We start from the raw sequence: 72,089 nt of genomic DNA, 5'->3' as shown, positions 1-72,089 counted from the left end.
CTTACAAGTTTAGAAGTGCATAGAGGAATGTATGGCATCGTGCAGCCCAACATAACAGAACAGTCGAAGTCCAGAATTCAAAAAATAAAAACAGTAGAAGTCGCTTAGACGTTAGTTGATGATGACAAATTTTTTTCTGAACTCTACTTCAGAATGCTTTTTCTTTCTGAATGGCATGTGCAATTTCTGCAAGGGAAGATCCTTGGTTAATATCTGAAACTTGGTTAATCTACTAGATAAAACTTGGTTCTATCTGAAACAAAGAAACTATACACTAGATAAAATGGTTAGTATCTGAAGGGTTAAGCTTATTTTTGGTTAATCTACTGCTTCAAGTTTGCTTCATCAAATGATGCCTTTTTTGGCCATTTTAATATTTATTGAAATGGTTAGTATCTGGTACTTTAATCTTCCACAGTTCACCAAGAATCACTAGGAGTACTGTGCTGCTGTATTATGCCTATAAAAACACTTGTTTGGTCAATTAAACAGGGCATTGAAAATTGACAGGGCATTTTTGTTTTCTGTTGAACCTAAGCAATTTCATACGCTTGACAAAGTTGATGCTTTGTTCTTTTGCTCTGCTCTGCTCTTGCTCTGCATGTGCTTCTCAGTTTGCTAGCTATATCTCTAGGTTCTTGATTGGCTTCACTAGTTGATTGGTTGTTTGCATTGTTTGTTTGTGCTACTTTCCCCCGAGCACCCATGATCTATAGTTCTTGTTACAGACAGAGAGTTGGTCCACTAGTTATGTAGTTTTTAGGAAAATGCTAGTAACTTGTGCTTTCATATCCTAGTTATGTAGTTTTTAGGCAAATGCTAGTAACTTGTGCTTTCATATCCCTGTATTGGTTCAGTAGGTGTTTCCTTTATTTTGTCAGTGTTAGATCATCTAACTGAATTTGTGTGTACAAGCCCTGCAGTGCAGATGTATTTTAGTGTAAGCTCAGCAATTTTCAGTGTAGCCCTGATGCTTCTTATATGTAATTACAGTATAAAACTTCCCCTAATAACAGTGTAAATTTTCCCATAATTTTTGTTACACTGAAAATAAGGCAATTAACTAGCTACTTACTTTTTTTGCCCATTGGCATTTGACTTTGTATGGAACTTGAAGCTGTATACCAACTTATCAGATTTATTGTGCTTCTTTGCCACATTTACAGCTACCATGTTGTTTTGATACAGAAACAGTTTGGTAGCTGTCCGTGAACAATGTGGTCGCTGGTACAGTTACCAGGTCTTTTTTTTAATTGAACCAAACTGGTACAGTTACCAGGTCAGATGATGCTTAGACTAGGAAGATTGCTGCTAGATGTTAATTTGCTGGTACTAGCTACAATTTGGCACTGAAAAGCAAAAGCAAAAGCCCTTGAGTTTGCTGATATATATTTTTCCATGTTGTGATGGAGGCATTTTTTGCCTTGTCCACCCGAGAGGCCCTTGAGTTTGCTGGAATGTCGATTAACTTCCGTTCCGGCAAATTCGGGTACTCCATATGTCCTATTTTCAGCAAAGGTCATGCTGAAATTTTCCGTGAATTTTAGCATGACTTTGCTAAAAATAGGACATATGGGGTACTTGTGACTAATGCATGGGCCGGGGTATCTTAGTAGTTAATTAAGTAGGATCAAGTGCCCCTTTATTCTAGCTGCATTAAACCATAGGCATGCCTCGGTGTCGAAAAACCCTCAATGATAAAAGCTTAGATTTTAGGATGCCTCGGTGTCGACAAACCCTAAATGATGAGACCATGATCTTGTTCGTTGACAATAACCAACTTTTTGACCAAACTTTGTTTCTATTTAGAGAGAAACATGGCCCAGAACGATGAGGCCGGGGGTTCGGGCGGCAAGGCATTCTGGGAGCTGTCCCGAGAGATGGAGGAACAACCTCACTTGTATGAGGACGCCGCCTTCCCCACCGATCCTGAGACCACTGATGGTACCGCCGAGGATGACCCCACTGATGCCACCACTGATGGTGCCGCCGAGGATGCCACCACTGATGATGGCGGCGCACGCACAGATGGCAGCCAACAGAAGAGGCAACGGAAGGACCGGCGCCCGACCGTGCTCCGCACCCTCAAGGAGGAAGTTACTGAAGTGGACTCCGACGGGAATCCAACGGCGCCCGAACGAATAGTCAAGGGGTACTCGCTTCAGCTCGGATGCATTCTCCGGAGCACCGTCTCGATCAACACCGAGAACCTGAGGCATCCTGACCGAGGGAATTTGCGCAACCTCCTCTTCACGAAGCTGCACGAACGATACAAGTTCCCCGCTGCTTTTGAAAACACAAGCCTCAAAGGGAATAAAGTGAACAATGCTGCCCTCACGAAGATGAGCAAGGCCCTGTCTACTTGGAAAAGCAATGTGAAGAGAATGATCGAGAAAGGTGAGAGTTATGAGAAGATCAAGGAGAAAAATCCTTCGATCACCGAAGATGACTACAACGACTTCAAGATCAATTGCTCGAGCACCGCAAACTCCCAATCAAGTCAGTGGGGGAAAGAAATGCGGGAGCTGAACTTAGGGGAACACAAACTCGGTCCCGGCGGTTACAGAGTGGCGGAGCCTATATGGGACAAGGAGGACGCGGAGCGTGCCGAGCAAGGCCTACCGCCCCGCTTCGAGAAATACAGCGGTAACAAGCAGACTAGGAACTATGTCAGGGCCCGGTACAAGGAGGACCCGATAACAAAGGAGCTTACCACGGATCCGAAGACCAGGGCGCTTGAGCTTGTTCTGGTAAGGAATACACCCCCGCGTAATTAGCTCCATATGGTTGCATTCTAATTAATGAAGCCAAATTTCTAAATGGTTCACATTCCTTCCGCAGGCGACTGAAAGCAGTAGCGCGGGGTCGACTGCGAGCAACCCTTGGGACACCACTCTAAATAGGGCGTTGAATGTAATGAAGAACAAGGATAAACTCAGTAAGCCGACGTCAGTTGGTCGTGTGGCCGGCAAAGGCTTGTCCACAAAATGGGGGTCATACTATACCGCTGGTGTGCGGAAGGAGAAAAAGACCAGCTCGGAAAGCCAGGCGCGCGAGGTTCAAGAACTCAAGGCACAGGTGGCACGGATTCCGGAGATTGTCCAAGAGCAAGTGGAACAACGACTCGGAGCAACGATCACCGCCATTGTGCCTACCTTGATCCAGGGGTTGAGTGCGTGGATCACGGGCGGCCAACAGGGGCCGCCCCCGATTCCTAGCTTCACGGCCAGCAACTCGCAGAATGCGATGGCGGGGCCATTGGTGTCTCCGGTGGAGGCGGCATTGGTGTCTCCGACGCCGGCACGGGAGCTTAATGCACCCGGGTGTACGCCGGCCGGCACCTCTGCAGCAAGCGGCCCCTCCGTCAACTGCACGCCCGCCATTGGCGGTGCCTCGACATTAGCCGAGCTCGACGCCATCATCACGGTAACTAATTAAGCCTCTCTCGGCCGAGGACTTCATCTCCTTGCCTTTGACTGGGCATCCCTGACGCCCTACATGTTTTCGCAGGGCGCCGCCGACGTTCCGTGCACTCTCCTGCACTTCGTGAACAACGAGTTGGTCGATGTCGCCAAGGGAAAAATCGTTCAACCGGGCAACCCCTTGTTCCACGGTACCCAGATGCCACCCAACTTGTTTAGGGTTCAACTGGTTCGGGTGCTGCCAGGCTGCAACGAGTTGTTACCTCCGATTCGACCCGTCGGGGCCGACGATGATGATGTGATGACCCTCAGCGCCTGCCTGAGCTGGCCCCTGCTTTGGCCGAAGAGCCAGATTCGTTTGGGAGCGGGGGACACCACCCCAAAGACAACACCGCCAGTCGTGCCGGTGCCAAGTCGGCCCCATGGCAAGACCGCCGCAACGGTGCCAGACATCCCTATGCCATTGGATCCAAACATGCATATGGCACAGGATCAGAACGACTACGACGACGATACATTTGGCGACGTCGATCAGTACTTTGCCGAACATGGGTACGATGGCGACTTCATGGGGGATCCTTCTCAAGAACCCAACCCAACAAAAGACGTGCTCGATCTAGCTGGTACCGCGGAGAAGCCAAGTTGCAACAGGCGTCGTCTGCCGTTCAGCTCTCAGGAGACGCCTCCAGCTGCCGACTCCACCGAGCCTCAGATAGGCGAGGTGCAAAATATTATCAGCCCAAATACACTCAAGAAGGCGGTCTGTGAGCAGAACTCGGTCCCATTACAGGAGAAGAAGAAGGCACGCAAAAGAAAGACTAACAAGGGTGCGAGCCAGCCGGCACCGAGTACGATCCGTGCTCAGGACGGGCCACCTTCACCTGAGGATATATCGAGGAGGGTGCATGTGGCGGGTAGGGTGATGCTACCGACAAATATGCTCAATGCTGCAACCGGTGCTATGCGGAGTCTGCATGACAGTGTTCTTTCTTTGGAGAAGCGGCGTCTCAGAGAGAAGGATGTGGCATACCCGGTTTTCGCGGCCAAGGTGCCAGAGGGCAAGGGCTTTGTGGATAACTCCATCGGGGGTACGATCATCCTGCGGTTTGATGACATCCACGCTATGTTGAACCTTCATCCGCTGCACTACACCTTTGTTCGGCTATTTTTGCTGAGTATGGAGATTCGGATCATTCGCGACAAGACCCCGGACATCGTGATAGTCGACCCCTTCTACATGCGTGCCAAGATCTTGGGCAGCGCTGGGGACCGGCAAGTCACGAGTTCTTACCTCGAAGGCGTCATTCTGGCAAACCAAGATAAGGATAACTTCCTCGTGCCTTACTTTCCCAAGTAAGTCCTCCCCTCAACCGCCCCGTAACATATGAATTCTTAGATTTCGATCGTTTTTCTTTTAACATTCCGTGTTTTCTGCAGTGACACACATTGCACGCTCATCTTCCTAAGCCCCAAATATTCCATGGCCACGTATTTCGACCCGGACCGTTAGTCGAATGTAGACTACACAAATGTCAAGAAGTTTCTTGATGATGTTCTCCCCGGCTACGTCAAATCTGGAGGCACCTTCACCAGGCCTATTCGTAAGTACGGCAAGCACGTGTTCTCCCACAATACGACGTTCTGCTGCGTCAAGCAGCTGCCTGGCGGTCAGAAGGGTGCCTACTACGCCATCCATCACATGCGGGCGATCGTACGGGACCATCATCAACTTCTGCTACCGAGTAGACTCAAAGATTGGGCCGCGAGCGTGTCGGCAATCCAGGACGCGGACATCAGACAAGAATTCTTTCGCATCCAGTCGGAGTTTGCGGAAATCATCCATCAAGATGTCCTTCGTACCTCAGGGCAGTTCTACCTCAGAAATCAACCGTCCAACAGTGACATCGACACAATGCTACAAATGCAGGCTGACAACGCCCGTTCTTTCATGACTCCCACGATAGACGGCGGCTTCATCCACGCTTCGGTCCCTTGAGTCGAGTCGAAAGCAGTGATGCTGTGTCTAGTTCTGAAACATCGATTGGCTCATGTTGTAATTAAACTTTAATGAACTTGTAGTATGTCTCTTTGGTTTCGAGAGTCGTTCAACTTAGATGTAATCGATGCTATTAATGTCTTGCTTTTCTCTTCCGATCGTTCTGTTGCATACTTATATATTGCTTATGTATTGTCTGTGAATTGGTACTAACGTTTCGTTTGGCTAGTGCATAGCGATGCCGACGTATGTCGTGTACAAGGGTAAGGTTCCCGGAGTCTACGGCGACTGGGAGGAGTGTCGGAGACAGGTTCACCGATTCAGCGGTAACAGTTACAAAGGGTACACCACTAGGGCCGAGGCCAAATCTAGATACGCCCGCTATCTAGCGGGAGAGGGGAGGGAGCGTTGGAGGAACCGGATGAAGACGAGTTTCATCGTGATGATGCTCATCGTGATGACCGCAACTCTCTTTTATGTGATGGTAGTTTAGATGATCGATATCGACTTGTAATGTGAAGACAAACTCGCTACTCGCGGTCTCGAGACTTGTAATATAATGTTCTATCTTTGTTCGATCTTTTCAATTCGGAGACTAATATGATGAATTGTATTCGGAGACTAATATGATGAATTGTATTCAAAGACTAATCTTCTATTGTATTCGATGAATCTGTTGTTGATGTGTGCTGTCTATATTTTGTCAAATTATACATTTTGTAACCTGTGCAAAAAACAGAAAATAAAAAAAATAAAAAAAACCTAATATTCATACTAATGGCGCATCACATGACAGTGCGCCATTAGTATGACAAAGCATACTAATGGCGCATCACTGAAGAGTGCGCCATTAGTATGCCGAGGTTACTAATGGCGCATCTTGCTGCCGTCCGCCATTAGTATGCCAGAGCACCTGGGTATACATGGCCCCTGGGAGGCATACTAATGGCGCACTTCTGTATACACTAATGGCGCATCAGTGGTGCGCCATTAGTATATCAGATACTAATGGCGCACCAGGGGGTGCGCCATTAGTAAAATATACTAATGGCGTGGTACTAATGGCGCACCGCTAATGCGCCATTAATGGCCAAATTAGGTGCGCCATTAGTAGGCCTTTTCCTAGTAGTGACACAAGGGGGTGAGACACAAACTATGGACTTGGCAACATTGGCGGCCTCCTGCGAGGAGGACCGCCAGGCCTAATGTGTACCTTAGCTTGGAACTGCCGGGGTGGGGGGAACCGCCGGACAGTTCGGGAATTACCGGCGTTGTGCCAGTCACATAACCCCAGCCTGGTTTTCCTTTGTGAAACTAGGCAAACGGAGAAGAAAATGGAGAAACTAAGATGGAGATTGGGCCTAAAAGGCTTTGAAGGGGTGGGAAGTGATGGGAGAAGTGGGGGTCTAGCTCTCTACTGGCATGAAAACCTTCATGTAGAGATCTTAGGCAAGAGCAACAGATACATTGATGTGTGTATTAGAGAACAACATAATGACCCGCCTTGGCGTGCTACCTTTGTGTACGGGGAACCAAGGGTCAAGAACCGTCACCTAATGTGGACTCAACTAGCTACTCTTAAGGCTAGCTCTTCATTGCCATGGATGGTCATTGGAGATTTTAATGAGGCTTTATGGAAGTATGAACACTGTTCGATGAGGGATAGGCCGGAGTCGCAAATGGCAGCTTTTCGGGATGCTCTGGCAGTGTGCGAGCTGCGGGATATCGGTTTCACAGGCTTTCCATACACCTTTGATAACCATCAACAGGGGTACCAAAACGTCCGTGTTAGGCTTGATCGGGCTTGTGCAGATGATGAATGGATGGCGAGGTTTCTGAATGCAGAGCTAGAACACCTTACATCGTCAAGATCGGACCACTGTCCACTACTGCTACGGTTGCAACAGCCAGACCCACGGCCTAGAAGTTGAGCTAGAAGGTATGAGATAATGTGGGAAAGGGAAGCGGCTTTACCAGAGATCATCAGTAACTCATGGGAGAAGGTAAAAGCAGAGGGTGATTTGGGAGTGGTGGCAAAGTCGCTCGGGCAGGTGATTACTGATTTGCATAAGTAGAGTAAACAAAAGTTTGGCCACGTCCGGCATGAATTAGAGAAATTGAGAGAAGAACTTGAGGAACTAAATCGTATGGATGCGGATAGGGCAACGATCAAACAGAAGATGGAAAGGATGGACGAGCTGCTATACCGTGAAGAAATGATGTGGCTTCAAAGATCTCGAGTTGATTGGCTCCGAGAGGGAGATAGGAATAGGAGGTACTTTCAGAGAAGGGCTGTTTGGCGTGCAAGAAAGAATCTCATAAGAAAACTTAAGAGAGAGGATGGGGTATGGTGCTCAACGCCTACTGACATGGAGCGTATGGCTTCGTCCTACTTTCAGGAGATTTATACCAAGGATCCGACCTTGGTACCGGGTCCAATCCTGGACCTTTTAATAGGTTGAGTCATTGATGCAATGAATGAGATGCTGACTATGGAATTCTCAGAGAAGGAAGTTGGAGATTCTTTGTTTCAGATCGGCCCTTTAAAAGCACCAGGGCCAGATGGTCTTCCGGCACGGTTTTATCAAAGGAATTGGGCGACTGTCAAGAGTGAAATAGTTGCGGCAGTGCAAATTTTCTTTAGAGATGGAGTGATGCCGAACAGAGTAAATGAAACAAGTATAGTATTAATTCCAAAGAAAAGTGAACATGAAAGTCTGAAGGATTTCAGGCCTATTTCACTCTGCAATGTGATTTACAAAATAGTGTCAAAGTGCATGGTGAACAGATTGAGGACTATACTTGATGAAATAATTTCTGAGAGTCAAAGCGCCTTCGTGCCCAGGCGTTTGATCTCAGACAATGCAATCGTGGCTTTTGAAGTGCTGCACTATATCCAGCAAGAGCGTAACCCGGAGGTGACAAATTGTGCTTATAAATTAGATCTTTCAAAGGCCTATGACCGGGTAGATTGGAACTTTTTGGAGAATGCTATGAGGAAGATTGGCTTCTCAGAGAAGTGGATTCAGTGGGTAATGCAATGTGTGACTACGGTTCGCTTCAGAGTCAACTTCAATGGAAAGTTGCTGGACCAATTTGAACCATCTCGAGGATTACGGCAAGGTGATCCCTTGTCATCGTTTTTGTTTCTGTTTGTTGCTGACTCGTTATCGAGCTTGATACATGATGCAGTCATGACCAAAGGGTTAAGGCCGATGGTCATCTGTCACACAGCACCTTCGATCTCACACCTACTCTTCGCAGACGACACACTCTTATTTTTTCAGGCATCAGAGGAGCAGGCGGTGATTGTAAAGAACATTTTGGACATATATACTGCAGGAACAGGACAGTTGATCAACCCATCGAAATGCAGTATGATGTTTGCGGATGTGTGTCTAGAGAGCACTAGGAGTAGCATCAAAACTTTCCTAGGAGTGCTGAGTGAACACTTTGAGGATCGTTATTTGGGCCTGCCGGTCCCTGAAGGCAGAATGAATAGAGGAAAATTCCAATCTCTTCAGGCTACTTTGAGCAGGAGATTTTTTGATTTTGGGGAGAAACAGGCGTCAAGTGGGGCAAAGGAGACATTGATTAAGTCAATTGTGCAGGCGATCCCGACATATATGATGAGTGTTTTCAGACTACCGGCATCAACTTGTGATGAGCTGTCTCAGATGATACGGAGCTACTGGTGGGGCTCGGAGAAAGGGAAATGGAGGACACACTTGTTGGAAATATGCCCTAGAGGCAATAATAAAAGTGTTATTATTATATTTCTTTGTTCATGATAATAGTCTTTTATTCATGCTATAACTGTATTATCCGGAAATCGTAATACACGTGTGAATACATAGACCACAATATGTCCCTAGTGAGCATCTAGTTGACTAGCTCGTTGTGATCAACAGATAGTCATGGTTTCCTGGCTATGGACATTGGATGTCGTTGATATCGGGATCACATCATTAGGAGAATGATGTGATGGACAAGACCCAATCCTAAGCCTAGCACAAAGATCGTGTAGTTCGTATGCTAAAGCTTTTCTAATGTCAAGTATCTTTTCCTTAGACCATGAGATTGTGCAACTCCCGGATACCGTAGGAATGCTTTGGGTGTACCAAACGTCACAACGTAACTGGGTGGCTATAAAGGTGCATTACAGGTATCTCCGAAAGTGTCTGTTGGGTTGGCACGAATCGAGACTGGGATTTGTCACTCCGTGTAAACGGAGAGGTATCTCTGGGCCCACTCGGTAGGACATCATCATAATGTGCACAATGTGACCAAGGGGTTGATCACGGGATGATGTGTTACGGAACGAGTAAAGAGACTTGCCGGTAACGAGATTGAACAAGCTATCGGTATACCGACGATCGAATCTCGGGCAAGTACAATACCGTTGGACAAAGGGAATTGTATACGGGATCGATTGAGTCCTTGACATCGTGGTTCATCCGATGAGATCATCGTGGAACATGTGGGAGCCATCATGGGTATCTAGATCCCGCTGTTGGTTATTGACCAGAGAACGTCTCGGTCATGTCTACATGTCTCCCGAACCCGTAGGGTCTACACACTTAAGGTTCGATGACGCTAGGGTTATAAAGGAAGTTTGTATGCGAATGTTGTTCGGAGTCCCGGATGAGATCCCGGACGTCACGAGGAGTTCCGAAATGGTCCGGAGGTAAAGATTTATATATGGGAAGTCCTGTTTTGGTCACCGGAAAAGTTTCGGGTTTTATCGGTAACGTACCGAGACCACCGGGAGGGTCCCGGGGGTCCACCAAGTGGGGCCACCGGCCCCGGAGGCTTGCATGGGCCTAGAGTGGAAAGGGACCAGCCCCAGAGTGGGCTGGTGCGCCTCCCACCCTTGCCCAAGGCGCAGCTAGGAGGGGAGAGGGGAAACCCTAGGCGCAGATGGGCCTATAGGCCCACCCTAGGGCGCGCCCCCTCTCTCCCCCTCTTGGCCGCCCCCTCCAAGTCCCATCTAGGGCTGGCCGCCGCCCCCTAGGGGTGGAAACCCTAAAGGGGGCGCAGCCCCCTTCCCCCCTATATATACTTGAGGTTTTGGGGCTGCCAAGACATGAGTTTTCTCCCTCTTGGCGCAGCCCTACCTCTCGTACTCCTCCTCTTCCGTGGTGCTTGGCGAAGCCCTGCTGGACTACCACGCTCCTCCACCACCACCACGCCATTGTGCTGCTGCTGGATGGAGTCTTCCTCAACCTCTCCCTCTCTCCTTGCTGGATCAAGGCATGGGAGACGTCACCGGGCTGTACGTGTGTTGAACGCGGAGGTGCCGTCCGTTCGGCACTAGGATCTCCGGTGATTTGGATCACGACGAGTACGACTCCTTCAACCCCGTTCTCTTGAACGCCTCCGCTTAGCGATCTACAAGGGTATGTAGATGCACTCTCCTTCCCCTCGTTGCTGGTTTCTCCATAGATAGATCTTGGTGACACGTAGGAAAATTTTGAATTTCTGCTACGTTCCCCAACAACACTGGATTGCATGGGAGAAATTACTACGCCCAAAGAATCAAGGTGGCCTAGGTTTCCGTGATATGAGGCTCTTTAACCAAGCTTTGTTAGCTCGCCAAGCATGGCGATTACTTGATAGACCTGAGAGTCTATGTGCGAGGCTACTTAAGGCAAGATACTATAGATATGGCAATTTGATTAACACAGTTTTCACAGGCAATGCGTCTCCTGTGTGGAGAGGAATAGAGTATGGACTAGAACTGCTGAAGAAGGGCATTATATGGAGAATTGGCAATGGCCAAACAGTCAGAGTCTGGAGGGATCCTTGGATAAAACCGCGTGGGGGCTCTTGCAAATTACTTGGAGAGCGAGGAACCTACAGGTACAGCCGAGTGGCTGATTTCATATTACCAGACTGTTCGTGGAATGAAGAACGGCTGAACCAGTACATGATAAGAGCAGATGTATAGGAGATTGTGAAGATCAGGGTATCCCGCAGAGCGGAGGAGGATTTTCTTGCTTGGAACATGGAGAAAGATGGGAGGTTTACAGTCAGGAGTGCCTACCACCTCGCGGTCACCGAGGTCATTCAGAACCAGGGTGGGATCTCGGCGAGTACAAGACCAGATGGGGACCAGCTTGTTTGGAAAATGTTCTGGAAAATTCAAGTTCCACAAAAAGTGAAGATATGTGCGTGGAAACTGCTAAAGAAAGGGTTACCTACACGCCAGGTGATGAAATCTAAACATATGGAGGTGGCGGATGTGTGTCCGAGATGTAGCCGGGTGACGGAGGACAGTTTTCATGCTGTCGTGGCGTGCCCCACCTCTAGTGCTGTATGGGATGCTATGGCGGAAGTATGGAAGATACCAGCGAAGGAGACAATTTTGAACACCGGTGATGAGTGGCTATTTGATCTGTTAGTAACGCTAACTGATGAGGATCCACTACTAGGGAAAAGGCTAGCAGCAGCGCGGGTTTTAGGTGTATCAGTAGCGCGGGGAGGGGCGCTACTAATAAGGCGCTACAGCTAACACATAGCAGTAGCGTGTGGTCACCGGCGCTACTGCTACACAAGTGTAGCAGCAGCGCGGTTATTGGAAGCTCGCTACTGCTGGTAGCTCTAGCGCGCTTTGCAACAACGCGCTACTGCTATCACGGCGCTGCTGCTAACTTTTATACACTCGCTACTGCTAATTTAACAGGTTTTTTGTTTTTTTAGGCATATTTGTTTTGTATTTGAACATGCTTTATAGAAGAATCTTTAGCACATAGAAATGTCATCATGATACACATACAAATGCCTGCGAGACCACAAATGTAATCATAGCATATACATACAAATAGTGTCATCATAATCATCATCCAACACAAAGTGGTCTCTCGTCATCATCTCGAAAATAGCGATACAAGTCCTCGATTACTTGCAAATACATCATCATCCATCTAAACAATGGTATATGCGAGAAGAGCTATCACTTTGAGTACATGAGTTCGTATCCCTCTCTCGCATTAGCGTGAACCTAAACTAACTACTGCCTGTCGCTCGGAAACCGGAAACCGGTAACACCTGGGCCTGACATCCGGCCACTCATCGTATATATACTCCTGGCATAGCACTTCTTCGCCATCGATGATCTATGCACCTGCATCGTCACATGAGTCGATGATATGCAACATATATAGTTGAGCAACAGAAAGAGACAGACTTGACAAAAATAGAAACAACATATCATAAGCATAAATAACAAAGTTCATCGTACCCAAAATGCCCTAACTAGAGTGATCTTCGCTAGTCGAGGAAGAGGACGGTTTAATTACATCACAAATAAAGTTTCACTGCGCATAACTCAAAGTTTTGTCATACAGAAAGTATGGACTAAACAGACACATTGTCATATATCGACAATCACTCCAACATGCCGTGCCATCCATCGAGGTCAGGGAGATAGTCCCCGAGCTTAGTGAAAGGCTTCATGTTGAGACGCTGAGAGGCTACCCATGTTCGGACGTCTTCCCGCGACATTTGTCCTTCTTCGTAGAACATCCCTGTTTTTCCGACGACCTCCTTCATGATGATTTGGGCAAGTTCACGCTGGATGTGATAGAACTCAGCTCGAAGTCGATGATCCTCGATATCTCCTACGTCCTTTGCCCATTGCAGAATATGGGCATCGCCAGATCTAGGTGACATGCGAAGGTTCTGGTGATCCCGTCTATACTCCAGCATGTGGTGTAGGACACAGAATCCATCATTAAGAGAATCGCTCGGTTGCTGAATGTAGCAGAAGTCGGTCTTATGGGCGAAGGCAACCCTGCCGCCCCTTCTCTTCTTGTCCCTGACCTCTCCACCCCTTGCTTGGTAGTAAAACATAGCACTGTCGAGAACATCCTTGATGTGGGTGTAATCCTTTTTGTGAATGTTCTTCGATGAGTCCAAGTAAAGAGCGTGGGAGAATTGGGGGTATAGGTGATGAGGACGGCGCGCCCGCCGCTGCGCAAAATAAGTACACCTCAAATTACTTAGCCTCCACCGTGCAAATGAATGATTGAAATCAAAGAAAGGATAGCAGCGCGGATGACTTACACGGGATGATAAGGCACGAGAATCGCCCCCTTGTCCCTATTGGCGAGCATGAAATTGACGATGTATTCACTCGCGTATACACGGTGCTCTGCGCAGACTCCCAAGAAGCCCCCGTGCATGTAGTACGGGTCAGCGACACAGATATGAGATATCTGCTCAACCCCGATGATGTAGTTCATGTGCAAGGCATAAAGGCGGACAAATGTAAAATCCAGCTTCTTCACGTGAAACATGTCGAATATGTAATCGAATCAGAGGAAGAACTTATCAGCGGGGAAGCTGTCGACGTACGACCTTTGCCGCGGAATGTTAACCACGTAGAGTGGGTATCCTGGATCTGTCGAGGCGATGAGGCCTTTCTCTACCCGCAGCACATCGTCATGAAGTCTCCTTAGATCACCGAATCTGTCCTGTAGCACTGTTGCAGGTAGGATTGGTTGACCGGGGATATGCCATTTATCCGCATTGGGGATATCTATACGGTCTTGAAGTCGAGGCTGCTGAGGCGGCTGGATCATAGAATCAGCTTTTTTGCCTTTCCTCGCTCTCTTCCTAGACTTCTTTACTACCGGAAGGTCGTCCATAATACGTTGAGACGGCAATTCAGGCACCGACTCATGACGCTCAAACCCTGAGGAGGCGCCAGTATAGACATACTGTTCAGTGCCACCGTCGTCCTCATCCTCATCCATGGCGATGTCATCAGCAACTAATGGAGCCTCCTCCTTACCCCGTCCCCTATCACCCAACCCGACACCCGACGCTAATTGGGTAGGTGGGGTGTTGATGTTCATACCTTGCTGAGGCTGCGTGCTCGTGGGTGTGCTCCCGACCGCCTCCAGACGAAGCAGACTCTTTGGCCACAACAGGACCCACCCATTGCAACAATCACCAAGCCGCCGCGGTGTCTCCTCGTCATCCACCAGTAGTGTTGGAGGAGGAAAATTCTTGTGGCCCGGTTCGACACTGGCCACGGAAACCTTGAAGACGTTCGGGGGGATCGGCCGGCTATGGAACAATGGTTCCTTCGGCTTCATTATCGTCACCTTCCCCACGTCCACCTTCTGGTCGTCGATGGTGTACAATATGGTGCATGGGGTTTCGTCGGCCTGCAAAGAAAAGTCTGCGACGTGAGACATCCGAAAGGCAACGAAAACGGGAGATTATACATTTATATTGAAGGGGGCCGGTGTGACAGATACTGTGAGGGCGTCGAGCTCAGCCAAAGACGAAGCACCGTCGAGCACATCCGGTGCGGGAGCCGGTGCGGGAGCAGGTGCTCCCAAGAAGTCAGCAAGGGGAAGTCCTCTGCATTTTTTTCTGGATTTTGCCTTGTCCAAGTGATAACACCCGTCACCAAGGAAGTAGACAAATCTGCAACCACCTGTTTTGCGGCAGCTACCGTTGTTGCGACTGTCTGAGATGATTTCTTCTCAACCGCAATCTCAACCTTCTTGTCGATGTTTTCTTCAGTTAACCTCCGTCTTTCCTTTCTCTCCTCCGTGGTCTCACGGTAGTACTTCTTCCACGTGGCGCCGTCTCCGACACCGTGCATGCGTCCATACGATGGTCGAGTATCCACCGGTTGTTGTTTCAATATGTTCAACGCCCGGTTGAATGGAGTGTCCCACTTGGGCCTCGCCAATGCCTCAGACAGCGAGTCGCTTTCGGCCGCAATCCGGTGCTGCTCTCTCTGCAAAAGGCACAAGGATCGTTTACAAATATGACTAATGTGTGCAGTCGAATTGATCAGAAACTAAAATTATCACCAGTCTCATGAACTCCGTAATGACCGGTGTTGTCTCGTAAACCTTCTTCACTGGGTCCCAACGGTGTCGGGCCCTCAGGACGTCACACTCCTGCGGGACGGTGAAATCCGCCAAGGGGTCTGGGATGCCCAGACTCGCGGCTTCCACATCCTCCTTGGCCCATTTGGACCTCTTTCCGCCGTAACCACGGCTTCCGAGGTGGTGGCTCCCAATGTTCCTCTCTTGAAGCCCCTTCATGTACTTAGACTTGTTTTTGGCAGCTTTGGCCTCGCAAGCCTCCTTGAATATTTGAAACTGGTCTTCCGTGATTGTCGGATTATCCTTTACAATCTCGGAGTAGGGTTCCTTCTTGTCGATGATCCTTGCTTTCACTCGAGTTTTCCAGGCGGCCAACGCGTCGCTAAACTTGGTCATGGCGTGTTTGTTTATCTTCTTCATTGTCGGGTCCTCGTCTGGATCTTCATAATCCTTCTCATTCCGGCCCGGGAACAAGAATATCTGGTGAAACTTCTTTAGGAGGGAGCTCCTCATATTTTCTATCTTCTGTAGTTTCTCATCATTGACGGTGGCGGTTGTCCGTACGATGTAGCCTATTTGATTGTCGCAACACGAGCGAGCTTCCTCGGGCGCCTTTGGCTCAAAAATGCCATCGTCCACCTCCGTGACCACCAGCCTAGTAGGTATGAGTTTGTTAGGAAGTCGTTGCCTCTTTGCTTTCGGTTCTACACCGGCTCCGCTCCCCGAGGCAGCACCGGTCTCAGTCTCAGCGCCGGTCCCGATGCCGGTCTGAGTCTCAGCGCCGGTCTCAGTCTCAGCACAGGTCTGCGTGTCGGTCTCAGTCCCCGATGCCACCGGTGGGCCCAGCAACAACATCGATTGATCGTCGGTAAGGCTAAAAAATTCGTCTGCCGCCCGGTAGGCGTCGACGCAATCACCAGAACCCTGTCCTTCATCGTTGCTAGCCATGTTTCCTATGATTAAATCTAGTCAATTAATTCTAGACCTAATAAAATGAATAATGACATAAAAAGGCCTATTGTTTTGCAGGAATGTTGACTCCTTCCTGGTGCGGCAAATCCCGGGCACTCGATATGTCCTAATTTGTAGCACAAGTCATGCCGAAATTCACGGAAAATTTCGGCATGACCATTGCTAAAAAGTGGACAAATCAAGAACCTGAAATTTGCTGGAACAGAAATGAATCAACATTCCGGCAAAACATAGGCCACTCAGCATCATTCACTGGAAACAACAAAGCCACTTGGGCACAATCGAACCACTTCAATGAAAAGATATAACATGATCACTTCAATGAAAAGATATAATCAACAATAAAAGTCAAGGTAGGGATCATCTTTAAAATAAAATTTGCCTAAATTCTTTTCCTTCACTAAACACTTCTCTGCCTAGGACAAAACCCAAATTATGTTGATCTAGCTATTTCTCTCTCTCACACAAACACACATTATTATCTCTAACCCTTCTCTGCCTAGGACATAACCCAACTAAATTGCAAAGGAACTCCATTTCTCTAACCCTTCTGACCTAATGCTCTAAAATAACATTTTCCTCTAACCTATCCAACCTACTTAACCTAGCTTGTTAATCCAACGAACCTAATTAACCTACCTATTTAACCTAGTTAGTTAATCTAGTTTACCTACATAATTAACCTAATTAAACTAGTTAACGCAGCTAGTTCTCTGTCAAAGCCCTAAATAAATTTTTGCACTAATTAACCTAGATAATTAACCTAATTAAACTAGTTAACCTGACTAGTTCTCTGTCAAAGCCCTAACTAATTTTTGCACTAACCTAGATAATTAACCTAATTAAACTAGTTAACCTAACTACTTCTCTGTCAAAGCCCTAACTAAATTTTTGCCCTAACCTAGATAGTTAAGCTAATTAAACTAGCTAACCTATGCATGAGAGAGAGAGGAGGGGTGGGGGCTTACAGAGGATAGCTCCGGTGGTGGCGAGGGAGGCAGTGATGGCGAGGGAGGCAGGGGCGTCTGCGGTGACGGCGAGGGAGGTAGTTGTGGCGAGGGAGGATCCGGTGGCGTCGACGGCGGCTCCGGTGGCGTTGATGAGGCCGCGCGGCTCCGTGGCGTTGGGGGCGGCTCCGGTGGCGTCGACGGCGCCACGGCTCTGGTGGCGTCGACGTCGGCAGGAGACGGTGGCGAAGTGGGGCGACGGTGAATCGGGGAGACGGCGGCGGGGTGGGTCGAGGGATTTGGGGGAGAAGTGGTGGCCGGGGGGAAACGGTTTTTTGGTTAAGTCAAATTTAGCGGTAGCGCGTTTCGCAAAACGCGCTATAGCTAAGATAGCTACAATGGTCTTTACAAAACGCCCTGCTGTTATAACTATGTAAATTTCTTCCACTTTTTATTTTCTTTTCTGTTTTTATAGCGGGGTCTAGGACACGCGCTGCAGCTATGTTAGCTATAGCGCCTCTTACAAACACACGCTACTGCTATGCCTTCCTCCGTTTTTTCGCTTTTTCAATTATTATGCTTTATATTTTATTTTTTCCTTTCTCCTTTTTCTATTTATTTTATTTTCATTTACTTTTCTATTTGTTTTTCATCTTATTTTATTTCCATTAGTAGTAGCGCTCTTCGTAGGAAACGCGCTACTACTTATACCCTAGCGGTAGCGCGCTTCTTCCAAGCCCGCTACTGCTATGCGTATCCTATCATTCTACCAACGGGAATATTAATAGTAGCGCTTTTGTCACTACACGCGCTGCTGCTAAGGTTCTATCTGCAGCACGGTTTTTCCTCAATCGCTACTGCTATCTAGCACTAGCGCTCTTTTTTGACCCGCGCTGTTGCTAAATTTCTGTGTATAGGCTTTTCCCTAGTAGTGATCGGGCAAAAGTTCTGATGATAATATGGAGGAACTGGCAGGTGCGTAATGATGCCATGCATGATAAAACTGTGCCTCCGGTCGAGGTCACTAGGGGGTTCTTGCAAAGCTACATGATCTCACTAGATCAGATAAAATATGAAAAAGGCTATGATATGCTGAAGGGAAAAAGAGACATGAAACCAGTGGGAGAGAGAGTTCAGCCACAGGAAGAAAAGAGGACTCAGGAGCCTGCGCCATGGCCACCACCTCCGGAGGGATGGATTGCTCTGTTGCTAGACGGCTCTTTTGATGCGGAATCACACACGGCGGGAGCGGCTATGGTGGCGAGGAACAGCAGAGGATAACACATTCTGTCGGCGTGCTGGTTTATACCACACTGCTCGAGCGCCTTCGAAGCAGAGTGTGTGGCCGTCCGGGAAGGTGTCACTACAGCAATCCAGCACTCAACATTGCCTCTGGTTATTCAGACAGACTGTGCTGCTTTGGTTAAGTGCCTGGAGTGTCCGGGGGCTGATAGATCGATAGTAGGTCATCTTGCAAATGAGACTAAAGAGTTGATGAGAGAAAGGGAGCTTGTGTGTCGGCACATCGGGCGTCTGCAGAATAGGACTGCAGACCGCCTTGCTAATTTGTCAAGAGTGGAGCACCGCACCAAATTGTGGTTGCAGGGGCCTCCTGATGCTCTTACGGGTTATCTAGCAGGCGATTGTACAACTATTCCTTAATTAATAAAGCTCTCTTTCCCGCCGCAAAAAAAATAACTTGAAGGGGATTGTTTTTTACCAAAAGAAAGGCCGCCCTCTCTGATCTTATATAAAGAAACCATGGTCTTCTTTTTGCAGACTAACATACCAATTGATGCACTTTAAGGGGATATGCTAGAGATGCTTTAACAATGCTAATTAAGATGTCTTTCTACCTCCTAACTGCTACTGAACAAGTAATAAGTTGCTCCATGTAGCTACAACACTCTTTTGTTAGCAGGCTACAGTACTCTTGCGAACTCTATTTTTTAATTACTTCCAGCTAGCCATGTCTGCACTTAGTATTGGATATGTTGTGAGTTAACTTTTTTGAGGGATATGTTGTGAGTTAACTTTTTTGACGGATATCTGGTGAGTTATTTAGGGCATGCACAACGATGTACACTCAGCTGTCTATAAGGGGTCACAGCTAGGATTTTAGATGACGGGGGGGGGGGGGGGGGGGGGGGGGGAGAGAAGTTGTGAAGAGAGAAAGAGCCCGTCGGTAGAATTAACTACGATCTGCAGCGCTTGAAGATCGCATGGTACAGACAGCCTTTCTAGCGTTGTATGGAGTGCGTCTGTAAAAAAGGCAACTGCCCCCTTTGTTGAGAGTAGGAGCGGTGGGGTCGGCCAGAGGTGGATGGGATTTAACTTCGTAGCTAATTTTTTTGCGGGTGAACTTTGTAGCTAATTAAAATATTTACTAATTTCAGGGTGTTTATAGACAGTAAGAGAAAACGGTCTATTGTATGAGGTGTTTTTTTTTGCGGGGTTGTATGAGGTGTTTTTACTGCTGTCTACAGGTGACGTGGACGATCGTTACAGACAACAGGCGTCTAAGCTGATGTACATGCCCTCAGTAGTAGAACAATCAGTTCTTGAGATTATCAACTGCTATGTACCTTCAGAGCTGTAACTGTTGGGAGTAACTATCTATGCCATTGTTTTGCTTGTGAGTTTGAACGTACATTTGCCACTATAAAAAATCATGCACTGGAATGACGTTGATCTCCCCAGACATAACACATGCCACCAAACTGTGTGTGACAGGTAAACCTTCCACCACAAACGAAATGGAGAAGAGCGCGAGGTCCGGCCGGTCCAGCCACCTAGCTTATGTCTCCATCGTCGATGCATTCATGCATACATCGATCCTTTAAAGGCCGGCTAACTGGGATGAGGATTTGTGGCACCGAGGTGCTCCACCCACTGATATCCATGCCTTTCGTTACTCTAGCCAGATCAAAACATTTAATGCTAGAATCATTTAACAACTCAGAGATGCGTTAGGGATACATCAGTTCAATACGAGTCCGGTGGGTCTGTCTTTAAGTGCAGTTAATGGATGTGGGGTACTGGAACCCAAAGCCTGCTGTGAAGAGTGGAAGTTTTTTGTGAGAACTGGGTTTTACCTGATTATAAATTCATTTCATTAAGTGAAACATAACAGCAACGTGTTTTGTAATTTTTAGAATTATATATCAGTCACTGACTTTTAGAGAATTAGTTTTTATTTTGATTACATAGCAATTTAGTCAGTGACTTGCGGAATTTTCAGAAGATAAATAATGATACAAGCAAGAACAGCCAAGTCCGTGCTGGCAAGACAAGTTCATTGCCTAATTCTGATTAGCTGAAAACAACTGCCTGAATCTTGATGCACTGATTTACCATCATCACATACATTTGAGATAGCATGGTTCGTCAGCAAATACATTCCAAGACGATAGATCCATCAGCAAATTTACAACATTGACAGTGATAATACTCGGTAACATTGTTCTATGATGCAACAAAAAATAATTATAATTACAAATCCATCAACAGACACATTAATCAGGCAATAATATTTACTCGAAAAAAACACTGTGAATTTTACTGATAAAAATGCACTGGTTAATCATCAAAAATTAAAATTAGGCTAGGATAGTTCAATCCAAATTCTGAGGGGCAGTTCCATCCAAATTCTGAAGGTGAAAGCTGAAAATCACAGTCATGGGAAACCTACTAATTTCCCAGATTTGAACACCACAAATCTGTTCTCACATAAAAATCCCAGGAAACTTTTGAGAGCGAAAAAACGAGCAAAGAAAGCAACTTGAGAAAAACTCTTCGGAACAATATGACTCGTACAGAAAGTTACAGGAATCATGGAGAGATAAATCGATGAAATAAACTTCTCAGAGAGAAAAAAATGAGGAATGGAAATAACTTGGAGAATATCTCACCGAAACAACCTATAATCTCATACAAAAAAATACCAGGGAACCTCTAGAGAAAAATCGAGGAAAGAAACTTCTGAGAGAGAATATGCGAGGAAAGAAAATGATTGGAGAAGAGCTCGACGGATCGGTCCTTGCCTGGCCGCTGGCCTTCATCTCCGAAGTCATTGCCCGGGCTTCATGTGCAGTGACAGTTCGTCGGCGTCGTGCTTCGTCCAGAGCACCGGCGACGCGTGGGTTGATGGATAGTGAAGGGGCACCACGGTGCGGGCCGGAGCCCAGCGGTAGCTCGTTGGGGAAGAGGTGGGCGACAGAATAGGAGAGGTGGTGATGCAGATTTGAATGCAGCTCGCGAAGGGGACGAGGGAGAAGAATGAAGAAGAAAGAGTATCGCTGGAAGGGGAGAGAAATATCCAGCTCGTCGGTGACATCTGGGAGGAGAAGAGAAGTGGGGAACGAGATGAAGATGAGGAAGAGGAACAGTGAGCAGGAAGGAGTAAATACCATCCACCACCGTTGCGTTCAATGCGTGTCGGTGGGAGCCGCATGGAACAACATCAGTTCTTACAGGTGGGACCAGCACGTACGGAATAGCATGCATGTACGGGTTGTTAATCGAACTACTACATGAGCGATGAGTCAATTACACCGGTGGTGAAGTTCAAAAAAAAAAATTACACCGGTGGTGCTTGAACTTGGCGTAAACGATCACTTTGATGCTAAAAGTTGTGGCATACATTAAACTGGTGCAATAACTTGGTTCGGTTGTGCAAATACGGTCCTAATCGCATACGGATAGGAAATCAACATTGATTTGGCGTGCCAGCGTGGCATGGGGCCTGCTGTCAATGATTTTTTTTTGAGCATTAGTACAGACACAAGCGCTCATATACACGCGCATATACTCACCCCTATGAACGCACACACGCACACCCTACCCCTATGAGCACCTCCGAAAGACTGAGCCGGCATGTCATCTTGAGATTTACGAAGTCACCACTGGCGCCTCGTCGTCGACGGAAACGTCTCCTCCCATTGAATGCGCATCGCTGGAAATCCTGAAATATATCCAGGAATAATGCGAGCACCAGGATTTGGACCCTGGTGGGTTCGGGATACCACTGTCCACCTAACCATCTTAAGCACAGGTTGATTCGCTGTTGTCAACGACTTGAAGCGTGTGGCCTGTCTTTTTGGCAACAAAACCCCCTCAAAAATATTTATTTCTCACAAAAAAGACAATGTTCACGTGGTAGATGTTTTTTTTCCTTTTTGCTGTATGACAAGTAGGTGCTGACGTGAAAACTAAAAGAAAAAAGCTTAGGCCTCTACATTCGAACACGCCAACTACTGCTAGGACGCACACCCTCACAGCCACGGCAACATCTGCTCCCGGATGTTCAACAAGTACAACAGTCGTTAATGTAGTATATAAGGGTATTTGGAAAAAGAAAAGTAGTATAAAGATGATGCATGTGGGGTTTAAATTGGCTGCAGATGTACTCTCGAAAAAAAATGGCTTCAGATAGTGCGGCTCATTTTACATGCGCCAGTTCTTTTTGAAATAATTATAAAACGTAAGTAATAAAAATAAATTTCAAAACAATTATGTGTGATAAATATTATACACACAAACGATGATTAGTACGTAAAAGTTTTTAAACAGACATGCATTATGTAAATTGTTTAGTAAATGCGGGCACTTAAAATGTTTAATGAATATAGAAAAGTATAAGGTTGCGGCTATATTTAAATTGTTCAAACTGATGAATATAAACATTTACTAAATATTTATGAATATTCACTTTTGACTTATATTCAAAACAATTATCTAATTTAAATATTAGCACGACTGAATATTCATATTAACATTTTAAATCTTGAACTACCTATTTTTTAATTATACAAAAATCGAATTATACAAGTATGCGTATGATTATTTAAATGTTTGTAGAATTAAAATAAAATTTTGAATTGTAATGCTAAAAATATCTGTATTTCTTATTATACAAATATCTTTATAATTTCACAAATATTATTTTACATATATATATATGTATATATTTAATTTTTAAAATTATATGTGAACAGATTAGAAAAGTAATTTATTTTGTTTGTATGTATAATAATATTTATACTTCACGAAAACTGAAACATTATTCTTATTAATGAGATTAGAATTTATCATACCTACAAATATCTAAATAAAACAAACAGGAGCAAATGGGCCGCAATGACGGCAGTCCATTGCAGCCTCACAAGCGCCTCTATTTGACTACATTAACCTAACTATCCATGTTGAAGTGTTTCTGGAAAAAAAAACTATCCATGTGAAGTTGTTAATAGGTGAATGGTATAGTGGCCAGGACAAACTGTGACCTAACCAAGGGTCACGCGCTCGAGACGCCAAGCCTCCTTTTTTCTTGTTATAATTTTAGTATGCACACACGAGACCCACTGGCAATAGAGTCGTAAAAAAATTGAAATGCCACCTTTCCAACGTCAATAAGGCATTTTTATGAGAAAAAAAAACTCAAGGGGTTTAACAAAAAAAAAACTGGCCACACTCCCTCTCTTTGCCATCCTGACGGTGGGACCATGCCATGTTGGCGCGTTAGTCAGTGGCTCGGGCGTACACAACCGAGATTTGCACTGTATTTGCACGACGGAGCTAAGTTATTACACCAATTCGATGTATACCGCAAGTTTTAGCATCAAAGTGTCCGTTCACGCCAAGTTCAAACACCACCGGTGTAATTGACTCTTGAGCGATACAAAGCTAAATACAGCGCATTAAACACCATCGTCCCGAATCTATATGAACAGCAACGGTACTGACGTGGGTGGGTGGAGCACCTAGGTGCTCCTCTGTAATTTCCGGCTAACTGCTACTATCACTATGTAGCACTACGATGCTTGCTTTCGTACGTGGCCATGGCCCCATGCATGCCACTCCGTTCGGGTGCAAGAATTGATGCCATCCTCTAGAAGCAAAGTAAAAGTGTGAAACGATCGGCGAACGGCGTCACAGGACGATATGCACATGCATTTGCATTTGCAATAGCACAGAAGTTGGGCTGGGCACTGCCAAAGATCGATGGTACGTCTATATATACGTGTCGAGCTCTCCTTTGCCCACGCCTACGTCTCGCCAGCCGTTCATCACTTCACTTGATGTACTACTTGCTTATATAGCCGGCCCGTGCCTCGCTGCCTTGACCCGTGACCGTGAGAGATAGCTAGCTAGCTCCATCAGGAAAGCACCGCCCGCGCGAGGAGAGGAAGAGGAAGAGCGACAAGCATCAATGGCTGGTGGCGATCAGCCTGCGCTGAGGCAGGTGCTCATGGTGGCCAAGGCCTGCTTCATCTTCGGCTTGTTGGCGGCCGTGATCGGGCTCGTTGCCGCCACCAGCAACCCGGGAGACTTCCAGTTCCACGCCCAGGTAACTCCACAACTCCGGTATCCATCTCCCTTCGCTGGCACCTACTATCGGTATCGTACGTACTCCTAATTTGCTGGATGGTTACCCATGCATGCAGTCGCAGATCGGGCACGCGGCCGCGGCCACGGAGGCGGAGGCGCTACGCCTGCGCACGAAGGCGCTCACCCTGGTGCTCCTCAGAGTGGCTCAGGCGATGACCGCCGCGGCGGCTGTCGTGGCCCTGGCGGGGGGCTCCCTCACATTTCTGGGCCGTTGCATCGTCGCCAGCGGGCTCATCGTCGCCGCCACCAATACCTACCTTCTCTGCAGAGTCGTCTACATGCTGGCAGTCGTCGCCGGCGGGCCAAGCGCCGGCGGGCAGGTCCTCGACGTCTGGACCCATATCTCCATCGCCGCCTCCTTCTTCTCCTTCTTCTGCGCCAGCCTCACTGCCATCCTCTGCGCCTAACCTCGCCGGTCGTCACCTTTAGCGTAAATAAGCTAAGATAAGCTAGGAGCCACCTCTGGCCTAGCTTAAGTTTGCCAGCTCGCAGCATCTATCTTGTTCATGGCTCGCAGCATCTGGCCTACTTGCCTAGTGATTATAATTGGCATAATTACTAGTACTTCCCCGCAAAAAAAATAAAAAAAATTACTAGTACTAGTATTATTAGTGTGATGATTGTGATGGGCTTGATTATCGAAACGCGCGTGTGTCTGTGATGTGTTCTGTCTGAAGACTGGAATGTGTGTTGCACATTTCATTGTGTGTTCTTATCTCTTTTCTTAACGGGCTAGTTCCCCAACTTCTCTCATCAGTTTCATGTGGACTGTATCAGTAGTACTGCATGCGGCGGTTTAGTACTGTTTTTTTTTTTGCCTGGGATTATAGGAATGACAACTTCACTATGCATCTCCTCTCAACGATCCAGTAGTATTTAAACTCAAAAAAATCAAGTAATGATCCAAACTCCAAACACAAGAGATCAATCGTACGCATGTGTGGAATTAAATGTTGGAAATGCATGCATCGATCATGAGTAGTATTATCTGCTTAATAAAGTTTCAACCGCAAAGGTTTATTCCGCTTGTACTGCGAAAATGGTAGTGATCGGCTGGTGAAGGTGAGCAAGACCCATTCTCAAAATAATAATAACATAAGAAAAAGAAAAACGAAAGGTGAGCAAGACACATATATCCTGTAGTAGTACTCCATCCGTTTTCTAAATATAAGTCTTTTTAAAGATTTCAATAAGAATTATATGTACCGTCGATCTTTGGCGGTGCCCAACTTCTCTGCAATTGCAATTGCATGTGCATATCCTCCGTGACAGTGAACACGGAGATGCGTGGGGCTATGAGCTAGTGCCATGTGCTGATGTGAAGGAACATGAATTACTCGAGAGAGGCACACATGCATCATATACAATTCCTAAAGAGAAGAATATGTAATTGGCCTTGTAAAATCTTAGTTGTAAAAGAGATACTGTAGATGGCATGTTGCACACAGCCATAATTGGAAGGTGCGATGCGTGACGCCGTTCGCCGAGCATTCCAGAGTTCCAGATGATGGCATCAATTCTTGCACCCGAACGGAGTGGCATGCACGGGGCCATGGCCACGTACGAAAGCAAAGCATTCGTAGTGCTTAATACACAGTGCGGCTGTGGAAGGCCCTTAAAGGATCGATGCATGCGCGTCATGCCTTGTCTGACCATTCTGCCATTTGAGTCGATACAGCTGGGCTCGACGGTGAGCGTACGTCCCTGATGGATGCTTACCGGAAACGGAAACCAGCCGAGCCATCATCACTAGCTAGGGTATGATACGTGTCGACTGAGTGAGAAACAGGCAGCTGGACGCGGCGGAGACGACGTGCTTGCATTGTCTGCGCTATCAACGGGCAGCTGCTGCTATGACCGGCTGGCCGGCTGGACCTCACGCTCTTCTCCACTTCAGTTTGTGGTAGTAGAAGGTTAGCTGTAATAGTTTGATGCCATGTTATGTCTGATCAACGTCATTCCGGTGCATGACCTTTTTTTTACTAGGAAAGTTGTACAAACTCAAAAGCAAAACAATGGCATATATAGGCCCTGTTTGTTTCATAAGTCCTAATACTTTTTTAAGTCTCAACTTATAAGTCATAAGTCCCTACCTGTTTGTTTACAGGGACTTATAAGTTAGGGACTTATAAGTCCATGTTGCACCACTGCAACGAGGCTCAGGAGAGGGCCTGTCCGGCGATTGGAGGCACCGCTGCAACGAACCGAGGCGGGGCGGCGACGGGGCGGCGAACCGAGGCAGAACGAACCGAGGCGGGGCGACGACGGGGCGAGAGGCGGGGCCGCGACGGGGCGAGAGGCGAGGCGGCGGCGGCGATTGGACCGAGAGGCAGGCGGCGTGCGGGGAACGAGCCTGGAGCGACGCAGGGTAGGTCCGGCCCGGGATAAGTCCCAATAAGCTCCTCCCTGAGAGTCTTATTTGATAAGTCCCAAATCATCACAATAAGTCTCAATAAGTCCCTTGTGTTTGGTTTAGGTGGGATTTATAGGGACTTTTTTAAGTCCCTAAATCAATAAGTCCTTGGAAACAAACACCCTCATAGTTACTCCCAACCATTATGCAGCTCTGAATGCACATAGCAGTTGATTGTCTCAAGAATTGTACTACTACTAATTACTAACTCACTACATATCCCTCAAAAAAGTTAACTCGCAACACATATGCAATACCAAGCGCATGCGTGCATGGCTAGCCGGAAGTAATTCACAGACAGAGTTCCAAAGAGTACGGTACCTACCTGCATGCTGCATTGTGTTGATTGATGGAATTGCTCAGCCCACTTGTTGATGGAATTGCTCACATCAAGTACTGAAGAAGCAGAATACAAAGCATTAGCAAATGCAGCAACAAAGACCATTTGGGTCAAATCCAAGCTAAAGAACTTGGAATACATCACACACAAACTGCATGTCTTTGGTCTGACAATCTTTGTGCTACTTACTTGTTTCATACAAGAAACAATCACATTGAAATTGGTTATCACTTTGTAAGAGAAAGAGTTGCTAGCAAGGGGTTAGAAGTTAGGTTTGTGCATTCAAAAGATCAAGTTGTTGATAGATTCACAAAGGCATTGCCTACAAGACCATTTGAAGAATTTCGACGTAATCTTAAGTTTGGAAAGTTATGATTAAAGGAGGATGTTAAAGAAGTATATGGTTAGCTGCACTAACCATGACCTGTGCACTACACATTGATAGGATAGAGATAGATTTCCTATGGTTTAAACTTTTTGTATCTCTATCTCTCCCTCTTGTTAATCTCTTTCGGTTGCTAACCGAAACTCCTTGTACTCCACGCCAATATCAATATCGAATGCTTCGATGTAACTTTACAGAGAGAACAAGTGAGTGACCCGTTCACTTTTGTTGTTTTTTTATCGATTCCCTTTACTGATTTCTTTGGGCTCATTTTTTAATTTTTTTGAGGATTTTGTGGGCTCGTTAACAGAAAAAGGTGAGGCGGGACAAACAGAGGACAGAGGGGCATACATTACACAACCACACTTTTGTTTCGAACCTGCCAACTTATAGTTCATTCGACTATCAAATAGACAATCCCTAATTTATTGTTTAATGTTTTACATCGAGGGAAAGAATTTACATCAAAGCTAAATAATGTTTTTTATACTCTGTATTGCTAATGAAGCGGGGAGCCGGAGAATGATGTTAGATAGTAGCAACAAACAACTTGATCTGCGAGTAATAGCCAGAAGATTATCACTGGGCACAGCACATGCAGCAAGGGCGCTTTCCCTTTGCCGCTCTCATCATGCATTCCTCCGCCTGTTTCATTGCCTCGTCGGGGCACCACCAGTGCTTGGCAAGATGATATAGGCGTCGCAATAATTTCCATGTCGCCCTGTAGAAAAATCACATCACTTATATATCATATAGAAACCTACATGTTCGAAGTTATTTTAATTGACGCATATATGGATGTGTATACATTACTATGTAGACAACGAGGAAGATGAGACGCAGATGATGACTGGGCAGAGGAGGTAGAAGAAGGCGATGCTTTCTTGGGCAAGCCAGGCTGCTGCTGTAAACGAAGGCGCAAATGAGACAAGCAAGGTCCACGATAGTGAAAAAACTAACATGGACAGGGGGCATACCCCCCCCCCCCCCCCCCTCTCCTCGACGCACTTCACCACATTGTATTTATTCAATAGTTATTTATAGTTGAGTATATTATAGTCATTTTGCATCATATAATCACATATTGATGGTGTATTGAGACTTTATTTGACAGCTAAAATTATGTCTTTTATGTTTATGCCTTTGTATTTTTTGATGATATACAACATTGAAAGTATATATATGTTACTCTATTAATGTTCTTTGTGCCCTCAATCGCACTAGGGCCTTCATAATGCTAGGGCTGGCCCTCCCAGGCCTTGTCGTCCTGCCAGAATCCTCCAGGGAGATTCATCACTGACTGGTATGCCAGCGTCTCCGCCAATGATGCCACCAGCATAAGTGACCCACGCATCTCCTTGATCCACTTCTTTTGCCTCTCCAACAGCTAGTCTTGATTGTCATCCTCATGGAGGACGAGGATGCTACTGTCTGAAGGATGTCGATATCGATGAAAATGTGTCCTGGAGCACCTCCCTGTGCCCCGTGATGAGACGACAAAGTCTGCTACCTAGAGCGATCGAGTAGCACACCGTATTAGAGAAGGACTGTGCTAACGACCAGTCGACTGGTCGTTAGCGACAGATCCGCACGACTAGTTATCGCTATCTTCCCACGCTCGCTTTCCACTGATTTTTTTCCTTCTCTCAAAAACCGTGGTAAATCGCTAGCGGGTTTTTCTGGTTTTTCACCGCATAATATGAAAATAAAATAAAAGTGCTTGAAAGAGGATTCGAACCTAGGTCTATGCAATACCCATTGAGCCTAATAACCAACTAAGCCACCTTTTGTTGTTGTCTATTGTAGATAAACAATGTTATTTGTACCTTTCTTATTTCTGCCATATCAGAAAAAAAAATAAAGATTGGCTTGGTAACTTTGGCATGACCAGCGTGATAACTATGGTATGAGCAACATGATAACTATACCATGATAAGGCTGATAACTACAATACGAGAAGGTTAAGGCATGAGGAAGTATGGTAATTTAACACATAAATTACCGATGAAAATGTTTAAAAAACTTTTTTCCCTTGGATGAAAGATACCATGGTGTTTAAAATGTAAGATATTAGTTATCAAATCTGTTATGTATACATTATCATGCTTTTTACATAGAAATTACCGGGTGTATATTTTTTAACAAAAAAATTTCAAGTCAAAAAATTATAATGGCGTTTGTATGTGAGTTATCAGCTTAGTATGTGTCTATTAACAAGCTATTTACATATAAATTACCGGCGTTGCCCCCCCCCCCACCCCTCGCCACAGTCGCCACATTTACCAGGGCCGGGTACATAAATTATCAAGTCTGCGATATGTGATTTATCATGTTATTTGCATAAGAGTTATCGTGGTATGATTCAACAACTCCTCCCACCCTACCCCCGCCGATAAAGTTATCAGGATTGGATGCATAATTTATCATTTCTAAGATGTGTGACTTATCATGTTATTTGCATAGAAGTTACCGTGGTATGTTTCAATGACTCCCCCCAACCCCAACCCCATCGACAAAGTTACCAGGACCGGGTATATAATTTAATGTCTATGATGTGTGAGTTATCATATTATTTGCATAGAAGCTATCGTGGTATGTTTGTTTCAACGACTCCCCCACTCCGGCCCCTCCGACAAAGTTACCAGGACTGGTACATAATTTATCATGTTTACGATGTGTGAGTTATCATGTTATTTGCATAGAAGTTACCGTCGTACGTTTCAACGACACCCCCACCCCGACCCCTCCGACAAAGTTATCAGGTCTACTATGTATGAGTTATCATATTATTTGCACAGAAGTTACCGTGGCATGTTTCAGCGACTTGCCCCACCCCATCCTCGCCGACCAAGTTATCAGGACCGGGGTACATAAGTTATCAGGTCCGCCATGTTTGAGTTATCATGTTATTTGCACAGAAGTGACCATGGCATGTTTCAGCGACTTGCCCCACCCCCACCCTCGCCGACCAAGTTATCAAGACCGGGGTACATAAGTTATCAGGTCCGCCATGTTTGAGTTATCATGTTATTTGCACAGAAGTTACCGTGGTATGTTTCAACAACTCCCCCACCCCCACCCTCGCCGACAAAGTTTTTAGGACCGGGGTACATAAGTTATCAGGTCTATAAATTTTGAGTTACCATGTTATTTACACGAAAGTTAACGGAGGATATTTCATCACCCCCCCCCCCGGTCGGTAAAGTTAGCAGGAACGGGGTACCTAAGCACGGAAAAAACCGAACACTAAATTAACTCGTTTTTATGCATACGTAGTAGAGGAGACATGCTAAATAGCCCATTTACTTTCTTTTGTTCAAGAAAAGGATCGTATGTCAGGTGGTAGGCTAGTTGAGTTGGCTCACTAGTGGTGCAAGGATTGAATCCTCTCTTATTCACACCAATTTTTGCGTGAAAAAATCTCGAACGAAAAAAAATCTGGAGAGAGAAAAAAATGGATCGGGAGGAGAGCAAGAAAATCGGATCTGGCGAACAAAAGGATCTGGAGAGGGAAAAAAATGATAAATTATGTTCGCCGGATCTGCACTATAGATGAAGGGCTGCACTATAGCAGTGGCCTACTCACGGTAATCAAGTATCTACAAAAATAGCGCACCTCCAAACATAAACATGCTGCTGGCTGAGATGGTCACCGGGTATAGTCAAAGTCTGTAGCGAGTCTGTAGGTGCGAGGTTCGATTTCTATTGCCACTACTTTTTTATAAAAAATGAGCCAACAATCGAGGATAACTGGAAGCGTGCGTGCTAACCACCAGTTGGCAGGTACTTAGCTTTCTCGTTTAGAGAATGACAAAGAACCGTGGAAGAATAAAGAAGTGAGCAGTGATAATGCTGCCAGTACTACTACAGTACTATCACAGTAGCAGGATAAAGAATGGGCATATGCAAGAAGGCAATGCACGGTGTCGCGCAGATCTAAGTAATCTAAGTCAATGCAAGCAAGCGAGTACAGTCAGGTGGAGGATAAAAATTGCCTTTTGTGCACAACAAAACCCCTATGCGGTAATTCCATAAGTGTACCATTTTTGTAAGCAAAAGCAAGCTCCAGCATGAATCAGGCCAAGGCAAATATAATCAAAGAATGCTAAAACGCTGGAGCGTCATATCGCGCGGGCGCACTGTATGGACAGATAGTAAGAGAGAATGTTCTGATATGAACGAATACCTTATCGAATGAGGGGCGGGGCGTGGAGCCTGAGTACCGTAGGAGGAGGGGGCCGGGGGCGTCGCTCTGGTCGCCGGCGGAGGAGGCGGGGCGCTGGACCTTGATCGACGTCGTCTCTCGTTTGGTCGTCTCGTTAACTGCGGAACAAGGGATGAGCCGTGCCGCTACTCTTGTAGGTAGATGCTGCGAGAGGTGGGGGGTGTGCAGTTCAGCAACCGCGGAACCGAAATCCACATCACATCACCGCGACTTCGCTCACCGGCGGCCACCAGGCGATGGCGACGGGGCTCGTCACCGTGTGCTTGCCGTCGCTCCACGCGATCGACCCGAACGTGTACTCCTTCATGCTCCCCTTGGCCCGGATAGCAAAGGTGACCTGGTACTCCTGTGTGTTGCGCGTCGTGCTGAACTGCAGCTTCCGCGGCTTCACGTCCACTCGCATGCCGGCGGGGCTCGTGACCGTGGCTCGGTACGTCGCATCCACGTTGTTGCCGACGTTGCGCACCATGCGGTGTTGCGTGATGGTCTCGTTGCGCGAGGTGAACACCGCCATGAAGGCTGGGTAGTTGTGGTCTCCCACATAGAAGGAACCCGAGCAGTTGGTTGACGAGCCGTCTCTCGTGAAGACGGCCATCTGCTCGGAGGTGTAGCCGAGCGCGCACAGGAAGGTGACGTAGTTGTCGGTGCCTGCGTCGTACACGAGGCCTGGGTCAAGGGCGCGGCTGGGGTCCACGTGGCCTGCCCCACGCGTGAACGGCGTGGACGCCTTGCCGGTGGCCATGTCTCCGATGACGTGGCCGTCGCTGTCCATGTTGTACGCAGTGGTCATCAGGGCGGACTTGATCGCGGCGGGGCTCCACTCCGGCCTCGCCTGCCGGAGCATTGCGGCGATGCCGCTCACGTGTGGGCACGCCATGGACGTGCCCGATAGGACATTGTAGTGCACTCTTCTCGTGTCGCTGTCGAGGCCCGAGGGCGAGGCGGCGCCGGTCCAAGCGGCGAGGATTTCCACGCCGGGGGCCGTGACGTCTGGCTTGAAGATCTCCGGCGCCAGGAAGTTCGGGTCGCGGCTCGAGAAGGGTGCCACTCTCGGGGAAGGAGGCGTCGGGCCGATGACCGTGCCGTGGAACACGATCGTGGCGACCGGGGACGTAGACTTGTTCATGTACGTTTTAATCCTTTTCGCGGCAGCGAACGTGACGGTTGTGGCACGGAAGGTGTGGGGGCTGCCGACGACCAGCTCGCCGAATTCTATGGTGCTCGTGAGGATTGCTCCGACGCCACCGGCGAGCTTCACAGCCTCTCCTTGCGCAACGTTCAAGACGGCAGGGCCGCACAAAACGATCTTCCTGGCGACCAAGCTGGCGTTGAGCTTCCCAGCTTCGCAGGTTTTCGAGCCGACGGCCCGGCCATGCACGAGAGGTATCTCGGTTGCGCCAAGCGGCGGGCCGGCGTAGAGCGAAGCGCCTGAGGACGACGTCCGCCGGGAAATGGCGGTTGATGGTTGACGCGCCGACGGTCAAGAACCACGGCGCGATGTTGATGGCGGTGGACTCAGCAGGGCCTGAGTTTCCCGCGGAGGCAGAGACGATGATGCCCTCGCGGACGGCGCTGAAGGCGCCCACGACGGTGGAGTCCATATAGAACGTTGGACGCCGGTATCATCGTGGAGGTGGACAGACCGAGGAAGGATGGCGTCAGCGTGGTGTGCAGCTGCTGCATCACGTCGGGCACGACGGCGAGCACCGAGCGCTGGGCCGCGAGGTGCGCGGCCTGGCGCCCCGTGAGGCGCGCAGCGAAGCCCGTCGCGGCTTGGGAGTAGGAGTAGAGCACCCGCGGCGCCGGGAGCGACATGTCCACGGGCACGTGGTCACGCAGGAATGAGGCATACGCCCGGGTATTGAGCAGGCCACGGCGCAGCAGCGGAGGCGCGTGCGCGTGAGCGACATGCACGATGTAGCCGGACAGCTCCTCCTTTTCCCTCGTCGGCGAGGCCGCGGTGGTGGCAACGGCGGCGAGCAGGACGCACAGAAGTCAGAAACGCGAGTGGTCTGGCCATCATCGTTGCACCGAGAAATACGCAGCGGCGGTGCTGTGCAGTGTGCAGTACGGTGATCGGAGTCGCGAATAAGTAGGCGACCAAGCTCTAATTTCATATCCGTCAGAGTTGGCTGGATGAGTGTCAGATTCATCTTCGGGTGAGCCGCATCGATCGTCGTGGAGGGGCCAACGATCATGTGAGATGTTCATGTGGTCTGGAATCAACATTCATTCATGTAGCCCCTATCCCAACCAGACGGTTTTATGCTCATGAAACAGTAACGACACGTTTTGCATTGCTCAGTCAGACTTCTCTTACTCCCTCCGTCTCAGTTTACAAGTCCTACGTGTATACCTAGGTTGCCAATTTTATCATCCTAATATAAACTACTCCCTTCGTAAACTAATATAAGAGCGTTTAGAATACTAAAATAGTGATCTACACGCTTTTATATTAGTTTACAGAGGGAGTATATAACATAAAAATTATACCTTTTGAAAATAGAACATCTGAAGTTTATATTGGTATATTTTTTGTAATATATGACTTGTAGAAGAGAAAACTTTAGAGCAGTTGACTGACACTTAATGAAGTTTGAGTCGATGATATATTCATGAGCTCTTGTATAGAGATTCATGCAAATTTTTTAATATGTTTTAACTTGACTAAAACTTCTTAACCAACCGCAGGTGTGCGACGCAGCGCGGCAGCCATGGCAAAAGCTGCGCCGTAGCAACGCAGTTCGCAGGAAAGAAAAATGTGTGGCTTCCGCGGATGGATAAGACAGAGATGGAGAGCGGCGTGTGGGTCCACTTGATTCAAATAAAAGTAAGAGCATCTACGGTCGGAGTGGGCAAATCCGGCCCCTCGAACCCCGCGGACGCGCCCGACGTGTCTGCGGGCACAGACCGGGCACCCCCCTAAATAATGAATCCACATCCGGAGACCTCCATTATCATATCTCAAATTCATACAAACTCATGCAACAACGTCGATGCACACACATCGTCCAGCTACTCCATCACTACTAACTAAACATGTCATCGGACTACCAAAATTATTTGGCTATGGTGGAGTTCATGGACGACTGCCCTTGCTCTTCCCGGCGCCCTTGCCGTCCTTCTCGCGGAAGTACCAGTCGAAGACGCAGTACGGATCGAGCCGGATCTGCTCCTCGCCGGAGTTGTCCTCCTTCTCCTTGTTTGGTGCCAGTCCGGCCATGGCACGGATCGTCCGATTCTGTTCTCGGGAGAGGGCGCGCGCGTTCCCCATTGTCGTTTCTTCACAATGCGGGCGCAGATGGCTTCCTCCTCTGCGGCCGCCAGCGCCGCCGTCATTTCCGCCTCGATGCGGGCATCGACGGCCCTTATCCTCTCCATCCCACGGTGGGTCGCCCGTTCCCGGTGGGACTCATACTCTGCCCGGCCGGTGATGAGGAAGGAGAGGTGTTCTGGCTGCGGGGACCCCGAGGATCTAGCACCAGAGGACCCGACCGCCTGGTGAGCCGACGCTATGGTGTCACGGAGTACGGATTCGTTCGTCGACGAGGCGTTGTCCTCCCGGGAGCGGCGGAGTGCAATGCAGACTGCCATTGCCTCCTCGAACACACACGAGATGACAGCCCGGTCGACGGATCCGGACTAGTCGGAGTACGATCCGCTGCCTGCCATGGCGGAGAAGGCCGAAAACCTCCAGAGGTGTGCTCGAGTGGCGGTGGGGAGTGGAGGGGAGTGGAGTGAAGTGGCTAGGGTTTACTCCAACGAGCGAATGGGGACGAATATATTGTTGGAAATATGCCCTAGAGGCAATAATAAAAGGGTTATTATTATATTTCCTTGTTCATGATAATTGTCTTTTATTCATGCTATAACTGTATTATCCGGAAATTGTAATACACGTGTGAATACACAGACCATAACATGTCCCTAGTGAGCCTCTAGTTGACTAGCTCGTTGGTCAACAGATAGTCATGGTTTCCTGACTATGGACATTAGATGTCATTGACAACGGGATCACATCATTAGGAGAATGATGTGATGGACAAGACCCAATCCTAAGCATAGCACAAGATCGTGTAGTTCGTTTTGCTAGAGCTTTTTCAATGTCAAGTATCTCTTCCTTAGACCATGAGATCGTGTAACTCCCGGATACCGTAAGAGTGCTTTGGGTGTACCAAACGTCACAACGTAACTGGGTGACTATAAAGGTGCACTACAGGTATCTCCAAAAGTGTCTGTTGGGTTGACACGGATCGAGACTGGGATTTGTCACTCCGTATGACGGAGAGGTATCTCTGGGCCCACTCGGTAATGCATCATCATAATGAGCTCAAAGTGACCAAGTGTTTGGTCACGGGATCATGCATTACGGTACGAGTAAAGTGACTTGCCGGTAACGAGACTGAACGAGGTATTGGGATACCGACGATCGAGTCTCGGGCATGTAACGTACCGATTGACAAAGGGAATTGTATACGGGGTTGTTCGAATCCTCGACATCGTGGTTCATCCGATGAGATCATCGAGGAGCATGTGGGAGCCAACATGGGTATCCAGATCCCGCTGTTGGTTATTGCCCGAGAGCCGTCTCGGTCATGTCTACGTGTCTCCCGAACCCGTAGGGTCTACACACTTAAGGTTCGGTGACGCTAGGGTTGTATGAATATGAGTATGCAGCATACCGAATGTTGTTCGGAGTCCCGGATGAGATCCCGGACGTCACGAGGAGTTTCGACATGGTCCGGAGGTGAAGAATTATATATAGGAAGTGATATTTCGGCCATCGGGAAAGTTTCGGGGTCGCCCAGTATTGTACCGGGACAACCGAAAGGGTCCCGGGGGTCCACCGGGTGGGGCCACCCATCCCGGAGGGCCCCAAGGGCTGAAGTGGGGAGGGGAACCAGCCCATAGTGGGCTGGTGTGCCCCTCTTGGCCCACCCCTGCGCCTAGGGTTGAAACCCTAGGGTGGGGGGGGGAGGCGCCCCACTTGCATTGGGGGGTACTCCACCCCCTTGGCCGCCGCCCCCCTTGGGAGATTCGATCTCCCAGGGCCGGCGCCCCCCTGGGGGCCTATATAAAGGGAGGGGGGAGGGGGCAGCCGCACCCTGAAGTTCTGGCGCCTTCCTCCCCTTGCTACACCTCTTCCTCCTCCGTCACGTGCTTGGCGAAGCCCTGCCGGAGTGCTGCTGTTCCACCACCACCACGCCGTTGTGCTGCTGCTGGAGCCATCATCATCAGCCTCTCCTTCCCCCTTGCTGGATCAAGAAGGAGGAGACGTCATCCGCTCCGTACATGTGTTGAACGCGGAGGTGTCGTCCGTTCGGCGCTAGGATCTCCGGTGATAGGATCACGACGAGAACGACTACTTCAACCCCGTTCTTTTGAACGCTTCCGCTCGCGATCTACAAAGTGGTATGTAGATGCATCTCCCATGACTCGTTGCTTAGATGAACTCATAGATGGATCTTGGTGAAACCGTAGGAAAATTTTTAATTTTCTGCAACGTTCCCCAACAGTGGCATCATGAGCTAGGTCTATGCGTAGTTCTCTATTGCACGAGTAGACCACAATTTTGTTGTGGGCGTAGATCTTGTCAACTTGCTTGCCTCTACTAGTCTTATCTTGCTTCAGCGGTATTGTGGGATGAAGCGGCCCGGACCAACCTTACACGTACGCTTACGTGAGACCGGTTCCACCGACTGACATGCACTAGTTGCATAAGGTGGCTGGCGGGGTCTGTCTCTCCCACTTTAGTTGGAGCGGATTCGATGAAAAGGGTCCTTATGAAGGGTAAATAGAAGTTGACAAAATCACGTTGTGGTTATTCGTAGGTAAGAAAACGTTCTTGCTAGAACCCAATTGCAGCCACGTAAAAGATGCAACAACAATTAGAGGACGTCTAACTTGTTTTTGCAGCAATTGTCATGTGATGTGATATGGCCAGAAGTTGTGATGAATGATGAATGATATATTGTGATGTATGAGATCATGTTCTTGTAATAGGAATCACGACTTGCATGTCGATGAGTATGACAACCGGCAGGAGCCATAGGAGTTGTCTTTATTTTTTGTATGACCTGCGTGTCATTGAAGAACGCCATGTAAATTACTTTACTTTATTGCTAAACGCGTTAGCCATAGAAGTAGAAGTAGTCGTTGGCGTGACAACTTCATGAAGACACAATGATGGAGATCATGATGATGGAGATCATGGTGTCATGCCGGTGACGAAGATGATCATGGAGCCCCGAAGATGGAGATCGAAGGAGCTATATGATATTGGCCATATCATGTCACTACTATATAATTGCATGTGATGTTTATTATGTTTTATGCATCTTGTTTACTTAGAACGGCGGTAGTAAATAAGATGATCCCTTATAATAATTTCAAGAAAGTGTTCCCCCTAACTGTGCACCGTTGCTAAAGTTCGTCGTTTCGAAGCACCACGTGATGATCGGGTGTGATAGATCCTTACGTTCACATACAACGGGTGTAAGACAGATTTACACATGCAGAACACTTAGGGTTAACTTGACGAGCCTAGCATGTACAGACATGGCCTCGGAACACAGAGACCGAAAGGTCGAACACGAGTCGTATGGAAGATACGATCAACATGGAGATGTTCACCGACGATGACTAGTTCGTCTCACGTGATGATCGGACACGGCCTAGTCGACTCGGATCGTGTAACACTTAGATGACTAGAGGGATGTCTAATCTGAGTGGGAGTTCATTATAATAATTTGATAAGATGAACTTAATTATCATGAACTTAGTCTAAAACCTTTGCAAATATGTCTTGTAGATCAAATGGCCGCCGCTCATGTCAACATGAACTTCAACGCGTTCCTAGAGAAAACCAAGCTGAAAGATGATGGCAGCAACTATACGGACTGAGTCCGGAACCTGAGGATCATCCTCATAGCTGCCAGGAAACAATATGTCCTAGAAGGACCACTAGGTGATGCACCCTTCCCAGAGAACCAAGACATTATGAATGCTTGGCAGTCTCGCGCCGATGATTACTCCCTCGTTCAGTGCGGCATGCTTTACAGCTTAGAACCGGGGCTCCAAAAGCGTTTTGAGCAACACGGAGCATATGAGATGTTCGAGGAGCTGAAACTAGTTTTCCAAGCTCATGCCCGGGTCGAGAGATATGAAGTCTCCGACAAGTTCTATAGTTGTAAGATGGAGGAAAATAGTTCTGTCAGTGAGCATATACTCAAAATGTCTGGGTTGCACAAGCGCCTGTCCCAGCTGGACATTAACCTCCCGGATGAGGCGGTCATTGACAGAATCCTTCAGTCGCTCCCACCAAGCTACAAGAGCTTTGTGATGAACTACAATATGCAGGGGATGGTGAAAACCATTCCTGAAGTATTTTTAATGCTGAAGTCAGCAGAGGTTGAAATCAAGAAAGAACATCAAGTGTTGATGGTCAATAAGACCACTAAGTTCAAGAAGGGCAAGGGTAAGAAGAACTTCAAGAAGGACGGCAAAGATGTTGCCGCGCCCGGTAAGCCAGTTGCCGGGAAGAAGTCAAAGAATGGACCCAAGCCTGAAACTGAGTGCTTTTATTGCAAGGGGAAGGGTCACTGGAAGCGGAAACTGCCCCAAATACTTAGCGGACAAGAAGGCCGGCAACACTAAAGGTATATTTGATATACATGTAATTGATGTGTACCTTACCAGTACTCATAGTAACTCCTGGGTATTTGATACCGGTGCCGTTGCTCACATTTGTAACTCACAGCAGGAGCTGCGGAATAAGCGGAGACTGGCGAAGGACGAGGTGACGATGCGCGTCGGGAATGGTTCCAAGGTCGATGTGATCGCCGTCGGCACGCTACCTCTACATTTACCTACGGGATTAGTTTTAAACCTCAATAATTGTTATTTAGTGCCAAGTTTGAGCATGAACATTGTATCTGGATCTCGTTTAATACGAGATGGCTACTCATTTAAATCCGAGAATAATGGTTGTTCTATTTATATGAGAGATATGTTTTATGGTCATGCCCCGATGGTCAATGGTTTATTCTTAATGAATCTCGAACGTAATGTTACACATATTCATAGCGTGAATACCAAAAGATGTAAAGTTGATAACGATAGTCCCACATACTTGTGGCACTGCCGCCTTGGTCACATTGGTGTCAAGCGCATGAAGAAGCTCCATGCTGATGGACTTTTAGAGTCTCTCGATTATGAATCATTTGACACATGCGAACCATGCCTCATGGGCAAAATGACCAAGACCCCGTTCTCCGGAACAATGGAGCGAGCAACCAACTTGTTGGAAATCATACATACCGATGTGTGCGGTCCAATGAGCGTTGAGGCTCGCGGAGGGTATCGTTATGTTCTCACTCTCACTGATGACTTGAGTAGATATGGGTATGTCTACTTGATGAAACACAAGTCTGAGACCTTTGAAAAGTTCAAGGAATTTCAGAATGAAGTAGAGAATCAACGTGACCGAAAGATAAAATTCTTACGATCAGATCGTGGAGGAGAATATTTAAGTCACGAATTTGATACACACTTAAGAAAATGTGGAATCGTTTCATAACTCACGCCGCCTGGAACACCTCAGCGTAACGGTGTGTCCGAACATCGTAATCGCACTCTATTGGATATGGTGCGATCTATGATGTCTCTTACTGATTTACCGCTATCATTTTGGGGATACGCTCTAGAGACAGCTACATTCACTTTAAATAGGGCACCGTCTAAATCCGTTGAGACGACACCGTACGAATTATGGTTTTGGAAGAAACCTAAGCTGTCGTTTCTATGGGGATGCGATGCTTATGTCAAGAAACTTCAACCTGAAAAGCTCGAACCCAAGTCGGAAAAATGCGTCTTCATAGGATACCCTAAAGAAACCATTGGGTATACCTTCTACTTAAGATCCGAGGGCAAGATCTTTGTTGCCAAGAACGGATCCTTTCTGGGAAAAGAGTTTCTCTCGAAAGAAGTAAGTGGGAGGAAAGTAGAACTCGATGAAGTACTACCTCTTGAACGGGATAGTAGTGCAGCTCAGGAAAATGTTCCTGTGATGCCTACACCAACTGAAGAGGAAAATAATGATGATGATCAAGGTATTTCGGATCAAGTTGCTACTGAACTTCGTAGGTCCACAAGGACACGTTCCGCACCAGAGTGGTATGGCAACCCTGTCCTGGAAATCATGTTGTTGGACAACGGTGAACCTTCGAACTATGAAGAAGCAATGGCGGGCCCAGATTCCAACAAATGGCTTGAAGCCATGAAATCCGAGATAGAATCCATGTATGAAAACAAAGTATGGACTTTGACAGACTTGCCCGATGAACGGCGAGCGATAGAAAACAAATGGATCTTTAAGAAGAAGACGGACGCGTATGGTAATATTACCGTCTATAAAGCTCGACTTGTTGCTAAGGGTTATCGACAAGTTCAAGGGATTGACTACGACGAGACATTCTCTCCCGTAGCGAAGCTGAAGTCCGTCCGAATCATGTTAGCAATTGCCGCATACTATGATTATGAGATATGGCAGATGGACGTCAAAACGGCATTCCTTAACGGACATCTTAAGGAAGAACTGTATATGATGCAGCCGGAAGGTTTTGTCGATCCTAAGAACGCTAACAAAGTATGCAAGCTCCAGCGATCCATTTATGGGCTGGTGCAAGCATCTCGGAGTTGAAACATTCGCTTTGATGAGATGATCAAAGCGTTTGGGTTTATGCAGACTTATGGAGAAGCCTGCGTTTACAAGAAAGTGAGTGGGAGCTCTGTAGCATTTCTCATATTATATGTAGATGACATACTTTTGATGGGAAATGATATAGAACTTTTGGACAGCATTAAGGCCTACTTGAATAAGTGTTTTTCAATGAAGGACCTTGGAGAAGCTGCTTATATATTAGGCATCAAGATCTATAGAGATAGATCGAGACGCCTCATAGGTCTTTCACAAAGCACATACCTTGATAAGATTTTGAAGAAGTTCAAAATGGATCAGTCCAAGAAGGGGTTCTTGCCTGTATTGCAAGGTGTGAGATTGAGCTCGGCTCAATGCCCGACCACGGCAAAAGATAAAGAAGAGATGAGTGTCATCCCCTATGCTTCAGCCATAGGATCTATTATGTATGCCATGCTGTGTACCAGACCTGATGTAAACCTTGCCGTAAGTTTGGTAGGAAGGTACCAAAGTAATCCCGACAAGGAACACTGGACAGCGGTCAAGAATATCCTAAAGTACCTGAAAAGGACGAAGGACATGTTTCTCGTTTATGGAGGTGACGAAGAGCTCATCGTAAAGGGTTACGTCGACGCTAGCTTCGACACAGATCTGGATGACTCTAAGTCACAAACCGGATACGTGTATATGTTGAATGGTGGAGCAGTAAGCTGGTGCAGCTGCAAGCAGAGCGTCGTGGCGGGATCTACATGTGAAGCGGAATACATGGCAGCCTCGGAGGCAGCGCATGAAGCAATTTGGGTGAAGGAGTTCATCACCGACCTAGGAGTCATACCCAATGCGTCGGGGCCGATCAAACTCTTCTGTGACAACACTGGAGCTATTGCCCTTGCCAAGGAGCCCAGGTTTCACAAGAAGACCAGGCACATCAAGCGTCGTTTCAACTCCATCCGTGAAAATGTTCAAGATGGAGACATAGATATTTGCAAAGTACATACGGATCTGAATGTCGCAGATCCGTTGACTAAACCTCTCTTGCGAGCAAAACATGATCAACACCAGAACTCTATGGGTGTTCGATTCATCACAATGTAACTAGATTATTGACTCTAGTGCAAGTGGGAGACTGTTGGAAATATGCCCTAGAGGCAATAATAAAAGGGTTATTATTATATTTCCTTGTTCATGATAATTGTCTTTTATTCATGCTATAACTGTATTATCCGGAAATCGTAATACACGTGTGAATACACAGAACATAACATGTCCCTAGTGAGCCTCTAGTTGACTAGCTCGTTGGTCCACAGATAGTCATGGTTTCCTGACTATGGACATTAGATGTCATTGACAACGGGATCACATCATTAGGAGAATGATGTGATGGACAAGACCCAATCCTAAGCATAGCACAAGATCGTGTAGTTCGTTTTGCTAGAGCTTTTTCAATGTCAAGTATCTCTTCCTTAGACCATGAGATCGTGTAACTCCCGGATACCGTAAGAGTGCTTTGGGTGTACCAAACGTCACAACGTAACTGGGTGACTATAAAGGTGCACTACAGGTATCTCCAAAAGTGTCTGTTGGGTTGACACGGATCGAGACTGGGATTTGTCACTCCGTATGACGGAGAGGTATCTCTGGGCCCACTCGGTAATGCATCATCATAATGAGCTCAAAGTGACCAAGTGTTTGGTCACGGGATCATGCATTACGGTACGAGTAAAGTGACTTGCCGGTAACGAGACTGAACGAGGTATTGGGATACCGACGATCGAGTCTCGGGCATGTAACGTACCGATTGACAAAGGGAATTGTATACGGGGTTGTTCGAATCCTCGACATCGTGGTTCATCCGATGAGATCATCGAGGAGCATGTGGGAGCCAACATAGGTATCCAGATCCCGCTGTTGGTTATTGCCCGAGAGCCGTCTCGGTCATGTCTACGTGTCTCCCGAACCCGTAGGGTCTACACACTTAAGGTTCGGTGACGCTAGGGTTGTATGAATATGAGTATGAAGCATACCGAATGTTGTTCGGAGTCCCAGATGAGATCCCGGACGTCACGAGGAGTTCCGGAATGGTCCGGAGGTGAAGAATTATATATAGGAAGTGATATTTCGGCCATCGGGAAAGTTTCGGGGTCGCCCGGTATTGTACCGGGACCACCGAAAGGGTCCCGGGGGTCCACCGGGTGGGGCCACCCATCCCGGAGGGCCCCAAGGGCTAAAGTGGGGAGGGGAACCAGCCCATAGTGGGCTGGTGCGCCCCCCTTGGCCCACCGCCTGCGCCTAGGGTTGAAACCCTAGGGTGGGGGGGGGGGGCGCCCCACTTGCCTTGGGGGTACTCCACCCCCTTGGCCGCCGCCCCCCTTGGGAGATTGGATCTTCCAGGGCCGGCGCCCCCCCCTGGGGGCCTATATAAAGGGAGGGGGGAGGGGGCAGCTGCACCCTGAAGTTCTGGCGCCTCCCTCCCCTTGCTACACCTCTTCCTCCTCCGTCACGTGCTTGGCGAAGCCCTGCCGGAGTGTTGCTGTTCCACCTCCACCACGCCGTTGTGCTGCTGCTGGAGCCATCATCATCAACCTCTCCTTCCCCCTTGCTGGATCAAGAAGGAGGAGACGTCATCCGCTCCGTACGTGTGTTGAACGCGAAGGTGCCGTCCGTTCGGCGCTAGGATCTCCGGTGATAGGATCACGACGAGAACGACTACTTCAACCCCGTTCTTTTGAACGCTTCCGCTCGCGATCTACAAAGTGGTATGTAGATGCATCTCCCATGACTCGTTGCTTAGATGAACTCATAGATGGATCTTGGTGAATCCGTAGGAAAAATTTTAATTTTCTGCAACGTTCCCCAACATATATGTGGTGTCGGGTGGACCAGCGGTCCGACGTGGCGGACGTGCCCAGGCGCGCCGGACACCCCATATCCACCCCAAATTTAGGCTAGATATGAGGGTGTCAGTCAAGCCGGATGTTTGACGCCTGTTTGAGGCGTTCGTCCGAGTCGAAAAAACATGACCATGCGGCCTGCCCGGACGTATGCTGTCGATTTGAGGCGCCTAGCTGTACTCAAAGACCTCGAATTGAAACTTACAACTTTCCTTAAAAAAGGAAGAGGTAATATCACAGGTGGTGCTTAAACTTGCCACCGATGTTCACTTTAGTGCCTGAAGTTGAAAAATACATCGAAGTGGTTCCAAAACTTGACACGAGCGTGCAAATACAGTGCTAATCCTATAAATAGACGTTTTTATGCTGACGTGGCACCGTAGTTTGCTTAGCATGCACAGACAACCTCGCCCTAGCAAACTGGAACTACTAGCCAGTACGCCATACATTTTCTCGTGCCTGTTAATGAAAACATATCCTTTTCTAGAAATAGTGACAACATTTCCTATTTTGCTAGACAAAGAAACACGTTCGTGGGGTTTAATGGGCTGCAGCAGTGTAGCCCAGTTTGCGCATGTTAGTTTGATTTAGAAATTTGTAAAAGAAGTTTGTAAATTATAATCACAGTAATAAAAATACATTTCAAATATTTGTGCTTCAATTTTTTAGAAATACATACAAATTAAATAACTAAAATGTTCATGTAATTTTAAAAAAATAGTCAACTATTTACATGTGAATTATATTTAAAGCTTTTAGTAAATAAATTTTCTAAATTGTTTAGTATATGCAAAAATAATTATAAAAAACTTATTTTTTTGAGTAAATTCCAAAAGATTATGCATGCTTGGCTTATGCTTAAATGAAAAAAAATTATAAGTAGAAACATTTTTATTAATATTCACATGTGTATAATATTCTTTTTTTTGCGAGAACCATATGTATAACTTTCATCGTGTCATATATTCATATTTTCTAATAATTAAAATATAGTCGGGAGTGAATATTTTTTATAAACTGAAATTTTAAATTTTGCATATTTATGAACATTTTACATTACTGAAAAATTCTCAAATAATATGAATCATAAAAATGTACATATAATTATTAAAAGGTTTGTGTAGTTAAAATAATATTTATAAATTGTAGTATAGAAAATATTTATATAATTCTAAATTGTACAACCATTTTTATAATCAGAAATACCATTTTATTTATAGGATACATTTAAAACAAATATGTGAATATTTTTATTATTGTGATTATGATTTACAAACTTTTTTTATAAATTTCTAAATGAAACTAACATGCGCAAACTGGGCTGCACTGCTAAGCCCATTAAAACCCACGTACGTGTCTCTTTATCTAACAAAATAGGAAATGTTTTCATTATTCTAAAAAAGGATCTGTTTTCATTAACAGGCAGGAGAAAACGTATGGTGTACTGGACAGTAGTTCCAGTTTGCTTTTTTTTTTGAGCATTAGTTCTAGTTTGCTAGGGCGAGGTTGTCTGTGCATGCTGAGCGAACTACGGTGCCACGTCAGCGTAAAAACGTCTATTATAGGATTAGCACTGTATTTACACGCTCGTGCCAAGTTTTGAAATTAGTTCGGTGTATTTTTCAACTTCGGGCACTAAAGTGAACATTGATGGCAAGTTTAAGCACCATCTGTGATATTACCTAAAAAAGAATTGAAACTTACAACAAAAGGTACAGACCTTGGCAATATACTTGTACGGTTGTACCCAAGCCACACCGATCGATCATATACTTGTGATGGCGATGGGGCTCGTCACCGAATGCTGGCCATCGCTCCACTCGATGGACCCGAACGTGTGCTTCTCCGTAACTCCCCCGATGATGTTCCGCGTGAAGACGACCTCATACCCCAGTGTTTGCTGTGCCACGCTGAACTGCAGCGTCCCAGGGATCACCGCGACGAGCACGCCGTCCGGGGCGGTGACCTTGGCCGTGTACGTAGCCGTGGCGTCGCTGCCGACGTTGCGCACGACGCGGCGCTGCGTGACTACAATTCTGGTCGAGGTGAACACAACTGAGAAGGCCGGATAGTTGTGGTCGCCTACGGAGGATCCCACGCGCGTCAAACAGTTGGTAGACGGGGCGAACACGGCGACCTGCTCAGCGGTGTATCCCAGCGCGCACAGAAAGGTAATGTAGTCCTCCCTGCCAGCGTCGTACACCAGCCCCGGGTCCATGGCACGGTTGGGGTCGACGTGTCCGGCCCCGCGCGCGAACGGTGTGGACGCGGTCTCGGTGGACATGTCACCGATGATGTCGCCGGCGCTGTCCACGTTGTACGCGGTGGTCATTAGCGCAGACTTGATCGCTGCGGGGCTCCACTCTGGGCTCGCCTGCCGGAGCATTGCGGCGATGCCGCTCACGTGCGGGCATGACATGGACGTTCCGGAGATGATGTTGTACTTCACCCGCCTTGTGTCGCTGTCGAGCTGCGACGGCGAGGCGGCGCCTGTCCAAGCGGCCAGTATGTCCACGCCAGGCGCCGTCACGTCCGGTTTCAAGATCTCCGGCGCGCGGGAGTTTGGTCCACGGCTTGAGAAGGACGCCATTCTAGGGGCAGGAGGTGCCGAGCCGACCACGGTGCCGCGGAACACGATCGTTGCGCTAGGGAATGTTTGCTCGGTTATGTACTTCTTGATCTTCTCGCCGGCTTCAAATGGGACACACGTGGCGGGGTGGACATGGGGGGTGGCGATGACATCCTCGCCGTATTCTTTGGGGATAGTGGTGATTGCTCCGGCGCCACCGGCTAGCTTCACGGCTTGTCCTTTCGCCTCGTCATGATTTACGCCCGATTCGCAGAAAACAATCTTCCCGGCGACCTTGGTGGAGTCCAGCTTCCCCTCTTCGCACACTTTGGAGCCCACGTCCCCTCCGTAGACCAGTGGTATCTTGGTTGCGCCGAGCGGCTCGCCCGCGTAGAGGGAAGTGCCCGTGAAGGTGTCGCCGTTGCCAAGAACGACGTCGGCTGAGAATTTGCGGTTGATGGTCGACGCACCGACCGTCAACAACCACGGCGCAATATTCGTGGCGGTGGACTCTCCAGGGCCGGAGTTCCCCGCGGAAGCGGAGACGACGATGCCCGCGCTAACGGCGCGGAACGCACCCACGGCGATCGTGTCGTCATAAAAGTTTGGGGCCTTGCCGTTGTGGCCCAGCGAGACAGAGATAACATCAACCCGGTCATTGATGGCCTCATCAAGTGCGGCGAGGATGTCAGAGCTCGCGCACCGTTCCACCGTGCAGGCTTTGTAGACGGCAATGCGCGCGCCGGGGGCCACGCCCATAGCAGTTCCCCTCGCATAGTCGAAGAAGGCGGCGTCCGCAACAGCAGAGCCGCCCGCCGTGGAGGCGGTATGAGTGCCGTGGCCGCCGTTGTCGATTGGCGAGTTCTCGCCGCCGCTCTGCCCGAATACCTTGGCGCCGACAAGCTTGTTGTTGCAGAGCGCGGTGGCGTCGAACGACGGACCCGAGACGCACGAACCGCGGAACTTGCTGGGCGGCGGCGGCAGCGACGGGTCGGCGGCGAAGGACGCGCGGCCTTCAAGATACACGCCACTGTCGATGACCCCGATGACGACGTCGGTGGCGCCGTTGGACGCGGAGAGCAGCCCGGAGGACGGCGAGAGGCCGAGGAAGTGATAGACAAAGGGTTTTGGGATTATGGGCTTCAACACCTCTAGGGGTCGGCCTCTGTAACATATATATAACAAGGGGGTACCTCATCGGGTACAAATACAACATGTACTAAGATTACAATACGTACAAGTCTATGAGTCTAACACCCTCCCTCAATCTTAACCATGGTCTGAAGAATTCAGAAGATTAAGATTGCGACGACAACCCTCAAACTGAGGTAATGGCAATGGCTTCGTGAAGATGTCGGCAAGCTGGTCCTTTGATGGAATGAACTTGATCTGAAGCAACTTCTGTGAAACTCGTTCTCTGACAAAGTGATAGTCAACTTCAATGTGTTTCGTTCGAGCATGAAATACCGGATTTGAAGAAAGGTACGTAGCACCGATGTTGTCACACCAAAGAACAGGTGGATGACGCTGATGGACTCTCAACTCTCGAAGCAAGGCCTGAACCCAGATAAGTTCAGCAGTGGCATTGGCAACTGCTTTGTATTCAGCTTCAGTACTACTACGAGACACTGTAGCTTGTTTACGAGCACTCCAAGCGATCAAGTTAGGACCATAGAACACTGCATATCCCCCCGTGGATCGCCTGTCATCAGGGCTACCAGCCCAATCTGCATCAGAGAACGCGGAAAGACTACCGGAAGGGGCAGGCCGAAGGTGTAGACCCAAAACAGCAGTCAACCGAACATAGCGCAGAATACGTTTCACAGCAGTCCAGTGAGTGTCCCGAGGAGCATGAAGAAACTGGCAGACACTGTTCACCGCATAAGAGATATCAGGACGAGTAATCGTCAAATACTGTAAGCCACCAACAATGTTGCGATACGTTGTAGCCTCATCTGAAGGAAGAAGAGTACCATCAAGTGCAGAGAGTCTATCAGAAGCTGTCATGGGAGTGGAAGCAGGCTTACACTGAAGCATACCAGCACGACGAAGCAAATCCAGAGAGTACTTATGCTGAGTAAGAGTCAGACCGGCATCCAAATGAGAAACCTCTAAGCCAAGAAAATAATGGAGCCGACCAAGATCTGTAATGGCAAAATCATCACTCAAAGCAGAAACAAGCCGATCGGCAGCAAGAACCGACGAACTGATCAAGATGATGTCATCAACATACACCAACAGGTACATAGTGACCGTAGGGCGCTGTAGCATGAACAAGGAAGTATCAGCTGTCGATGGAACAAAACCATGTGCACGGAGAGCAGAAGCAAGACGTGCATGCCAAGCACGTGGCGCCTGTTTGAGACCATAGAGAGCCTTGACCAAACGACACAAATGCTGTGGACGAGTAGGATCAACAAACCCAGGTGGCTGACGCATATAGACCTCTTCATCAAGAACACCATGCAAAAAGGCATTCTGAACATCGAGCTATCGAAGAGACCACCCACGAGTAACTGCAAGAGACAAGAGCATGCGAATAGTCGTTGGCTTGATCACAGGACTGAAGGTATCATCATAATCAAGACCTTGACGTTGTTTGAACCCACGAGCAACAAGCCGAGCCTTATACCGTTCAATAGAGCCATCAGCATGTCGCTTAACTTTGAATACCCATTTAGAATCAATTATATTGACACCACTGTGCGGAGGAACAAGACGCCACGTACCATTTTTGAGCAATGCTTGATACTCTTGTTCCATTGCAGATCGCCAGTGAGGAATACCAGAGCTGCTTGATAATGACGGGGTTCAGCAGAAGGATCAGTTGCAGAGTGAGCTATACAGGCCGCGAGCCAGGCAACCGTGCCATCGGTGCGTTGAAGCGGTTTGAATATACCACTCTTGCTGCGAGTGTGTGGTCGCGGAGCAACCTGAGCAGTTGGCGCGACGGAGATCTCAGGAACCGTCGATGAAGTAGCCTGCGTCTCCTGAGAAGAAGGTATTACAGGAGATGGTGCCCGCGACACTGACGAACCGCCAGGAGGCGAGGCAGTAGGTGCGGGCGTCGCCGAACAGGAGGAGCCAGGCGCGTCCGTAGGCGCGGGCGATGCAGGCGAAGCCGACCCGGTGGCAGGCGAGGCGAAAACCGGCGACGAGGGGAGCTCCAGCCGAGCCAGGGCCGGGCGCGGAGCGGGTGTGATGAAACCCGACCCTGCATGACCCATGCAGGGGGAAGCGGGCGCAGGATCAACGCGATCCGGGGAGCGCGGCTCCACTGCGACCGAAGCCGGATCCGGGTGGCTGGCGGGCGCGGGTGCAGGAGACCCTGCATGCGCCATGCAAGAGGGCATAGTGGCCGGATCGACGTGATCCGATGAAGAAGCCGTCGGAGCAGGGGATGAATCCTCAAGGAGAACAAGCCGAGCACCTCTACCAGTTCCTGCACCATGGTTAGACAACAAAAGAGGCGAGTGTGCAGCATCTACAAATTGATCAGGCAATAAAGGAGATGAATGCACATGTTCAGTTGGTGTGATCACAGGAGTTGGAAGATTAGAGAAAGGAAAAACATGCTCATCAAAAACAACATCACGCGAAATATATACACGATTTGTTGGAATGTGAAGGCATTTTTAACCTTTGTGCAACGGACTATACCAAGAAAGACACATTTTTTAGAGCGAAACTCAAGCTTTCGATTATTGTAAGGACGGAGATGCGGCCAACACGCACAACCGAAAACTTTGAGAAAAGTGTAGTCAGGAGTCTCATTAAGCAAGAGTTCTAGTGGAGTTTTCATGCCAAGAAGTCGCGACGGAAGTCTGTTGATGAGAAAACAGGCAGTAGTGAAAGCATCACTCCAAAAACGAAAAGGAACAAAGGCATGAGCTAATAAGGTTAAGCCGGTCTCAACAAGATGACGATGCTTACGTTCAGCTGAACCATTCTGCTGATGTGTATGAGGACAAGACACACGATGCGAGATCCCAAGTTTCTCAAAGAAGGAATTCAAATTGCGGTACTCACCCCCCCAATCTGATTGTACATGAAGAATTTTGTGTTGTAGGAGACGCTCAACGTGTGTTTGGAACTTAAGAAAAATATCGAACACATCAGACTTATGTTTAAGAAGATAAATCCAGGTAAAGCGACTATAAGCATCAATAAAACTAACATAGTACTCATGACCACTAACAGACATCTGAGCAGGACCCCAAACATCTGAAAACACAATCTCAAGAGGAGTTTTCACTACATGACTAGAAACAAAAAAAGGTAGCTGATGACTTTTTCCCTGCTGACAAGCATCACAAACTGAGACATCTTTATTACTAGAAACTGACGGTAACTCATGGCGGTGAAGAATATGTCGAACAATGGGTGTAGCTGGATGACCAAGACGAGAGTGCTATTGTGCGGGAGATACTCGAACAGCACTGAAGACTTGAGGGACAAATGGGGAGACAGATCGCGGCACATCAAGAGCATATAGTCCATGATGAAGGCGCCCTCTAAGAAGTACGTCCTGTGTGGCCCGGTCCTTGATAAAAAGATGAAACGGGTGAAACTCACAAAACACATTATTGTCATAAGTAAGTTTAGGTACGGAGAGTAAGTTTCGGGCAACAGTAGGAACTCGAAGAACATTTTTAAGACGCAACTGTCGAGATGTATGTGTGAGGAGAGATGCCTGACCAATATGAGAGATGTGCATACCTGCCCCATTTGCTGTGTGAACCTTGTCAGGACCATGGTAGGCCTCCCGAATAGCAAGCTTGTCCAATTCATTCGTCACGTGCTCTGTGGCGCCAGTGTCCATGTACCAAGTGGGATCAACATTATACGATTGAGTCTTTCCTTGATGCTGCGTCATTTTGACTTGTCACTCATTGCCCTTGCCGTTGTTGCCAAGATCGAGAAACTCAGGCTGAAAATGGCGGTGACAGCGAGATGCAACATGGGGAGGAATTCCACATAGCTGACAATGGGCAACAGCTCCACAAGCAGCACAGCAAGCACATGGGCGCCCGTTCTCGACGACAATAGTAGGACGCGATTGGGAGGAAGCAGCCGTAGGAGCACCACCCTTGCCTCCCGTAGGAGGAGTTGAAACAGGCGAAGGAGCAGCAGGGCGAGCACCAGAACGCCCCTTCCCACCACGAACAACAGCGTTAGCCGAGGGGGGCTCATCTGGATGACGACTGGCAAGGCGTTGTTCTGTTGAGAGGAGGCGCTGGAAGAGTTCTTGCGGCTTGATGGGAACCTTGCGTTCCTGGATCACCTCCACAAGAGAGTCATACTCGGCATCGAGACCTTGGAGAACATATGTGGTGAACTCTGTGTCACGAAGTGGCTCGCCGATGGAGGCTAGCTGGTCGGCGAGGCGTTTGATCTTGTTGAAGAAGACGGTGACAGAGTGATGATCCTTGCGAGTCTCATTGAGTTGTGCACGAAGAGACATGTGCTGCGACGAGGATTGTGCGGAGAAACTGGACTCCAACGCATCCCATACTTCATGAGACGTGGTAGCAAATAACACCAAGCCGGCGACGCCCTCGGTGAGAGAGGACTGAATCGCCGAGAGGATCGCTTGATCTTGAGCAATCCATGGCCGGTACATGTGATGATCCGGCGGGGGACATGGCAAAGTACCATCGACAAAACCCTCCAAGTAGTGACTACGAAGGAGGGGAAGAATCTGTGCGCGCCAAAACAGATAGTTGTCCATCTTCAGTTTCACCGGGAGAAGGTTGCTGAAGTAGAACGGTGGAGTCGAGATGACGTCGAGGGCGAAGTCATAGGGCGGCAGCACAGGGACCGCGCCGGAGGGGACGATATCCCCCGCAGGCGAGGACTGAGGCGCAACCGGGGGCGCCTGTGGTGGCGCACCGGGAAGCACAGGCCGCGGGATCCCCGCGTAGGCAGGGCCGTATCCAGCAGCAGGAGGAGCACCGTAGCCAGCGCCATGGCCAGCGTAGGGAGCGCCGTAGGGAGCGCCGTAGATCGCACCATAGGGAGCGCCATAGTAGGCCCCGTAGGCAGCCGGGTCGTAGGCGTACGGCGGCGGTGGCGCGTAGGGGGCGAGCGCGGCGTAGTTGGGGCGCAAGGCCGGCGAGCCGGGGAGAGCCGCGGACGGCGCCCCGGAAAACAGGGGTCCCGTCGATCTTCCTCCTGGGAGAAGGGTAGACAGGAACGGCGGCGCGAAGACGGAAGATCCCGTCCCGATCGGATCGGTGAGCGCCGCAGGGGCCGAATAGGATTCGGCGAGCAAGTTGGTGGTGGCGGAGAGAGTCGCCGTGTCGGAGAGGGCAGCGAGGGTGGCCGCGCCGGAGAGAGCGGCGGCGGCGGCGGCCTCAGAAGAAGCAGCGGAAGACGACATGGCTAGGTCAGGATCGTTAGATCGCATCTGTTACCATGATAGACAAAGGGTTTTGGGGTTATGGGCTTCGACACCTCTAGGGGTCGGCCTCTGTAACATATATATAACAAGGGGGTACCTCATCGGGTACAAATACAACATGTACTAAGATTACAATACGTACAAGTCTATGAGTCTAACAGGAAGGATGGCGTCAGGGTGGTGTGCAGCTCCAGCATCACATCGGGCACGACGCGAGCACGGAGAGCGCGGACGCGAGGTACGCGGCCTGGCGCTCCGTGAGGTGCGCAGCGAAGCCCGTGGCGGCGCTGGAGTAGGAGTAGAGCACCGTCGGCGCCGGGCTGAACATGTCGACGGGGAGTAGGTCGCCCAAGAAGGAGGCGTACGCCTGCGTGTCCAGCAGGCCACGGAACGGCAGCACTGGCGCGTGTTCCGACGCGACGTGCACGATGTAAGAGGACTGGGCCTCCATCGTGTCGACCTCCGCGGCGACGACGGTGGCGAGCAGGACGCAGAGGGCAGCGAGCGGTGTGAGCTCCATTGCCGCTGCTCTGCAGGAGATCGATGTCGGTGTGGTAACGATTGGGACGGGGAACACGTATAAGTAGGCGCCGCGGCTGCACCGGCCACCGCAGCAACTAGCTCATGGGCTAGCTCCTGGGCCATCTCATTTGTGAGATCCGAGATTTGTTGGTCTGCGCATGAGGTAGCTCGTGGGCTATATCTTTGGCCAAGTGAAGGAGGTAGCTCGATCGTGGGGCAACAAAGTCGTCGCCCCCTTTACGAACGCACGACGCCTCTCCATTTGTCAACTGATCAAGAGTTAGTGGTTAAATTGTTTACACTTGCCAGCTCTGTCGACTGTGCTACTCTTTTTTTTTTGCGGGGAAATTCAGAGAGATTTATTGAGTAAACGCATTCTTGGGACAATCAGCCAGGAGGCTGGACACCAAGAAGCTAGGAGTCTCGTCAAGCCAACTATCGGTCACATTAAGTGTGCAAGCATGTTTGGCACACAAGTGAGCCGGTAAATTGGCTGACTTGTTTACATGTTGAATATCAAAAGAGAAAAATTGAGTACTAAGCTCTACAATCTCTAAAAGTAAAGGAGCAACAATTGAACGAGAATTGTGGCGAGTGATCCAGAGTGTCACCAACTCCAAGCAATCGACTTCCATTATCACCTGCGAGAATCCACGAAGAGCTGCGAACCGGACACCATCTCGCAAGGAAAGTCCCTCCATGATCAAGGGATCCGAAATCCCCACATACGGCTTGCACCAGGCACCCAGGAGGGCCGTAGGAGATCGAGCAATGCCTCCCGCGCCTCCCCTGCCATCCGTTAAGTTTAGAGCTTCATCGGTTGTGATTTTCACAAACCCATCATCAGGAGGCCGCCACCCATAGCCAGGCAAGACCAGCGTATCCTTGCGCGGCAAGTGAAGAAGTGCAATAGCCTCTTTTGTAGCTCGTATCGTCGCTGTAGGGTCCCGACCTTCTTCACCGTGCTTGATACGATTCCTGGAATGCCAGATAGACCACATAATAGTGGTGATCTTTGCACGGTCATCATCCGTAAAGCGCGAGTCACATAAAATGTCGCGAGCCCACGAGTCCGGGTGTAGCCATGGAAGCCGGAGCCCGAACCATGCACACGCCTCCTCCCAAAAGCACTTAGCATGCGAGCAATGTATTAACGCATGCTTTAGATCCTCATCCATAGCAAGACAAACTTTGCATCGTCGAATTTCTGCAATGTGTCTATAGTTGAGAGTAGCTTCATCTGGAAGAATCCCACGAAGAACTCTCCACCAAAAGACTCTCAATTTTGGGATAACATTCAATTTCCACAAGGCTTTCCACATCTGTTGTTCATCATTGGAGGTACCGGTAGCCGTCCCTTCGTCTAGAGCCAAACGCCCGTTCTGATTCACAAGAGCACGGTATGCCGACTTCACAGTGTAGTTGCCTGATCGTTCGAATGCCCAAGCAAGGTAGTCATCCCCTCCCCCTTGCCTAATAGGAATATTAAGAATGGCCTCAACATCCGGGGCAATGAAATTCTCCCGGACCACCTCATGCTTCCATGTCCAGTTGGATGTATCAATGAGTTCTTCCACCCTTTGGATAGCAGTGTTCGGTGGTCTTGAGATAGGTGACATAGAGATAATACCTGGAATGCATTTATCATTCCATACATCAATAGTAGCGCCATCTCCAACACGGGAGATCAAGCCGGTCCGAAGGGCTTCTCTTCCTGCTATAATAGCTTTCCAAGTGGACGAAGCCGACTTGGGTAAGGCAGCATGCATGAAATCCGTATCAGGAAAGTACCGTCTCTTCAAAACTCTTGCACAAAGGGATTCAGGGTTCGTTAGAAAATGCCATCCGTGCTTCCCCAACATGGCAAGATTGAACATGTGTGGGTCTCTGAAACCCATACCGCCTTTGCACTTGGGCGTTGCAAGCTCCTTCCAAGACACCCAATGCATTGATCTTTTGTCAAGAGAACTACTCCAGAAATACTTGGCCATAGGAGCCATCAAACTCTTACAAACTTTTTTGGTTAACAGAAAAGTACTTATTGGATAAGTCGGAATTGCTTGAACCACTGATTTCAACAAGGTCTCACGGCCTGCACAAGCGAGTAATTTTTCCGACCATCCCTGCATTCTAGCCCTGGCTCTCTTACTGATGTGATCAAATGTCCCACTCGAAATCCGGCCCACAGCAGTTGGGAGACCCAAATACCTCTCATTAAACGCCTCAACATGGATGTTCAAGGTTGTCTTCATAAGTTGCCTCAAATCTGTGGGAGTATTTGAACTGAAATATATAGCACTTTTCTCCTTATTGATACACTGGCCCGAGGCCTGCTCATAAATCCTCATAACCGGAGAGCACTTGGGTTACTTGCATTGATGAAGATGAGACTATCATCTGCAAAAAGCAAATGGGTTACCCATGGTGATCTATAGCTCACCCGTAGTCCCCTATCAATGGTTCCCCCATTGTAATGTTTCAACAATGATGAGAAGCCTTCGACACACAATAGAAAAAGATATGGTGGATCTCCTTGCCGAAAACCTCTGGTAGGTGTAAAATAAGGAAGTAGTTCCCCATTGACTCGTACAGAAAACCGGACAGAGGAAACACACTTCATTATTAGTCTGACAAAGCCCATATTGAAACCCAAACGTGACAATATTGCCTCGAGATAATGCCACTCGACACGGTCGTAAGCTTTCACCATATGAAGCTTAACTGCGCAAGAGAAGTTCTTTCCCTTCTTTCTCCTTTTCATCATATGGATACTTTCATAAGCCACAAGTACATTGTCTGTAATGAGACGTCCAGGAACGAAAGCACTTTGCTCCTCACTAATTATCAAATCCATCAAGCTTCTTAGCCGGTTTGTTATAGCCTTGGCTGCAATCTTGTAAAGCACCGGGCACAAAGCAATGAGACGATATTGTGTGATCGATTGGGGGTGACGTACCTTAGGTATCAGTGTTATAGATGTGTCATTCAGTCCTGTTGGTAATTCACCTCCATTAAGAAAATCCAAAACTGCCAAGGTTACCTCGTTCCCTAACAAATCCCAGTGACGCTGGTAGAACCCTGCAGTAAAACCATCCACACCAGGGGCTTTGGAGGGCGCCATCTGAAACAGCGCGACTTTGACCTCCTCTCCCGTGTAGGGTTTGGTCAAATCATCATTCATGGCTGGTGTGATTCTCTCCGGTACATGCGATAGTAGCAAGTTGGAGTCTCCCCAACCTTGGGAGCGATACAAATTCTGATAGAAGTTTTGTACCTCTTCCTTGTCCTCACTTTCAGTAGCACAGGTAGAACCATCGGCACGTTTCAAGCCCGAAATCCTGTTCATGCGTTTGCGTTGGGCTGCTTGAGCTTGAAAGTAGGAAGTGTTTCGGTCACCATCCCTAAGCCATGGGACACGGGAACGTTGTCGAAGCCAGATTTCTTCCTGATGCAAGGCCTCCTTTAAATTCTTGACAACAGTTTTCTTCTCCTCCGTCGGACCTGTACCAATGGACCGGCAACGAAGGCGATCCAGTCGCTTCTGCAACTGCCTGACAGAACGTGTCAGGCTGCCAAACTCCTTGGAGCCCTAGGGTTCCAGCGTTGCCTGCAAGGTACTCAACGCGGAAGCTACGCCTTGGAGCCCTGGTGTGCGTTGTACTCTGTTGGAAAAGGCAGTGCCTAGGAGGCGCTTAGGCACGCCTAGGCGCTAGGCAATGGCCAAACGCCTCGCCTAGGGCATAAATGGACGTCTAAGCAGGGAAAGCAAGGAATTTCCTACCCAAGCAAGAAATCATGCCACATACTGGACTGATATGCCAAACGGGTTATATTCCAATGATAGTAGATAGTAATTAACTTATTTATATGCCCGAAACTAATATCAACACCCATATAATAATCACAAATACACCACGAGTAAAACTATATTACCGCCTAGGACGCGCCTAGGGCGCTTAGGCACCGCCTAGGCACTAGGTGAAGGCCAACCGCCTTGCTTACGCCTACCGCTTTTTCTAAGCTTGGCGTTGTATGCCTCGCCAGATATCGCTTACCAACCGGTCATAATCTGCATGAGTCTGCCACACATTCTCGTACCTAAATTGTTTCCATTTCGGTGTTGACGTTGGCAGGCTCTCCCTAATCTCCGCAATCACGAAACAGTGGTCAGCCTCTACCGAGGGAATATGCCTGACACGTATATGCTGAAATAGCTGCCTGAAAGCTTCATTTGCAAAAGCGCGATCGAGTCGAGCCTTGACGTTTGCTCCTCCAACTTGATGATTATCCCAATTATAGGTCGTACCGCACCAGCCCAAGTCTTGGAAAGAGATCTCATCTATCACCTCCCGGAAGCACGCATCTGATTTTCAAATCGCGCTGATCTACTAAAGTGCTCCGAAGGGTATAGTGTTTCATTGTAATATCCCATGCTCAACCATGCAGCATGTGGTAACGTATAAAGTGTACGCAAGAACCGCCAGGAATGATGTCTATCTTCTGCTCGCGGAGCTCCGTAAAAACCGGTAAAACGCCAAGTCAAATCCTGAATATTACTCTTGACAACCACATCAATGTGACTCTGGCTATAGTTTTTTAACTCGACAGATACATCTCGAGACCAAAAAAGACCAATACCGCCGCTAAGGCCGGCACTGTCTACAGCAAAACACCCACTGAAACCTAGTGAATGCTTCAAAACCTCGACTCTTTTTGCATTGATTTTCGTTTCCATTACAAAGAGAAGAGTGGGTCCTTCCAACTTCACAATGCTGCGAAGTTCACGAACTGCCTCGGGGTTCCCAAGCCCCCGGCAGTTCCAGCTCAAACAACTCATTGCTCCTGGCAGGACCGCGACGCGGTCTCTGCCGAGTTTTCTGGAGTGGGTTTCTTTTTCTTCGGTTCACGGAACAGTCCCTCGTTCTCTGTATTATTGCTACCTGAGGTTGGATCATCTTTGCTCAAGCTTGTGCCTGCCCCATCAGCCGCTATTCCTCCATCAGTAAGAAGTAAAGTTTTAGCCACTGGCCTATAAACCTGCATAGGAGCCTCTTTGCGTTTTGACTGTTGCTTGTTCTTCTGCGGAGACTCCACTTCCTCTCCCAAATCCTTGTTGGTGCTTGAATTCTTGGTGGTAGCCTTGCTTTGAGCACCGGCTCTCGAATCCTTAGAGGAGTTATCATTGGATCCCTGCTTCCTAGATTCATCCAGCGCACGCAGCGAAGGGCCAAAAGGCAAGTTCCCGTTCTCATCACGTGAACCCGGGGTAGGACAGTATAAATCTGAATGCCCCAATCTGCCGCAGGAGAAACAAAAGTACGGTAGCTGTTCATACTGGATGTCGTCCATGTCCACCTTCTTTCTCCTGGCAGAGTCTATCAGGATCCACCTCCTGATCGGTTTTGCTACCTCAATGGAAACTCGTGCCCGCAGATATCCGCCATTGTGATCAAACTTTACCAGTTGTGCATCCTTATCCATCTGCTTGGCTATTGGATTCCACCATGCCTCATCCCTCAAATTGTAGGGTAAGTTTATGACCCTAGCCCAAACTTGCAGCCGATCAAACTTAACTTCATCCGGCCTCATACACTCATCGAACTCAGGTAACACCACAACATTCTTGTTGATATGCCATGGCAATCCTCCCCAAACACGGTCCCTATCTCGCTGATTTTCAAACTCAACCACAAACACGTTGATTCCAGCAGATCGGAATTGCAAACCACGCGGGTTCCCCCACGCCGGCCGAAGAGCGTTGGTGATAGTCTGGATATGAAACTGGTTCCGGTGCAGTACCTTCCCTGCCAACAGCCACTTCGCCGGTCCTCCCTCGATCCGATCGTTAAGAACCAGAGGAGTCGCCTCTTCTTCGGATATGTCGAGCTTTCCCAGGGCCTCCTCCAGTTTCCTTCTCGTGCAATCGCCCGCCTCAGGAGCGCCCCCTGCGGCGCCATGGCCCGCCATCTGCACGCCCTCCTTCGCTCTCGTCTCGCTTCGCACCGGCGACGAATCCCCGGGCGTAATCTTGGTTTCACTCCGAAACCCTAATCGCCTTGGGCACCGCCAGAGCTTTTAGGGTTTTGGGGAAAAAAACTCCGTCGAACTTTTATGACGATACGATACGGCAAGTATCTCCGTTGAGGAGCCGTATCATATCATTGAAGGGACGAGAATCCTTTTTCTATCTTTATAACCAATTGCTTTATTAACTTGACAAATAGATTACAATCTGACTGGATAGTTTTAGTCCGGAACCCAAGAATTGCATCAACGCAGATAGATGAACCGGTGCCAACAGCAATCTTTAGGCTGGTCATAGTGAGAGTAACATAAGGGCATCTTCAACGCCGACCCGTAATTTTTCTCCCGCATCCCAGAGGGGAGGGGGGCAGTCCGCGGCCACGGATGCAGGAGCCGGCCATCCAACGCTGTCTACATACATTTCAAACAACTTTTCGACTAACCGGACGAATTTATGCAAACACGGCGGACATTCATATAAACCAGACGAGATTCATGTAAACATGCCGGATTTTCATTACATTTCAAACATTTAGAACAGAAAAAAGAAACCCGACGCTAAACCTATCTTACGACGGCGGCCGACTAACGTCTACTTTCTTTCTATTCCGCTCGGTGAGCACCTCCTGCATCTTCCGTCTCCATGACGAGGAAGAGTAGAAGACGGGATACAGACTGGCCCACATGGGACACAAGGCCCTGCTGCCTCTCATGCCCTACTCATCCTCTAAGTCCGCAACCTATCCGTCTTCGGTGGACGTGACAATATATACTTGCCCTCGAGACTCAATAATACATCCATCATATTCCGCAACAATCTCTCTCTATCCCTTCTAACATGGTATCAGCCTTATCTCGATCCTAAACCCTAGCTGCCGCCGCTTCCACACCCACGCGTTGCCCCCGGGGCGCTCGGCCTCCATGACCGCCGCCGGGGCCGCGTCGCCCGTACCTAGGGTACGTTCGCCGCTCGTGTTAACCGGCTGCCCTACAGAGTCTTTTTCACGAGCCCTTGCACCGGGTTTTTTCTCTCTTCAGCCGGTCACCTTGATCGGCGTTTTTTTAGTTTTTCGATCTATACTTGATCGATTTGCGTCGCCCGCCGCCGTCGTCGACCCCCTCGCGCCTCTACTTCGACCCTGACACGACTAGCCAGCCTCTCCTCCAACCCGACGGCCATGCGCGCCGAGGCGGCCTGTTTGGGCCAGCCACCGTCCGTGAGTTGGCCCGCGCGTTGCCCTGCGCCGGCCATCTCCGCCTTGCTCCGATCAGGACTCCTGCATCGGCCCAACCCGACGGTCTCGCGCCATGCGGCGGCCATTCATAGCCGCCGTTCGTGTGCCGGCCCGTGGCAATCCGCCTCATCTATGCCTTCGTAGGTCCCGTGAAAATCGTCCCCGAGTTAAATGGCTAGAAAATCACTTAAGCGTCTTAAAAGATCAAATGACCCCTGGAATTTTCAAAAATTTCAAATGATTGTTGTATTAGTACTACAAATTTTCGTGTACATTTAAAACACCATCCGCTGCCACTTTACGCCAAATTCGTCTTTCACAGCTAATAAAAAATATCAAAAACATCACACACAAGTTTTTTTTTGCAGGAACCATTTGCGATGAAAATTTATGGGTCTATTTAAGTCTTTCTCCTTAAGCTTCGCCGGCTCGTCTGCTCCAGTGCCGGCAACCCCCGAATGCAATCCCGATCCCCATTCCCGCAACCCCTTTGCCAGCTCGTCTGCCAATGAAGTCCTCACCGCCCGAGACCGCCGCCACCACGCCACCACCAAGGAACGTCGTCGCCAAGCACCAAGCCACCGGCCCGCCCCAACCCAGATGGGCCCAAATGGGCCTAGATCTGGGCTGGGCAGGCCCCGCCAGCCACTGGGCCGCCCCACAGCCAACGTCCGCACTGCACCACAACACTTAATTGGGGGCAGTTAGCTGCCGGGAGAAATAAAAGAACAAAGGCAAACTATCTGCCAGGAATTTTACTACTGCCGGTAGAATTACTTAGTGGCAGAAAAACTACCGGCAGAAGTTTTATTTTTTGAGACAACCATGTCTGCTGCGAGGAGTGTAGCAACGAGGGCGCACACACTGCCGGCAACTAATTTCGTTGTAAGGACACTATGTCTGCTGCGACAACTATAATACACGGCCCACTATGTGCTGGGAGAGCCTGTCTGGCGCGAGAAATAATTGGGCCTAAATGCGCGGGTAGCGCGCAGACCACTCCAAAAATAAAAAATAAAATTATAGTCGTCGCCCCAACCAATCTTTCTCAAATCGAACCCTCATCCACATAGCCTCCTCCTAGACCAACTCCGCCGCTGCCCTCCTCCGCCGACCTAGGCGACCCCCATCAGTGTCGATGGCGCCCGGGCGAGCGTGGCGACGACAAGCACTAGAGGAAGTCGTGCTTCTTGCCTCCGCCGTCTCAGGGTCGTCGTGCCACCACCAGGCTGTGGCGCTCCTATTCTCCGCAGCCCTCTACGCTGACGAGCAAGGGCGGGATCCCCATCAAGGCATTCTCCACTCCGACGGCAGGACCGATGCGTGCTCCTCACTATGCTAGCACACCACGCTGCTCAGATCTGTCACTGTGGACTCGATACAGGTGAGCCTTTCCTTACCAAAAGTGTGCACCTATATGTTTATGCTCTATTAGGAAGCTTACGCCGAGCACACCACACATGTATCCTCCTCTTTCCCGTAGCCTTCATCCAGATGTTTTTGGTTTCTATTGATTTTGTTGGCTCATTAGTGCAGAACCGGGCTATATCACCGGTTCGTAAGGCCCTTTAGTACCGGTTCTGTAACCGACACTAAAGGGTGGGAACTAAAGCCCCCCCCCCCCCCTTAGTACTGGTTCTGTACGAACCGCCACTAAAAGGCCACCACGTGGCACGTGCCAGCGCCGGGGATGGGGAGCCCTTTAGTACCGGTTAGTAACATGAACCGGTACTAAAAGTTTTGGGGGGTTTTGGTTTTATTATTCATTTTTCCTTTAATTTTGTGTTTTTCATTTAAATTAGAGATTGTTTTCCATTTATTTTCCCTTCCATAAATTATATAATAACTAATCATCATCATCATATTAATATAAAAACTCTTGCATCTCATATCATCACCAACAACAACACTAGCTAATTAATAATCATCATATATATATATATATGTATATATATATATGTGTGTGTGTATATATATATATAATCACCATCATGTATATATATATTAATAGTCATTACCACTATTTTTATCATCATTATGTAATCACCACCAATAGTAGCTTAAAAAACATTCACTTATACAAAAAGCAAAGATATCATCGAGTTGAACATGATCCTGAGATTATTATAAGCGTTCATAACTAAGACCACAAAAGCAAATCACTAATAATTAAGTTCAAGACGAAACACGGACATGAGACGACAAGTACTAATAACAGGAACTAGCTAATCACTCCTGATGCTCTCTCTCAGGTAAAATGGCATAGAACATGTGTAGCTCTCCTGATTCATCATATTGGAGCATGCAGATGAACATGTCTCCTAACCTTCGGTTGTGATTCTGATTGTTGCCCCCTAGTATTTCTCTGCGATCATTCACAATTTTGCTCCAGTCTTTCACTATTAAGCATTCCTCGATTCTAGAAATCCTGAATGCACTCGTGTGCAATGTAGGATGTCTTGGCCGTAAGCTAACAATTGAATGGGACCGTTAGTCGAGATCCACTGAGGCACAACTATCATCGGGAGTCCCTATTGAAGAACATCGTATAATAACATACTTAGCAATGAAGTTTAGTTTTAAATAATATATGCAAAAGATGCACTGAGGATAAATAGTAAAAATCTTACCATCTTTCCTAAATACATGTGACCGTAGTTCAATACAAACACTATTGGTCGCACGTTTTGATTACTAAGATTTGCAAGTCTAGGAAAATAATTTCTCTTGACAGCATCAAGATCCTCAGCCATGAAACATATTGACTTATCTCCTCGCAGTTTAGTTCAGCCCCGAGACAGTGGAAGGTCCTGTCTACCAAGCGCCGGACATGTTTGCTTGAATGGATATAAGCTGTCAATAGAAATTAGTTGTCAACTATTTTTGAAATAAACAATATCGAAGACATAAATATGGTTGAGGAACACTGACATAATGGTAAAACTGGAGGCGTCTGCACATCGACCCAGATATCGGTATTACCTTCAATATCATCTTCCGGACGAATATCAAAGGTGATAACCATATCAGACTCAAATGCATAAGCCTTGCATAGTGCTTGCCAAGTTTTGCATTCAAAGTAGGTGTATGTGTCTGCATTGTATAATTTTGCGTGGAAAGTATAACCATGCTCGGTCTTCAAGTAAACTCTCTTTACCTCCATAGTTTTCATAGTACTGAAACCTATCTTATCCAATACAAAAATTCTTGCATGACAGGGGATACGCTAGTAGCATAGTAAAAAATTAAAATTATAAGTTGAAGCAAATAAAGCATATGCTTAATTAAGAAAAAGACTAGTCATTGTGACTTACTGCATTCACTTCGAAGGTCTCATCCAGCTTGATGCTGAAGCGTCTACCATCAACTAGGAAATTTCCGTCGCACGTGTCGTGCTTGTCTTCGCAGTATTCGCACATAACGAAATCATTCTCGTCAACAGACATTTTCTATGTTCATATATAGTTGAAACATTAATTGATATAAACACTTACTAGCAGTTCTATTAATTCAACTAGCTAGTTCTATTAATTCAACTAGCTCTATTAATTTAACTACTAAGCACTTATTAAAAATAAACTAGTTCTAAGCTTCTTACTAAAATCTCATATATAGTAAACTCTTAAATCTTTTAATTAATTATTAGATCAACTAGTTCTATAGTAAACTTTTAATTAATTATCAGATCATCAAATCTCATATATATATACCTAAATTTATATATCTAGCAAATTCATCTAACATTTGACATTAATATATCTACATTATTTTCTATCTAATTCATCTATGACATTAATATCTAACATTTCTATATAATCATCTAACAATCGACATTAATCTAACATGCATTTATATAAACTAAAAGTATAAAAAAAATAAAAAAGATAAAAATAAGAGTTGTATACGATGTTACGGCGACGACGGGGACGATCGACGGCGCGGGGACGTACGGCGACGGGGCGATGACGGGGACGGACGGGCGTGGCGGGGGGGGGGGGGGAGGGGCGATGGGCGCGCGCAACGGGGCGGCGACAGGGCGAAGGGGCGACAGGGACATGCGCGACGGGGACGGTGATAGGGTGACGGGGGCGGCGGCGACGGGTGCGACGACGACGAGAAGAAGCAGATGGATGAAAACTAGCTAAAATTTGGTAAGTGATATATATATATATATATATATATATATATATATATATATATATATATATATATATATATATATATATATAGGAGAGACTTTTAGTACCGATTCGAGTCACAAACCGGTACTAAAGGTCAAAGTTGGCCAGGCCAAACGGCGGGAAGCGACAACCTTTAGTACCGGTTCGTGGTTCGAACTGGTACTAAAGGCTTAGGTCCGGTGCGGCAAGTTTAGTCCCACCTTGCTAGCTGAGAGGCGTCCGCACTGGTTTATAAGCCCCAGTGCGGTAGCTCTCTCAAACTTATCTCTTTAGCAGACTTTCGGGCCTAACTTTGCCGTGCTGCCCTGTGGGCCTGCTCGGCATTATGGGCATGCTTTCAGGCCCAAGGCCAGGCAGGTCCACCGGGCAGCGCGCAGAGTTTTTGTTGATGTTGTTTTTCTCTTTTCTGCTTTATTTATTTTCTTTTACTTATTTCTGAGTTGTTTTATGTTGTATTTAGAGTTTTATTTATCTCTGAGTTGTTTTATTTATTTTCTTTTATTTATCTATTTGCTTTTCAATTTCAGGGTTATTTATCTCAAAACAAATATGTAAATGCATGAAAAATACAAATGCTGTCAGAAAGGGTTGAAAGTTTATGACGTGGCTTTGAATGGTGCATACTGAACGCAAAAAAAGTCTGGAGTTGTAATAAGTTTAAAAAAATAAAGTGCCGGTGTAACAGATGAGTTTTCGTCCGAAACCTTGATATTTCGAAAGAGATTGTTCAGTTTGTACACGAGGTGCATCCAGTTTTTGCCGTAACCCTCTCTACTTTTTCGCACATGCTATGTGGGTGAAATAATGATACCATGCCAAGTTCCAACCTTTTAAGAGTTCATTTGTAGTGCCTTTAAATTTCAAGGTCGTTTAGCTCAAAACAAATCTTTAAATGCATGAAAAATTGCTAATGATGTTAGAAAGGGTTGAAAGTTTATGACGTGGCTTTAAATGGTGCATACTGAATGCAAAAAAAAATCTGGAGTTGTTGTAAGTTAAAAAAATGAAGTGCCGGTGTAATAGATGAGTTTTCCTCCGAAACCCTCATATTTCGAAAGAGATTGTCCAGTTTGTACACGGGGTGCATCCAGTTTTTGCCGTAACCCTCTCTACTTTTTCTCACATGCTATGTGGGTGAAATGATGATACCATGCCAAGTTTCAACCTTTTAAGAGTTCATTTGTAGTGCTTTTGAATTTCAGGGTCGTTTAGCTCAAAACAAATCTTTAAATGCATGAAAAATTGCTAATGATGTTAGAAAGGGTTGAAAGTTTATGACGTGGCTTTCAATGGTGCATACTGAACGCAAAAAAAGTCTAGAGTTGTAATAAATTAAAAAATGAAGTGCCGGTGTAACAGACGAGTTTTCGTCCGAAACCCTCATACTTCAGAAGAGACTGTCCAGTTTGTACACGAGGTGCATCTAGTTTTTGCCGTAACCCTCTCTAGTCTTTCGCACATGCTATGTGGGTGAAATGATGATATCATGACAAGTTCCAACCTTTTCAGAGTACATTTGTAGTGCTTTTCAATTTAAGGTCATTTAGCTCAAAACAAATCTATAAATGCATGATAAATAACAAATGATGTCAGAAAGGGTTGAAAGTTTATGACGTGGCTTTGAATGGTGCATACTAAACGCAAAAAAAGTATGGAGTTGTAATAAGTTTTAAAAAATGAAGTGCCGGTGTAACAGATGAGTTTTCATTCGAAACCCTGATAATTCGAAATAGATTGTCCAGTTTGTACATGAGGTGCATCCAGTTTTTATCGTAACCCTCTCTACTTTTTCGCACATACTATGTGGGTGAAATGATGATACCATGACAAGTTTCAACTTTTTTAGAGTTCATTTGTAGTGCTTTTCAATTTCAGGGTTATTTAGCTCAAAACAAATCTGTAAATGCTTGAAAAATGGCAAATGATGTCAGAAATGGTTGAAAGTTTATGACGTGGCTTTGAATGGTGCATACTGAACGCAAAAAAAGTCTGGAGTTGTAATAAGTTTAAAAAATGAAGTGCCGGTGTAACAGATGAGTTTTCGTCCGAAACCTTGATACTTCGAAAGAGATTGTTCAGTTTGTACATGAGGTGCATCCAGTTTTTGCCGTAACCCTCTCTACTTTTTCGCACATGCTATGTGGGTGAAATAATGATACCATGCCAAGTTCCAACCTTTTAAGAGTTCATTTGTAGTGCTTTTAAATTTCAAGGTCGTTTAGCTCAAAACAAATCTTTAAATGCATGAAAAATTGCTAATGATGTTAGAAAGGGTTGAAAGTTTATGACGTGGCTTTAAATGGTGCATACAGAACGCAAAAAAAAATCTGGAGTTGTAGTAAGTTAAAAAAATGAAGTGCTGGTGTAACAGATGAATTTTCGTCCGAAACCCTCATACTTCGAAGAGATTGTCCAGTTTGTACACGAGGTGCATCTAGTTTTTGCCGTAACCCTCTCTAGTTTTTCGCATATGCTATGTGGGTGAAATGATGATACCATGACAAGTTCCAACCTTTTCAGAGTTCATTTGTAGTGCTTTTCAATTTAAGGTCATTTAGCTCAAAACAAATCTTTAAATGCATGATAAATAGCAAATGATGTCAGAAAGGGATGAAAGTTTATGACGTGGCTTTCAATGGTGCATACTGAACGCAAAAAAAGTTTGGAGTTGTAATAAGTTTAAAAAAATGAAGTGCAGGTGTAACAGATGAGTTTTCGTCCAAAACCCTGATACTTCGAAAAAGATTGTCCAGTTTGTACACGAGGTGCATCCAGTTTTTGCCGTAACCCTTTCTACTTTTTCACACATGCTATGTGGGTGAAATGATGATACCATGACAAGTTTGAACCTTTTTCGAGTTCATTCGTAGTGCTTTTCAATTTCAGGGTTATTTAGCTCAAAACAAATCTGGAAATGATTGAAAAATGGCAAATGATGTCAGAAAGGGTTGAAAGTTTATGACGTGGCTTTGAATGGTGCATACTGAACGCAAAAAAAAGTCTGGAGTTGTTATAAGTTTAAAAAATGAAGTGCCGGTGTAACAGATGAGTTTTCGTCCGAAACCCTGATACTTCGAAAGAGATTATCCAGTTTGTACACGAGGTGCATCCAGTTTTTACCGTAACCCTCTCTACTTTTTCGCACATGCTATGTGGGTGAAATGATGATACCATGACAAGTTTCAACCTTTTTAGAGTTCATTTGTAGTGTTTTTCAATTTCAGGGTCATTTAGCTCAAAACAAATCTGTAAATGCATGAAAAATAGCAAATGATGTCAGAAAGGGTTGAAAGTTTATGACGTGGCTTTGAATGGTGCATACCAATGCAAAAAAAAGTCTGGAGTTGTAATAAGTTTAAAAAAATGAAGTGCAGGTGTAACAGATGAGTTTTCGTCCGAAACCCTGATACTTCGAAAGAGTTTGTCCAGTTTGTACACGAGGAGCATCTAGTTTGTGCCGTAACCCTCTCTACTTTTTCGCACATGCTATGTGGGTGAAATGATGATACCATGCCAAGTTCCAACCTTTTCAGAGTTCATTTGTAGTGCTTTTTAATTTCAGGGTCATTTAGCTCAAAACAAATGTTTAAATGCATGAAAAATCGCAAATTATGTTAGAAAGGATTGAAAGTTTATGACGTGGCTTTGAATGGTGCATACTGAACGCAGAAAACTCTAGATCATCAATGATCTTTTTGTGTAAGTTTTCGTTCGTGTAAACATGTAAAAATATACATAAAAAATACATTGATCATCAATAATCTGGTTGTGAGAATCTAAATTGTCAATAGGAATCTACCCCGGTTTAAGAACCGGCGAAGACTCCTATTGCAGCCACAGATCCTACACATAGAGTTCATTGAAGACCAATTGGTTGTGATAATTTGAAAAGTAACATATTTAAGTTGGTAAAAACCTTGTTAGCCGAGCGAGGTGGGACTAAACAACCGTTGCAACTAAATAACTTTAGCACCGGTTTGTGGCACGAACCGGTACTAAGCGTGTTGGGTGGGGCCCCAGCCTGACAACAGCCTGCCACAGCCTCTTTAATACCGGTTCGTGGCATGAACCGGTACTAAAGGTTCTCCACGAACCGGTACTAATGATCGACGACCGCCTAGGCGTTTGAACCGGCACTAATGTGACCATTAGTGTCGATTCATCTGCAAACCGGTACTAATGTGCTGAACATTAGACCCTTTTTCTACTAGTGCCTGCTCAGAGGGGACGAGGCTGTTAGACATTTTGGTATGAGTGAGTTCCACTAACTTGTTGGGTCGATTTTTTGTTACTGCTAACCCGGATAGCCAGCGACCATGGCCTCTGAAATTTTGTCTACTCGTGAGCCTGGAGAACTGACACTTCTTTTTTTTGTGCCTACCTTTGGCCACATTGTTTCTAAGCAAACATTCATCATCTAACATTATATGTATGATTTTCTGCTTTGCCACTGCAGAGCAAGAAGGGAGTAGAATGAAGCTGCACCCATTGAAAGTAAAAGGAATCCTCTGTCCTAACAGAGAACATGGAAAGAGCACTCTTGGGGAAAAAAGAAGGAAACTACAATCTAACAAATGAACAAAGAAACAATAGCTTGCTCACAAAATTTCGAATGAGTGTGGTAACGTTTCTCTTCACACATATTATCTGATTTTTGACACTTCAATTAAAAACTGCAGGATTGGAGACACCAAGTCATCACATTGGCTAATACAAGTGATTATTTGAGAGGACCACAAGTGAACTTTACCTTAGTTATGCCAGCTCTATTTTCTTTCAGAAAAATCCTTTTTATGGATTGATGGTGGGAGTTGGGAGCCACATATAGATGCATGGAGGCTTCTCTTTGCATAATTTTGTTGATGCATATACTTTTTTCCTCTTAACTGGGGGCTGTTTCAAAAAGGAAGCACCTGATGTGTAAAAATTGGCTGACGTGCCTTTTACTATTTACCATTTTTTATACAGCCTGAATGTATTGGAAGGAACAACGTTTGTGAATTTATAATCAGCCGTAGTAATCTTTTTATAGATATATACACACAGAAAGTCTGAAAACATGCTAGTAAAAGCTACTTGCTTTGAAAGCAGCACTATGGTTTATGTCCAGAATTGCCAAACCTTTGATTGCTATATGAACCGTAATCTCATTGAGACAATAGAGTGGGACTCCAATGCCATTGAATTGAGTGCAAATATTCAATTCTTTTGTTTAAATTGTCAGTGAGAGGGAGAGACAGAGAGTTTGTTTATGTGTTCATACCACTTAGTTTGTTGAAATACTTGCCTAGAGCGATGTAATTTCACATTGGTGCCATAATCCATGCTTAAACTTTCATACTCTAGAATACATAATAATTTCTGTATGCTTTTGCAGTTTGCACTATTAGTTTTATTTCCTGGATAAAAAAATTCTTCTACAACCAAACACGACTTATGAATGGTATCTATTTTTCAATTGTATATGTATTGGAGTCGTATCCGTATTCAATACACTGGGTTGGTGAAGTATCCGTGCATTTGAGTTACCAGGTAAGCAAAGCTAAATGGAAGCTAAGGATCTAAACATTCTAGTATTTTACACAAATTTTTGAAGTTCAACTTCTGAGTGTCACGACTCATGACTAAACATTCCAGGTGTTATCATAGCAAAACTCAAGATGTCAAAATGGAACTACGCTTGCTTACTTGATCCTTTCGAGTATGAATATGAAAAAATGGTTATTCATGTCATGTTTATACATATTTTGAACTGTACTGGAAGGTATCAATGTTTGTGAATTCATACTCAGCAGCAGTAATATTGGTATAGATACACATGGGTAGTTTGAAAACATTGCAGTAGAAATAGATACCAGCTGCCATGTGCAGTTGTATCCTACTTTCTTTGGAAACATCACTATGGTTTGCTTCTTTGCTTGCAAAATGATTATTATGCCAGTATGTATTTTCTATGTGATATTATGTCCATTTTTTGTGTGCTGCAGTATAGATCATTTAACAAAGTTATTATCTTATAGCAGTTGTACCACCTTATCTGTTTAGGTTGGCATCATTACTAGAAGATCTTCATAGTAACAACACAATCAAGTAAGGCAAGGTTACTCGGATCTTCAAAGCATTGCAAGTTTGGTGACTCTTCTGCTAGAGACATGTGGCCATCTTCTAATAATGCAATTTCAGAGGATACTGCTGAGTCTGGTATTCAAAAGACATCCCATGAATATGGTAATGTACTAATGTCATCCAACAAACGGCTGACCAGAAAATGTGAACATGCCATTGTCTTACTGGACATGGTTGCAGCCATGAGTCAAGCTCAAACAGTTGGTGTAACTTGTAAATTATGTTTATTGATGTGGTTGGATGCTACTGAACAAATGTATGTATGTTGAAATGTTGAAATTTGAGTATGAATGTGTTTTGAGGTCTGCTATTGAATCTCAAGCGAAATTTTGTACTAGGCCTGAACATTAGTAAATTGGGGATATATTGCCTAGAATAGCCTAGACTATTGGTGAAACAAAACATGATGGCAGATTATCTGCCGGGTAAACTTGGGTGTGCTGGCGGTACAACTGCCAGCATGTATATTGTTTAGGGCAGATAAACTGCCGGGAAAAT

The 72,089-nt window shown here is 47.0% G+C and overlaps 1 protein-coding gene and 2 pseudogenes across 2 annotated transcripts; 1 reads left to right on the top strand and 2 right to left on the bottom strand.

Annotated features, from left to right (window-relative positions):
- Nucleotides 1–24,300: 24,300 nt before the first annotated feature.
- LOC123134703 (uncharacterized) lies at nucleotides 24,301–25,333 on the top strand. 2 transcript variants are annotated; one of them, XR_006465704.1, is made up of 3 exons: nucleotides 24,301–24,539; nucleotides 24,637–25,134; nucleotides 25,170–25,333. XR_006465704.1 is itself a non-coding variant. In XM_044553897.1 (2 exons), the coding sequence occupies exons 1-2, from the start codon at nucleotides 24,402–24,404 to the stop codon at nucleotides 24,985–24,987; spliced, it is 489 nt and encodes a 162-aa protein (XP_044409832.1). In that variant the 5' UTR covers nucleotides 24,301–24,401; the 3' UTR covers nucleotides 24,988–25,333. The 2 variants fall into 2 exon arrangements, 1 of the variants encoding a protein (XP_044409832.1); XM_044553897.1 differs by having other exon boundaries at nucleotides 24,637–25,333.
- A 5,670-nt stretch (nucleotides 25,334–31,003) lies between these two features.
- On the bottom strand, nucleotides 31,004–33,966 carry LOC123134701 (subtilisin-like protease SBT1.4; annotated as a pseudogene).
- A 12,330-nt stretch (nucleotides 33,967–46,296) lies between these two features.
- Nucleotides 46,297–54,023, bottom strand: LOC123139511 (subtilisin-like protease SBT1.4; annotated as a pseudogene).
- Between the last annotated feature and the right edge of the window lie 18,066 nt (nucleotides 54,024–72,089).

This window comes from Triticum aestivum, chromosome 6B (assembly GCF_018294505.1).
Source record: "Triticum aestivum cultivar Chinese Spring chromosome 6B, IWGSC CS RefSeq v2.1, whole genome shotgun sequence".
NCBI classification, from domain to species: Eukaryota; Viridiplantae; Streptophyta; class Magnoliopsida; order Poales; family Poaceae; genus Triticum; species Triticum aestivum.
This window is presented reverse-complemented; position numbering and strand designations above follow the sequence as displayed.

Excerpts from the sequence above, each read along its gene's own strand:
- LOC123134703 (XM_044553897.1), top strand. The coding sequence starts at position 24,402 with ATGGCTGGTGGCGATCAGCCTGCGCTGAGGCAGGTGCTCATGGTGGCC. Across the intron at positions 24,540-24,636 it reads ACTTCCAGTTCCACGCCCAG|TCGCAGATCGGGCACGCGGC; the intron begins GTAACTCCACAA and ends CCATGCATGCAG.